This window comes from Erpetoichthys calabaricus, chromosome 11, assembly GCF_900747795.2.
Source record: "Erpetoichthys calabaricus chromosome 11, fErpCal1.3, whole genome shotgun sequence".
Lineage (NCBI taxonomy): Eukaryota > Metazoa > Chordata > Cladistia > Polypteriformes > Polypteridae > Erpetoichthys > Erpetoichthys calabaricus.
Genome location: NC_041404.2, coordinates 67,499,260 through 67,561,858, shown reverse-complemented (window position 1 = coordinate 67,561,858; position 62,599 = coordinate 67,499,260). Strand labels below are relative to the sequence as shown.

At 38.2% G+C, this 62,599-nt stretch overlaps 1 protein-coding gene across 1 annotated transcript; it reads left to right on the top strand.

Moving 5' to 3' along the window:
- The first annotated feature begins 5,600 nt into the window (after window positions 1-5,600).
- Window positions 5,601-56,381, top strand: LOC114660527 (histone-lysine N-methyltransferase SUV39H1-like). Its single transcript, XM_028813275.2, has 6 exons — window positions 5,601-5,720; window positions 8,208-8,353; window positions 25,903-26,562; window positions 52,029-52,175; window positions 52,916-53,045; window positions 54,304-56,381. The coding sequence occupies exons 1-6, from the start codon at window positions 5,645-5,647 to the stop codon at window positions 54,435-54,437; spliced, it is 1,293 nt and encodes a 430-aa protein (XP_028669108.1). The 5' UTR covers window positions 5,601-5,644; the 3' UTR covers window positions 54,438-56,381.
- Window positions 56,382-62,599: the final 6,218 nt, after the last annotated feature.

Here is a 62,599-nt window from a genome sequence, read left to right as displayed (position 1 = left end):
TAAAATGTGATTCAGAACCTGCTGGCCTCCAGTTTAATGCTAGACTATTGTTTGTCAGACTGTTAAAGTGGGTACAGTTTTTTCTGGTGTGGCAGAAATTCAAGGCACATATTTTACTTTAGCAGCATATCATACATATATCTACAATCCATAGCAATTCCAATTCTTTGATTTTTTTTTAACAGTCTTCTGCCTGGACTACCAGCCCCCCAGATAATACTAATGTATATCTCACCATGCAGTGATATCTCTATGGTGATCTCTATGATGTTTCTATAGTGTAACATTCTAAGTTTATGAGAATCATTTTGTGTATCCTGCATCGCCTCAACTGCCTCAGAAAGCAGAGCGGCCTTTTTTAAGAATGAACTCTGTGTTGTGGCTGCAGGTTGGGGAGCTTGTGTAACTGAAGCAATGGATATTTTATACTGTTGCTGTATTGAGTGTGTCTCCGTCATTGGCTCTTGAAATCCACAACAAGCTCTTTATCCATCCATCCATCCATCCTCTTCCGCTTATATGAGGTCGGGTCGCGGGGGCAGCAGCTTGAGCAGAGATGCCCAGACTTCCCTCTCCCCGGCCACTTCTTCTAGCTCTTCCGGGAGAATCCCAAGGTGTTCCCAGGCCAACTGGGAGACATAGTCCCTCCAGTATGTCCTGGGTCTTCCCCGGGGCCTTCTCCCGTTTGGACGTGCCTGGAACACCTCACCAGGGAGGCATCCAGGGGGCATCCTGATCAGATACCCAAGCCACCTCATCTGACTCCTCTCGATGCGGAGGAGCAGCGGCTCTACTCTGAGCCCCTCCCGGATGACTGAGCTTCTCACCCTGTCTTTAAGGGAAAGCCCAGACACCCTGCGGAGGAAACTCATTTCAGCCGCTTGTATTCGTGATCTTTCTTTTGGTCACTACCCATAGCTCATGACCATAGGTTAGGGTAGGAACATAGATCAACTGGTAAATTGAGAGCTTTGCCTTACGGCTCAGCTCCTTTTTCACCACAACAGACCGATGCAGAGCCTGCATCACTGCGGACGCCACACCAATCCGCCTGTCGATTTCACACTCCATTCTTCCCTCACTCGTGAACAAGACCCAGAGATACTTGAACTCCTCCACTTGGGGCAGGATCTCGCCTCCCACTCTGAGAGGGCACTCCACCCTTTTCCGGCTGAGGACCATGGTCTCGGATTTGGAGGTGCTGATTCCCATCCCAGCCGCTTCACACTCAGCTGCGAACCAATCCAGAGAGAGCTGAAGATCACGGCCTGATGAAACAAACAGGACAACATCATCTGCAAAAAGCAGTGACCCAATCCTGAGTCCACCAAACCGGACCCGCTCAACACCCTGGCTGTGCCTAGAAATTCTGTCCATAAAAGTTATGAACAGAATCAGTGACAAAGGGCAGCCCTGGCGGAGTCCAACTGTCACTGGAAACGGGTTCGACTTACTGCCGGCAATGCAGACCAAGCTCTGACAATGGTTGTACAGGGGGTCCGGTACCCCATAATCCTGGAACACCCCCCACAGGATACCCCGAGGGACACGGTCGAACGCCTTTTCTAAGTCCACAAAACACATGTAGACTGGTTGGGCAAACTCCTATGCACCCTCCCTGGGTCTGCTAAGGGTGTAGAGCTGGTCCACTGTTCCGCGACCAGGAAGAAAACCACACTGTTCCTCCTGAATCCGAGGTTCATCTATCCGATGGACCCTCCTCTCCAGAACCCCCGAATAGACTTTTCCAGGGAGGCTGAGGAGTGTGATCCCTCTGTAGTTGGAACACACCCTCCTGTCCCCCTTCTTAAAGAGGGGGACCACCACCCCAGTCTGCCAATCCAGAGGCACTGTCCCCGATGTCCATGCGATGTTGCAGAGACGTGTCAACCAAGACAGTCCTACAACATCCAGAGCCTTGAGGAACTCCGGGCGTATCTCATCCACCCCCGGGGCCCTACCACCAAGGAGTTTTTTGACCACCTCGGTGACCTCAGTCCCAGAGATGGGGGAGCCCACCTCCGAGTCCCCAGGCTCTGCTTCTTCATTGGAAGGCATGTTAGTGGGATTGAGGAGGTCTTCGAAGTACTCTCCCCACCGACCTACAACGTCCCGAGTCAAGGTCAACAGCGCACCATCCCCACCATATACAGTGTGAACACTGCACTGCTTCCCCCTCCTGAGACGCCAGACGGTGGACCAGAATCTCCTTGAAGCCGTCCGAAAGTCATTCTCCATGGCCCCCCAAACTCCTCCCATGCCCGAGTTTTTGTCTCAGCAACCACCAAAGCCACATTCTGCTTGGCCTGCCGGTACCTATTAGCTACCTCCAGAGTCCCACAGGACAAAAAGGTCCGGTAGGACTCCTTCTTCAGCTTGACAGCATTCCTCACCGCCGGTGTCCACCAATGGGTTTGGGGATTCCCGCCACGACAGGCACCGACCACCTTACGGCCACAGCTCAGGCCAGCCGCCTCAACAATAGAGGCACGGAACATGACCCATTCGGACTCAATGTCCCCCACCTCCCTCGGGACATGGTCAAAGCTCTGCCGGAGGTGGGAGTTGAAGCTACTTCTGACAGGGGACTCTGCCAGACGTTCCCAGCAGACCCTCACAACACCTGGGCCTACCAGCCCTGACCGGCATCCTCCCCCACCATCGAAGCCAACTCACCACCAGGTAGTGATCAGTTGACAGCTCCGCCCATCTCTTCACCCGAGTGTCCAAGACATGTGGCCGCAAGTCCGACGACACAATCACAAAGTTGATCATCGAACTGAGACCTAGGGTGTCCTGGTGCCAAGTGCACATATGAACACCACTATGCTTGAACATGGTGTTCGTTATGGACAATCTGTGATGAGCACAGAAGTCCAATAACAAAACACCGCTCGGGTTCAGATCGGGGGGGCCATTCCTCCCAATCACGCCCTTCCTGGTTTCACTGTCATTGCCCATGTGAGCATTGAAGTCTCCCAGCAGTACGAGGGAGTCCATAGAAGGTATGCCCTCTAGCACCCCCTCCAGGGACTCCGAAAAGGGTGGGTACTCCAAACTGCTGTTCAGTGCATACACACAAACAACAGTTAGGACCCGTCCACCCACCCGAAGGCGGAGGGAGGCTACCTTCTCGTCCACCGGGGTAAACCCCAATGTACAGGCTCCAAGTCGGGGGGCAATAAGTATGCCCACACCCGCTCGGCACCTCTCACTAGGGGCAACTCCAGAGTGGTAGAGAGTCCAGCCCCTCTCAAGGAGATTGGTTCCAGAGTCCAAGCTGTGCGTCAAGGTGAGCCTGACTATATCTAGCTGGAACCTCTCAACCTCGCGCACTAGCTCAGGCTCCTTCCCCTTCAGAGAGGTGACATTCCACGTCCCAAAAGCCAGCTTCTGTAGCCGAGGATCGGACCGCCAAGGTCCCCGCCTTCGGCCACCACCATAGCTCACACTGCACCCGACCTCCTTGGCCCCTCCCATAGGTGGTGAGCCCATGGGAAGGGAACAAGCTCTTTAGTTTCACTGAAATTTAGGTCAGGATGTGGGCCCTATAGCACTTTGTCAGATCTGGCACTTCTTTCAGAAATGTAGTCTTGTTGTTTATGAGATCATCCTGTCCTTCTTGGTATCATCAGATTATCTGATGATGCATTTGTTATATTTAGTTTTGCAAACAGTCTGGGGCCAAGGCAGCAATCATGACCTGTGGTGGACAAGGATTTGTTGCTAAATTTTATTATCTGTGGTTTTACTGTTAGGGAATTCATGTAAGCCCTGACCCACTGCATTTCAGGATTAACTCAGATGGAATATTTATTGTGTATCTGTTAGAATGAAGTGGACCTTTTAAAAGGTTTTTTATTTTTATTAACGTTAAATGATATAAATGTTTTAATCAGACGAAATGTTTGCACAACATTAAATTGTGTGATTTCTCTTTTAAATAATATACTAAGCATGGAATGATTACTTACTTTCTTTTACTCTAATAATCCTTTTTTTTTCAAGCCTACTTTTTCCACTTGGGTCAAAAGGAACTGCAGTCTATTTAAGGAGCATTGGCTGTAAAGCAAGAATCAAAAATATACATGGGCAAGGATACATAGTCAATTAAACCATACCAGTTCAGTGATCCATTTAATCTAACCTGCATGTCTTTAGGAAGTGGAAAGCAAACCCAGATGTTCATAGAGACAATGTACAGTCCAGATAAGGTTGCAGACTCGGTAGGCCAGCAGATTAACCAAACCTCTACATTTGAGGCAGAAGTACCACAAATCATGCATTCATTTTCTGAATCTGCTTATTCCAGTTTAAGGGCACTCTCTAGTATCAGGAGCAAAGCAAGTACCCAAGATCAGGACAGGAACCCCTCGTCCACCTATTTTAAAACGTACAGATTTTTTTATTTGGATGTGGCAATTACGCGGAAATGCACGAGTGTCTAAAACTGGAGAAACATGGTACAAACTGTACCTGGTTAAGTTTAATTTTTCATTGAAATGAATTGTTAAAATGACACTGCAAAAGGCAGAAACAATTTGTTTCAATACTGTAGAATGTTAAATGTATGATCGCAGTTTATCAAATAGCGAGTTAAACCCAATATTGATATTTTCTTTTTTTTTTTTTATTTCGCACCGATACGCAGCTAGAGAATCCGGGTTACAGCTAAATTCATTTTTCGATTTTCCAGACACAGATTCGACTGTACCGTTTTTTGGAAAGGCCACTGTTGTCCTTCCATTTACTAAAAATGCATTTTTGAAAACAAAGCCTATTATTTTATTCCTTTTCTCATTTATTAAACATACATTTTCTGAACCAAGATCACATAAAGTCGTAACCAGACAGTTTCGGACGCAAAGTTCCTTAGCATTATTTCAAAGCAAGGCCCTTAACCTGCAATTGCTGAGCGCTTTGAGTAGTGAGAAAAGCGCTATATAAATGCAAAGAATTATTATTATTATTAAAGAAACATGCACGTGATAATATCATCCAACGGCTTCGTCTCATTACCACAGATCTGCCGTCTAATAATCTCTGCACAAAGAATGGGTAAACTGTAGAGATTCCACTGTTGAACACAATCGATTCTAACGCAAAACATCTTAGACAGACTCTTGCTTGTCACATGCGAGGGCTAAATAATGTACCAAAAAAAACCATTACTTTTCGTCAATTGCAAGGAGCTGCTTCAACACCTCTAAAGCTGATTGGCTAAAACTACGACAGATTTTACTATCTAATACGAACATATCCAATCGAAATGCATGTTCTTCTTAAATCTCCGACGGTTAACCCACACGGAGGCGTGCTATAGCTAAATATAACGTTTAACCAATGAAAATGGGTTATAAATTCACTGCTTATTTCCGATTGGCTCCCCTTGATTATCAATCAAAGGCTGGGCGAGCGCGTCCTTTTTGTCATTCAACAAGCTAGCACCCTTGAATTACTTCGTCGATAGGGTAAAAGTGATGTCAATCAAGTCGTTTTGTCGTCATCTTCTCCAATCATGAGATCAGGGGCAAGCAATCCCCCACCTCAGGAAGGATTGGGCTCGCAATCGTTTACGTTTTCATAAGTGAATGGCTATTCCAGGCATCAATCGTAAAGACCATTCGCCAATGTTCTCCGAGAGATGATTGTTCGCCCGCCTCCCAATCCGAACTGGAACATTTTGGCGGCGTTGAAGAAGATGGCGGAAAATTTAAACGGTATGAGACGTTGTGTTTTCTATATTACCACGTTGTAAGGAACGATTTCATGCGTACTATTTAAACGTTTATACAGACGTAAAGTTCGCATTGCAAGTTGGTAAACGCTGCGAAGTGCTTTGATAGGTATATTTTGTGGCATAGAATGATCCTTAAAGAATCCCGCAAATGCTTGCAGAACACGAATTGTTCTCTCCAGAAATTTGTACAAAAGTTTTTTTTACAAGATTTTCTAGCTGTTCGCTATAGTTCATAGATCTAATAAGTTTAAGTGAAGAATGTTTACCGGAACTTTGTGCAAAACAGCCTATGGACATCCGAAATGGCTTTGTTCAATGTAAACCGAGACACGCACTTTAAAAGGATAGTCAATCGCATCTGGAGAGCCCTGGTCAGTCGTTTTTACTGGGACGAGTTCATTGTACCACTGTCTTTTTATATAAATATATATTTTTTGCTTTCCGTCAGTGCAGAATCGCAGTGTACACGTGCTGTGGCGTGCTTATTAAATTATCTTCCCAAAAGCCTTGCAGATGGTTTAAATACAATTTTTGTAATGAATAACTTTAACAGCAGTATAGTTCTTTAACAGGACAGATGTTTTTTGAAGATTCCTAGGACACTAACTGATCGCCTAAACATTAACACAACTTTAGTCGGAAGATTTTTACGAATCGGTGACATCGTTTTGGAATAGAATAAAGTACTCGTTAAATGTCTGATTGGTGTTATCATCCCACATTTCGATGTTCTAGATAAATGCAGTAGCTCCGCTTGTTAGGGGAGGACGGAGAACTGAAACAAGTGACCTTGCATTTTCATGATGGCTTTGCTGAATCGGTTTCCGCGTCTTGTAGTTTTCTGCTCATTACAGCGAAGTGCACGTTACTCACTCGAAGAGACAACTTTGTTAAGGTAGAAATTTATGATGATAATTGTGCTTTCATAATTTAGTAATCAGACCTTTGCGAATTTACTCTTCAATATTTAGAACTGAAGCCAGAAACCACTTATTTACGCATAAAAGTTGTAGGAATCTGGAACAAACTACCGAGCCATGTAGTTGAAGGAGAAACCTTTACAACCTTTAAGACGTATCTGGGTGAGATAGTGGGGCAGCTTAGCTATTAGCTGAACAAACGCGCTTGATGGACTGAATAGAGTCCTCTCGTTTGTCACAGTTCTTATGTACATGATCAGCATCTTTTATCTTATTTTAATTTTCGCTTCCATTTATCAACATGAACAGGTACTAACAGGCGTCGCTTCTTATAAGAAGGTGAAATCTTTTTTTTAGTATTCTTTCATCTTTAAAATGAGTATATTGTAGCATGTGAAATATTACCTAGCAAAGTAAGTGACAATTCCCAGGTAACTTGCAATAAAATGTTAGTTATAATAATAAAAAAGATTAATTGATTGGTTTAAAATAGTGGTTACAGACAGTTGGTCCAGGAAGCCAAACAGGGTGTAAATTTTTAACCAATGCAGCTTTTCCTCGGAGTGATTATAGTACTTTACTCGTAGATGGGCATCTTTCCATGGGAAAGTAGAAAGTTTATACTCTTTATGGTCTCCAACTGATTCATTACTTTTTTTGTTATAAAGGCATTGATATTCAAATATGGTTTACGAGTAAGTGGTTTATTTAAACTTGTAAGAACGTGAAAACATTCAGATTTGTTAGCAGTGTTTGTTAGCAGGTTTTTTAAATAAAATAAGAACATAACTCGTGTATTACACTATCAGTCACACTGTGCTGAACTGGGAATATATACTATGTAAGAATTTATTTATTTTTGGAAAGCCAAAGTCTTTTTCTCCTGTGATATTTTTTGGAATGCTAAACTTTGAAAACATTCATAATGTATGTTTAAGAAAACTTTTTTTTTTTTTTTTTGTCATGGAAAATTGTTACTGGTAGATGACTTTATTGCTTTTGTCATTTATGTTTTTGATTGATGAAATCAGTGTCTAGTTTAAATATTTTGTTGTTAGACTTTGCCTTTTCCGGTTTTAAAATGATGACCAAGAATAGTTTATATGGTATTGAGAAGGTATGTATGTAGTAATTTTATTACTTTCTTCATTGGCAGTTGCTCTGTTAAAGCATGAATGTTTTCAAATGGTCCTTAGGCTTTTTATTTTTATTGTGTATTGTCACCATGATATTACTGTATATTACTTATTATATTATGATATTACTTATTGTTTGTCTGTGTGGAATTTCCTCCCATATTCCCAAAGATATGCATGTTAGGTTAATTAGCAATTACAAACTGGCTGGGTGTGAAAGTTGGTGTATGTGGCAGTTGGTTCCGAGATGTATGGGGCCTTGTCCAGGGCTGTTTTCTGCCTTGCTCCCAGTGCTGCTTGGATAGGCACTGGCTTCCTGAGATGTTGAATTGGCCTGAGAATGTTCTGTTACTCTAACTGTGAGCATTCAGCCCATGCAGTCTAGCATCTGATATGATTTGCTTCCTGCAGGGTGCCGTGTGCTGTGCAAATCCACCTTGAATCACCTGCAGTATTTGTGTCGACAAGAACGGGTTGAGTGTCCACAACTGGGTGTTACCAGAAAGAACCTTAATGATTTTGAGGTGGAGTATCTCTGCGACTATAAAAAGAAGGGGGTAAGTTGCATTTTACATACATGTCACTTTTGATTTTGATTTTTTTTTTATTTCCTTGTTTGTTTCTTTATTACATCCAAACTAGCAATACAACCGAATTTTATACTGATTTTCTAGTAAAAATGCATTTGAAATTTTGGCTTAGGATTTGAACTTTTTCATTCTGTGAATCTTTCCCTATAAATGTAGCTTTTTTTCTTAATCAGAATTATGTTTAAAATAGTAAAAATCTAAGTGTTTACATTTTCATATTTCTACAATAAAGCAATTAATGTTTTCTTATCAAAGCACTTGTTTAAAAAGGCAAGTCAAATGTTAGGTTACATCTTAAGAACACTTTAATGTTAATCAAAGGATGTTATGGTTAAAGCATATAATGCAATAGTGAGACTGCATCTGGAGTATTGTTTGCAGTTCTGGTCATCTTGTTTTGAGAAGGACATTGTAACAATTGAAGCTGTGTAGAGGAGAGCAATCAAGTGCCTTCTCGGACTTAAGGACATATCATACTCTGACAGTCTTGGAGAATTAAACCTGTTTAGGTCTCCATACAGTCTCATCTCCTTAAGACTAATCAAGGTTTTCAAAATCCTCAAATTCTTTCAACTTAACAGTGAGTCACGTACCTGAGGACACCAATGAAAGTTAAGTGGAGGAGCATTTAGGAGTGAAGCCAAGATGCACTTCAAGTATACAGTTGTGGCAATCTGGAACAAACTAACAAGTCATATAGTTGAAGCAGAAAATTTGACAATCTTTAAGAAGTACTTAGATGAGATATTGTGACAGCTTAGCTATTAGCTAAGCTGACAAGTTTGATGGACTGAATGGTGTTCCTCTCGTTTGTTACAGTTCCTATGTTCACAATATGTAAGGCCAGCTTCAAAACTGTTCAAGGTAATAAATTTGGCTGCTGTCATTTTCATGCCTTTTTAAACAACTGACAAATTTTTCACCAAGGCTTTCTAGTCATCATGACCTAAGTAGACTTGTTATCTCATCTTTTTATTGCAAGTGTCATTGCTGTGTGGCCCCTAGTAACTCTCTTAAACATTTGATTTATTATTGATATATTGAGTTGATATCTTGTATTGATTTTCGTGCAAACTGTGCCACTGCTACTAGTTGCAACTGCTTTTAAAAGTATATGTTTAGATGTCTGTATGGCCAAAGTGCAGTCACTCTTTTGGTTCTGTAGTGGTTTTAGTATCTGCCACTTTTTTTTTCCTCTTTCTCCTTCTCATTTCTATCTTGTTTTCTTTTAGATACTTTAATAAGTAATTTGTGTACTTCCAAAAGCACAAAAATTATTCTGCTGAGGTTTTTCTTGTGTGGTTTCTATAACTGTCATGTTAGGCCAGCATTTCTTTAACAACACTTCGAAAAACTACCTATAGGTAAATTTCAAGGATGTAATGGATTGATTTTTAGGTTTTTAAAGACTAGATAACCTTCATAATGACACAAGATTGATAATCTTATTATTGAAACTACTGCAATAACTACAAATGTCACTGTGTAAACTGTTTTTGTTTCTGGGGTACCTATCTTATTAACACACTTCCTTGTCAAGTTTAAAGTTTGTAATCCACAGTTGAAATAAATGTTTAAATGAACATCAGTAAAGCTCAAGTCCAGATTGAGATGTATTGACAGTAGGTACAGTAATCCCCCCTCCATCGTGGGGGTTGCGTTCCAGACCCCCCCGCGAAAGGTGAAAATCCGCGAAGTAGAAACCATATGTTTATATGGTTATTTTTGTATTGTCATGCTTGGGTCACAGATTTGCACAGAAACACAGGAGGTTGTAGAGAGACAGGAACGTTATTCAAGCACTGCAAATAAACATTTGTCTCTTTTTCAAAAGTTTAAACTGTGCTCCATGACAAGACCGAGATGACAGTTCCGTCTCACAATTAAAAGAATGCAAACATATCTTCCTCTTCAAAGGAGTGCACGTCAGGAGCAGAGACTGTCAGAAAGAAAGAGAAAAGCAAACAAATCAATAGGGTTGTTTGGCTTTTAAGTATGCGAAGCACCGCGGCACAAAGCTGTTGAAGGCGGCAGCTCACACCCCCTCCGTCAGGAGCAGAGAGAGAGAGAGACAGAGAAAAACAAACAATCAAAAATCAATACGTGCCCTTCGAGCTTTTAAGTATGCGAAGCACCGTGCAGCATGTCACTTCACGAAGCAGCTGCACAGAAGGTAGCAACGTGAAGATAATCTTTCAGCATTTTTAGACAAGCGTCCGTATCGTGTGCAAACAGCCCCACTGCTCAATCCCCCTACGTCAGGATCAGAGAAAGTCAGCGCGAGAGAGAAAAGTAAGTTGGGTAGCTTCCCAGCCATCTGCCAATAGCGTCACTTGTATGAAATCAACTGGGCAAACCAACTGAGGAAGCATGTACCAGAAATTAAAAGACCCATTGTCCGCAGAAATCCGCGAACCAGCAAAAAATCTGCGATATATATTTAAATATGCTTACATTTAAAATCCGCGATAGAGTGAAGCCGCGAAGCGCGATATAGCGAGGGATTACTGTATTAGTTATGAATTATTCAGTATAATGTTTTTGTATGTTCTTTCAGAGTGAAATATTAAAATATTTTGTCTGAATTGTCAAACATAGTTGTATTCTTTAATTGAATAAAAATGTTAATTGCAAAATTTGTTCTTTCATTTTTTTCCCTTTTGTCTAATGTATTGGTAAGTTTAAAAGGCAAAATTAGGCATTTGTCTTATGAAAATGGTATGATTTGTATATTTTAATATGACATTTTAGAGCATCGAATTTTATCTGTTTTTGATTTTTGGTTGATTTTAGCTGCACAGTCATTATTCAAAATTTCTTGAATGTTTTCTGCTTTAATACAGTCATAATTCAAAGGAAAATAACATTACTACTTCTGACTTGATCAGCAGGCATGTATTATGCAAGTACTGGTTGTCTCATGCCACACTTATCCTCTTGCATTTTGTAAATGTAAGAAAACAAGGTGTAACATGGCACACATAAGCAAATGTTTCCTTTAGCTCCTGTCACATCTATTCAAGAAGCGAGGTAAGTTTTTATGAAGCTTCACACTTCTATGTCTACTTGTATATAGCCATGATCACTTTAGAATTACAAAACCAGTGCCTAAACTAATGTGAATATACAAGAAAAAGGTAAATAAACTGAAAGTTGTATACATTTTCATTTTCAATTTGTCTCCTTAATGCCATGATTATTGGTTACTCTTGACACCATTTAAAAAATGTTTCACAATCTGGCCTATTTGTTAATAAACCAATAAAAGATCACCAATAGCTGACATTGATATAAGTATTAGTACTTCACATTGTTGTGTTTGGTTAAAAGCTAACAAAAAATTGAAGTTTTAAATGTTTGAATTTCAGTTTCTATTAGAAAATTTTACAAATGCTCAGTTTTGTTTAATTTTTTTTGTAAACTATTTCCAGCATTGGAAAGTCATATTCACCATATAAGAGTCATAATTACAATAGCACCAATACAGGTTTATATAACATGGTACTGATTGTTTGTTTGATTCCTCCCATACCATAATTGCCTTTTTATAAAGTACATTTATCTAAATGCTTTAAATCACGGGTGTTGAACTCCGGGCCTGGAGGGCCGCAGTGGCTACAGGTTTTCATTCTAACCTTTTTCCTAATCAGTGAGCAGTTTTCACAGCTAATTAACTCCTTTTCCCTTCATTTTCATAGCCCTGTTTTTAAGGATTCAGTCCTCTGAATTGACTCTTTCCTTCATTAAATGACATCCCAACAGAAATGAGATGTGAAATTAGCCGACAGCTGACCAACTAAACCGGGGCTTCAAACTCCAACCGATTTCATTTCAACCAGTTCATTAATGAGAAGCCAATTATTGCTGTTACCCCTGTTAAACCCGTTATTTAATTCCATGGCCTGTTGCTGCTCTCATTCTTCCACAGCAGGCATTTCCAAACCTGTTGATTTTCTTTCTTTTCTAAGAATATCGTCAACATGTTTTGGTGACCTCGGAGATCAACCTTACTGAGACCCTCACCTTTCTGTATGTTCAAATAATGTGGTTAGCTGGACATTTGGCAGCTTGTTTTGTCTCATTATTGTCTGGCTGCTAATTAAGGAAAAAGAAACAACTAAGGGGCCTGAGTCAAGTTAATTAAAACTAAGGGAAAAGAAGTTAATTAGCAGCAAAAGCTGGTCACTAATGAAGACGATGGTTGGAATGAAAACCTGCGGCCCTCCAGGACTGAAGTTTGACACCCCTGCTTTAAATTCTTACCTTAACAAAGACAATTAACTGTACTGTTTGTTAAATGTGAGGGGACAGGTGCAAACTGGATCTTTAAATATCTCGGTTGTGTCTGTCTTAAACTAAATTCAAATAGTTTAAATTCAAGTGTATGGAAGTCTTTCTTTGCATTGGTGGGAAATTCATGTTAACAAATAATTATAAATTCTTCAAATAGTACCAGCATTGTCAATATATTTCAATGAGTACAGAGTGATTTGCATTATGGATAGTTAGATAGTTGGCTGAATGTTTATTCTATGTTAATTAGCGTTCTCTTATTTTAATTCTTGTCTTTTTTCTCCATAGTGTAAAGCACTTTGAACTACATTATTTGTATGAAAATGTGCTATATAAATAAATGTTGTTGTATGGGCAGAGAGAACCCATTTAAGACTCTGCATCATGTATTGCTTATATTGATCTCATTTTAGGATTTTCACCTGTAGTCTTGACTGTGAGCATGTAGTTTGTAAATGAGTATGTTAGTGCTATGATTTTAAAATGTCCAGTTCCAATCCAATACTTTAGTTCAGTTCATGCTTCAAGAGTTTATGCTTTCTATCTATGCCATACTGGGCTAGTTTGAAAAACCTGTCTCTGATACTGTTAATAACTGTGCATATTTCAAGGTTTTACATACTATGTATGTGTGTGTGTGTATGTATAATAAATTCCCACCATGGCACTGTGTGCGTCAGGGGAAAAATGGCACAGCATGCTGCATCAGACATTGCCTAATTTGCGCAGAATTATACACAGCAACATACAGAAGAGCACAGTATAATAATGTGTGTATAAAAGCAAATGTGATGCATCAGAGTAAACGGTACTATGGATTGGTTCACTACCCATTGACTCCATGCAGTTTTCTCCCTAGATTTTTTTTTGTTTTGTTTTGTCAGGTGGGATGAAGGATTAGCTGAGTTGTCAAAACACAAAGGTATGGTAATTATACAGTATTGTAAAATCATAATGTAATGAAAACCTTGTATTACTCAGTGGTTACAAAGCTTATAAAGATAAATATTTCATATTTTTTTTCATAATCGCAGATGTCTGCAGCTTTTTCATAATTAAACTCACTTGGACCCGATTCTTTCCAGGGAGGTGGGCCTATCATTGCCTACATCATTCCAGAGAAGTCGGCATCAGATTATTTATAATATTCTGATTCGTGTGCTTCCTCATAGAGGCTTTTATTCTTTCTACTATAGAAAATCCCCTAACAGTTATGAATAATCCAACAGCAGCTAGTTTCACAAAATGTGGAAAAGGCTTCAATGAAAATGGACATAAAGGACAGTTGCATGTGGTGCATGAACTGTTTGTGATGGACACGGAGTATGTAAAACCCTATAACATTCTATTGAAAATAATGCTGTAAATATCAAAATACAAATTAATACCGGTGATGCCATGTCTGTAGTTTCAGAGAAATTGTACTATTCTAAGTTTAGTAGTTTTCCATTGTGTCCAAAAGATGTTGTGTTAATAGAATATATGTAAAAAAATCAAATAGTTTTGGGTAAGTTACTTGAACAAGCTGGCCCTTATTTTCCACATTTACATTTGCTCCTACTTGCTGTAATAGGGGCTGGGGGTGCTACAATAGCGTGAAACTGGCTTCCTTGTTTCAAACTAAAAAGTTTTAGTATATTTCAGGAAACTAATCAAAATGAGGCATTGCAACAAAAATATGGTTGTGTGTTTGATGGAGAAATGGGGTAAAAGGTATCCAGGCCAAACTGTATCTTTTAATGCTATTCCAGTGTGCCCTTTGCAATTAGAGATGCAGTGGATGAACAGTTTGACCTCTTAGTACATCAAGGAGTATTGACACCAGTATCTTATGCAGAACGGGCAGCCCCAATTGTAAGCATTCCGATAGGAAATATGGTTTTTGTGGAGACTACAAGGTCACCATTAACCAGTGGCTAGATGTAGATGCCTACCCTACCATATTCTCACCGGTTAAGATTTTTTTGCAAGACTTGTTAATGGTATACAGTTTAGTAAAATTGATTTAGCACAAACCTGTCAGCAAGTTGAACTTGGAAAATAAGGCATATTTAAATATTAATGTACTATATTATTTCTAATTTTTTAATTAAAAAATACAGCAAAAGCATCAAGTTTCACTGGAAGGTTTTTGGAGGCATTCCATTGAGTGACCTGGGTTTAGCAGATGATCAATAAGACTCTGGTATTACTAGCATTGTTATTTATAATTCTAGAGCAATAACACTGCCTCTCAAGATGGACTGTGTTGTTGTTTTCTGTTATTTTTAACCTTCAATATTTCCATCAGTTTAGTTTTTCTCCATTTACGCTCAGCTCTCCAGCATGTTTTCTTTAGATCAGACACTCTTTGGGTCTTCCATGGTACAGTGATCCCTCCTCGATCGCGAGGGTTGCGTTCCAGAACCCCCTGCGAAAGGTGAAAATCTGAAATAAAAACCATATGTTTATATGGTTATTTTTATATTGACCTGCTTGGGTCACAGATTTGCACAGAAACACAGGAGGTTGTAGAGACAGGAACATATCTTCCTCTTCAAAGGAGTGCGGGTCAAGAACAGAGAGGGAGAAAAAAGCAAACAATCAAAAATGAATAGGTGCTGTTTGGGCTTTTAAGCATGTGACGCACCATGCGGGAAGCATATCGCGTGACAAAGCAGCCACATGTAAGCCCAGCAAGGAAGGCAACAATGTGAAGGTAGTCTTTCAGCATTTTTTAGAGGAGCATCCGTATCCTCTAGGGGTGCGAACAGCCCCCCTGCTCACAATATATTTGAGGAGTTTTATTTAATATGTAATACGTGCTCTGATTGGGTATCTTCTCAGCCATCCACCAATAGCGTCCCTTGTATGGAATCAACTGGGCAAACCAACTGAGGAAGCAAGACCCATTGTCCGCAGAAATCCGTGAACCAGCGAAAAATCCGCAATATATATTTAGATATGCTTACATATAAAATCCGCGATAGAGTGAAGCCGCGAAAGTCAAAGCGCGATATAGCAAGGGATTACTATACAACAGTGCTAGAAGATTTTTTTTTTTTTTTTTTTTTAAAGTATCTTTTCAGGTGAGACTGTCGGCAGCGGCTCTCACCTTAATATTAAAATTTTCCACCTTACTATTTACATTATTCTCACTATTGTAAGCACTACAAACAGACTGGTTGCTTAGAATGTTTGAAAATTTTGAAGCTGTTGATGAATCAAAGAAGCGTTTAACAATGTGCTTCTCGTGAATATTTACTATCATTATTTCTATATTAAATAGTAAGAGAAAATGGTCTGATAGACCAATATCAACGATCTACTTAACATCAACTTTTAGTCCTTTAGTAATTACTAAGTCTAACATATGACCTGCTTTATGTGTAGGCTGAATAATGTGCTGGCTCAGATTAAAAGAGTCCAGGAGGTTCATGAATTTTTACTTTCGGGTCACACTGATTATCAATATGAAAGTTAAAATCACCGGCTATTAGGAATGTTTTATAGTTCGTAATTACAAGTCTGAGAATTCCTCAAAGACTCATTGTATTTAGGAGGTCCATACACGGATAATACTAGAAACTGAGAAACTCCATGAATAACAACGGCAAGATACTCAAAGGACTTGAATGACAATTGAATGAAAAGTTGTTCCATAGTCATATATGAATAGGTCACTCATTATTTCATTCACTATTAAGCAGGGAGAAGGTCTGGAGTTGATTTCAAGTGTGAAATTTGAATTTCTCCGTGTGAACTCAATGTGATGTCCAAAGAGCTATCTATGCAAGTAAAAACAGGCCGAGAGATAGCAGAAACACCAGGAGTGGTCAAATAACCATCTGGTACATTCTTAAAGAGATGGAATACACTGGTAAGCTTGGCAACCCTAGAAGGCCTGGACAACCATTGAAGACACTGTGCTAGATGGTTGCAGAATTTTTTCCTTGGTGAAGAAAAACTAATTCACAACATTTAGCCAAATCAAGAACTCTCTCTGGGAGGTAGGCCTATCATTGCCAAAGTCTACAAGCAAGTGAAGACTTCACAGAAGAAAAACGATATACCATAAGTTGCAAACCTTTGGTAATCCTCAATCATAGGAGGCACAGATTAGACATTGCCCGAAAATATTTTTAAAAAAAAGTCCGGTTTTGGAAGTTTTCTTTGGACAAATGCAATTAAGATCAATATGTGGCATACTACATTATCTGTGAAACCTGGTGGAGGCAACATTATGCCAATGGATGATCTGACTACTGATAAAAGTTACAGGGTGATTTCTAAAGTGTACAGGTCTGTACTGTCTGCTCAAAGTCTGCCAAATGCTACAAAAGTGATAAGATGATGCTTTACAGTACAGATGGACAATGAGCCAAAACATACTGTGATAGCAAACCAAATGCTTTTCAAGGCAAAGATGTGGAATATTTCCAATGACCATGTTAGTCAACTGACCTCAACCAACTAGACATGCATTTCACTTGCTGAAGACACAACTGAAGGAAGAAAGTCCAACAAACACATTTCTCAAACGGAGAAATTCAATGCATCTGAAGACAGCAGCAGTAAAGACCTAGCAAAGCATCAGTAGGGTGGAACCCCAGCATGAATTCCATGACTTCAAGAAGTCATTGGCTGCAAGAGATTTTCACCCAAGTATTAAAAATGATCGTTATATTTATGATTTAGTTTGTCCAAATACTTTTTGAGCCCCTGAAAATAGGTGTTGACCATGTGTAAAAATGGCTGTTTTTTCTAAAGAGCTAATATTTTTGTTAAACACTTTAAATTAAAACTGCAAGTCTACATTTCAATCACATCTTGATTGCTTCATTTCAAATCCATAGTGGTGGTGCACAGAGACAAAATTATGAAAATTGTATGTTTTCAAATACTTACGGAACTAAATGTAAATTACCCTATGAGGTAGCCAGCACACCTGCCATTTTCCAGCACATAATAGACAGTTTTACAAGGTTTGAACAGAACTATTCGAATGACATTTTAGTTACTGGGTGTGATAAGAAGGAGCATTTGAAGAATCTGGAAGTTGTGCTGAATAGGCTAAAGCAATATGGCTTTAAGGCTAATTCAGAAAAGTTGTCATTCTTTCAAAGTCAAGTTAAGTGTTTAGGGCACGTAATTGATAGTGAATGAATGAGGCCTATGAAAGAAGAAAACTGAGGCAATTGAAAGGGCCCCCACAATGTATCCAAGCCTGTGGGTCATGCCTAGCTCTAGTGAATTATGGAAAATGTATTTCCAACCTATGACAGAGTTACTGCAGAAGGGACAAAAATGGGTGTGGTCAGACCAGGTGCATTCAGCTTTTGAGAAAACCAGGCGGCAACTTTGTTAGGTAACATTGCTAGTTCATTTTGATTGGAGCTTGCCCATGTCCTTGGCCTATGATGCTTCACGCTGTGATGTGGCAGCTGTGGTTGCACACAAGTACAGAAGTGGCACAGAGAGGCCCATTGCATATGTTTCTTGGACATTCAGTAAGTAAAACTATCCACAGATTGAAAAGGAGACACTTGGCAGAAAATTTGAGTTGGTCATTGATCACAAACACCTAGTCAAAATTAGTGCTGGGAGGTATACCGGTTCATACTGAAAACGGTTTATTTTTGTTATGATATGGATTTTTCTTATACCACAATATCGGTTTAAATAGCCTAAACAATGTTCGGAATGTGGCGCAGCAGGAAACTGTTTAAGGAGGAACCTTTTTCACTGCTAAACACGCATGCAACGGAGTACATGCGTTAGTGGAGGTATTGAGCGGTGAAAATGGACAGGGAACATGCCGAAACTGAAGCTGTAGCAGACAATAAAGTTGAACATGATGACACAGAAGAACTTTTGCCGAAAAAAGGAGCCGTGTTTGTTGTCTGGAGATACTTTAATCCACATCCGACCTTTTAAAACCAAACAACTATTTACTGCAAATGCTTTTGAGCTGAAGTTGTCGCTGGAGGCGGTAACACGAGCAATTTGCTGCACCACCTTAGCTGCAAACATGCTTTGGAGTACCATGAATGTATGGAACTAAGATTGGCACCCTCCATGTCCTCGGGTAAAACTGAAAAAGCCAGAGGACACTCGAGTCAGACGTCGGTTCTAGACACGTTTGCTAGATGGTACTGCCTACGACAAAAAAAAGCAAGCAGTGGATCGAGATAACCAACGCCATTACAATCCATATAGCTAACGTGTCAGTGGACAGAGATTGTTAACATTAACAGAAAGTGCAGTTGGTTTACAAAAAATATTTACTATTTATTCCTTTTCAAAGACATGTTCAGTGCAATACAACTTTTGACAAGCATTTCTGGATATTTTACTAAGTCTAAATGTCTCTTTGGATGGTTGAAAATATGTTGTCAAAATTACAGTGTAAGTTGTTTGCAGAATTTGTTCAGTAAAAAGGTTCTATATTTTAACTGCAACTGTCATGCAATGTGATTCCTTCTCTTCATTAGTGCAACCCCCTTGAAAACTATCACTTTATGGGGCCATGCAAACCTGTTTTCATACTTGTGTGCACATTAAAATGTTTTCTGTACAATTCTCATGACAGTGGAATAGGTTATTCTTAGCCAGTCTACTACAGTAATTGCTGTGGAAAATGTGGTTAACATCCACTCACGCATGGGGGATAAAATTCTGTTGAATACCGTGATATCGGTATAATTTTGAAAAATACCATGATATAGAGTTTTGGTCATACCGCCCAGCCCTTGTCAAAATATTAGGTCCTAAAACAGCAACTCCCACTTTTAACTGCAGCGAAACTACAAAGATGGGCATTAATCTTGGCATCTTAACAATATGTGATTTGATGTAAAAAAAAAATCTGGCGAGCACGGGAATGGTGATGCATTATCAAGATTGTCATTAAAAGGAACCGGTCAAAATTGAGGCTTAGAATACAAAATATCTTTCTTAGATGTACATGCCATTTCAGCAGCAGATGTTGGGGTGGGGATGGGTGGTATGGGGCTGAGAGTGGTAATTCCAGCATCGTTACATAGTACCTTACCTTACTCAACAGGTTACATGGGGAACACTTGGGAATAGTAAAAATGAAAGCAATCACCTGGGGCCTCATGTATAAACGGTGCGTACGCACAGAAATGTTGTGTACGAACGTTTCCACGCTCAAATCGCGATGTATTAAACCTAAACTTGGCGTAAAGCCACGCACTTTTCCACCGTACCTCATGCCCTGGCGGACGCAATTTCTCTGCTCGGTTTTGCAGACTGGCGACACCCAGCGTCAAAGCAGTGCTACTGTTCCTGTGTGGTCACCCTTTCTTTCTTAGACCCACATTCCTGACGCGGCTTTATAAATACACTGAAACTAACTACATATTGTTTATTAGTGTAATGCATCTGATTGTAATTAACCTGCAGCAATATAATGGTCCAGAGAATCGCCATAGTATTCCAAATACCATAACTGCTTTAGCATTGTTACTCTCAATGCATCTTCTTTTTCTTTCAGCTGCTCCCGTTAAGGGTTGCCACAGCAGATCATCTTTTTCCATATTACTCTCACTGCACCACTTGGAGTATTTATATCACTGTATCTGAGTGGGGAATCACAGCAGCAGCTGATTGGAAAGAGAATTATCGGTATACAGCATGAAGCAGACGCTGACTCAGCCACGGCAAAACGTTTCCAAGACTTCCCTGTACGGACTTCGCGGTTTAGAAAAAGTTTCATCCCAAGAACTATAAACGCACTAAATCAGTCCATCAAGTGCTCCTTGTAGAACTGTTTGGACTTATAAGTATAATCACCTCACTGTAAACTTGGGATACAGTTATAATATTGCACAACCTGCACCACTTTATAAAACGCGTATTTACATATGATGACGATATCATTTTTAAGATGAAATGCAGCAAAATATGTTGATTATATTATACTATACAGATAAAACTTCATTTAAATAATCTGTATTGTTAATAATTAAACGTGAGGACAAGGTACCGCAGCGCTAGGTAGTTCATGGATTGTTCCTGCATTCTTGCTCATGCTGACGCGATACTGGAAGGATAGACAGAATAATTAAACATGTACTATGAAGATATTTCAATGTTCCTTAAAAGGTTTGAAGAATTGGCGTTCTAAGCTTACAGATGGCTTCACGTCTATTACAGAGCTGATTGTGTAGCGATTGGGTATTTGGAGAAAGAAAAGTAAGGACAGGAATTGGAGGTTAGTACGTTTGAAAGAGACAGTACTGCTGCAATAAAGTATTTCATCGAAGGTCGCGCATGGCGCAGCAAGCCTCTTGCGTGAGACATGAACAAGCACTGCGCCACCGTGTTCCCGTGGTTAATAACATGCTTTAACTCCTATCATCATGAAAAAGATATCACGTATACATCTCAGTATTTTAATTATTCAGAGAGCTGTAATATCACGAATGTAATGGATTCTGTGTCCTGTCGGAGAAAAAGAAAGCCCGTTTAAGAAGCAGGTAGTGATTCACACACACAGCACATTGAAGATCAAATACAGAACGGAGCATTTAATGTGCTACTTTAGTTACAATGGGATTTGAGAAACTAGTAAATTAAAACGATTTTAAGATGAAGTTTATGATGTTCTACTTTAATGGCAAAGTAAACTACGTGATTAAAGTGGAAATTTCGAGATTAAAGTTAACATTTCATGCTTTTTTTCCCCACTGTGTGCCTGTTTTTTTTGTCTATACCCTAATAAGCTTTCATATGACACTCAGATGATGGGCTATGACTTGCCTTTTCACGGCGACTTTGATATGTGATTTCTTTTTTATTTCGGGCACTGTGCGACTTTGTGAACTTGAGCTTTCGAGTTTCTCCGACACTCTGTCACTTGATCAGCTTCATTTTGTTGATTATACCACTGTTTAAACCAACAACTAGTACATTTTTCCTTTGCCTCCATTTGGTATTCGCTGAAATTCTTATATTTTCCCCCATGCTTTTCCAATTGTCTTTTCACAAAAGGCTGAGCTTAAGGGCTATTTATATTGATTTGCATATTCAAAGAGGTATAATTCTGGGAGGAGTTGGGGTGGGACAGAAGGCGTGTGCATGTGCGTTACTTTTCATGCTGATCGGAATTTATGTAGCGGAAAAACGTGGAAGTTTGCGTACGTACAGATTCCTGCATCTGGATTTTTCTGTGCGTATGCACATTCCTGCTTTTGTGCTTACGCCATGTTATAGTGCGAGTTCTACGCACGGCGTTATGCATGAGGCCCCTGGTCATTTTTGGTGGCCAGGATTAGATAGGCAGAAAGAGGAGAGGGTGACTATGTACAGATCCTGCCAAGAGAACAAGAATCTGCCAGAAAAAGCACCTATACATTCATGGAGTTGGGCTGAAAAATCCTGGCAGAGGCTTTGCTTCAATTTTTGTGGGGGAAAAAAAAAAAAAAAAGACAGTTCTTGTTGTTAATGGATTCATATTCTAGGTGGGTTATGATTGACAAGATGAATGCCACTATTACCACTAGGCTGGTTGAGGTTTTGAAAAAACTATTTGCTGCCTATGCTCAGCCTGAAGAGAGAGTATCGGATAATGGTCCACAAATCACGTCTGCTGAATTCCTTAGACTAAATGCAGTAAGATACAAGACTTCAGCACCCTATTGTCTGCAAAGCAGTGGAGTTGCAGAACATATGGTGCAAACATTCAAATTAGAATTTGAAAAACAAACAGGGTGCCATAGATACTTGGAGCAAAAGGTAGCTAATTTTTTGATTATTGTACAACACCTCATACTACAGCAAGAAAGGCACCTGTTGAGCTGTTTTTGAATAGATGGATATGGACCCCATGGTCTGTAATGAAGCAACCATTTTACAAAATTATGAGAGAGAAATGAGGATACTGAAAACTAACGGTAACTAGAGATTTTATATCCCAACAGAGAGAGTGTGTGTGTTAGAATATACCGGGGTAGAGAAGGCTCAAGTTGGGTGCCAGGTAAAATTAGAAAATTTAATTGGGCAATGTCCTGTATCTTGTATGGGTAAAAGGCGAGGTGATGGCACGTAAACCACTTATTAGGAGCAGGATTGGACTCTTAATTGGACGTTAAAACTGAAACTGGTGTAGCTGAATGAGAAACATCAATATCCAATACTGCCAATGTTCCCGAAGTGGAACCTACTAGGGCTGACCAGGATACCAATGAGATGAATGGAGGTAATCCCGGGCAAAATCTTGCACCTCCTGTAGAAATTTTTGAAGAGAGTCTCTGGTCTAGTCCGCAACAGACAAGAAAGTCTCCTCAGAGACTAATGTTATTACTTTCATTTTGATTATTGGGCAGTATGTGTGTGGAGGGGGGTTGTGGTGGGTAGGGTAGGTCGTCTTTGTTGTTTTGCCAGTATGTAAAAGGGACTTTTATTTTGGCAATTAAGGGATTGTTCATTTCAGTTGTTTACCACACTTTGGTATAGAGTATATCCTTAAGGTAATACATATATCCAGTGTTGATTAGATTGCACCAGAGTGGTGGTCTTAGATTGAATCAGTGTGGCTCTGTTGTGGCTTATGTCCGAAATAAAGCAGTTTTTCTTCTGGGCTTTTCTCATGACTGTTGTTAATTTGTTTTTTTGTGTGTGAGTACTACCCTGCATCAAATTTTGCTTATCTTAGACACAACAATTTAACAATTCTTGCTTTGTGCTGTAATTGTCTTAAACTGCAGGACTTCCATTTGTAATAATTCATTTTGGCGGCAGCAATTTCATCATTACATTCCGACAGTCTAGTAGTCTAATATTTTACCTCAGAGGTATGTTCAGTTGTCCTTAATTTTTTTATATTTGAAATGTTCACATATATAACACCACAATTAGTCTGAACTTGATACATATATGCTTTATAATATGTTGTAATAATCCTGTTCCCTAAATAGGAAACCTTTATACCATTTATCCTTTTCACTTGTAATTACAGAGTCATCAATGTCTAAATAAATACTGCAACTAAGTGTGTCTGTTAAAATGTCTTGTGATACTGTTCCCCTTATACCTTTAAGTACTCACACCATGGCATTTTGAACTAGCTCACTGTCCACCTTGCTTCACCTATAAACTAACTCCCTAGCCTATTATGTAGCCTAATTCAAAAATGCTAGAAAGTTTGTGATGTTAAGGGCAAAAATTAAAGAAACCTTTCAGAACTCCTACATGCTGCATTAAAAAAATAAATAAAACATTAATCCATTTTCTAACCAATTTATTCCTTGTTACAAGGGAGCTGAGTGAAGAAATCTTAAATTACCTTCAGCCAGCATGTATTTTTTCCATTTTGGGGGTTACCTGCATGCAGGTAAATATGAATTTTTGCATTGGATGCAGGCATTTCAGCTTTTCTGTACATGTACGCGTCTATGTATATATGTGTGACATATCTCCTTTTGGCATGGTTCTTGGGTAGAGTCATTTCTGATATTTGAAGATTACAACACAAAACACATTAACAAAAGCAACAATACACTGTTGTAGTAATTGTCTTGCATTTTCTTAGGCCCTACTTGCATTTTTAAAATTTGGGACTGAATCCACAAAAACAAAACTCCTGCAATCACCCATTATCCACTTTGATTTTTTTAATCTATATATTTATAATTTTTTTTTTTTTTTTTTTTAAGAATCTGTTTTTAAATCTGCAGCCCTCATACCCCTTTCCCAATAGCTTCCACTCTGTATTCTCAACTCCTACAAGTAGATTTGCTTGGCTGCCTATTATGAACAAATAAAAGAAAAATAATTAGATATGCAAATTCCTTATTGTTTATACCATTAAGCAATATCATTTCACCGTGACAGAGACACTTTGTTATTGGGTGTTGAAGAAAGAGGAAAAAAATATGGCAGAATGCCCAGCAAAACTAAAATGCAGAGCTATTCCCTGGTGGCTTGTGAAGAAAAGCCCTAAGGAGAACTCAGCTGTGTAAACAAGAGCAGCTTAGCTTTACCTGTTCGTACTGCATCTTTTTAATTCATCCAGTTACACTGTTTCCATTGGGGAGACTGTCATTTGTCAGACAAGGTGTCTAATCTGTATTTGAATTTTTTTCTATTTACTTAGACTTGCTAAAATGAATTTTGAGATACAGTACATTGTTTACTTTGAGGGTGGGGAGGGTATATCTTTTTTTTTTTTTTTTTTTTCTTTAACAAAATAAATATTGTCTTCAGCACTATACTGATTTTATTTAGTGACATTTTCCTCAAAGAGGTGGATTTTCTTATGTGCATAATACTACCATCTTCTGGTGTGAACTGCTTATTACCTTTATAACTGGTGCTGTGCTTTGTGTTTAACATGTGCCCACTTAGGTTTGTGTGGTGATTGGCTTACTTGACAAGTATATTGCACAGTAATACACTGTCAGCTTTGTAATATTTCTTGCACTGTACTTTTTGCATAGTGGATCTTTACTTGTACAGTATATTGCACATTTGTGGTGTAAACGTAAAATTGACATAACACTTGTAAAATCTTGCTTTTCTGAATGAAATGTAATGAAAATACAACATTCAGTGAAACTAAGATGAATTTAATGCTCTGTTCTAGTAAATATATTTGTATTTGCTGAATTAAACACACACACACTCCCCCAAGTGGCCAGTTGTGCAATATTCTAAGAGAGAGAGAGAGAGAAATGTCTTGTGTTTGAAGTAGGGAATCATCTAATTTTGTTTAAACACATAACCATTTTACTTAATGTTTCAATTTTAAAATTTTGTTTGTTGATTTATAATATTCACTCTTTAATTACTTGTTGGTGTAATTGTTTTTTCCCCATATAACATTTTATTCCTGTACAAATAATTAAAGCTGAGTTTATTCACTTGAACAGGTCATGTAAGAAACAAGAAAAAACTGTAAATTTCACAGATCTTGCATAGTAGATCTGGCTTGGAGTCTTACACAGCTTTAAATACAGTAAGTGTGCGACCATACCTTTATTTGTTAACACATTGAAACAAAAATCCTGAAGCAAGAAAAAACATCTCTACATAATATTATTCGCCCCCTTTGTTTTTATATTATGAAATAACATTAAATTTGTAATTGTGGATTAAATGTGATACATTTGTTTTCTGACTGCTAAATTACAGCTTTTTACTGTATGTAACAGTAATGTTTTATATCCCTGTTTTATTAATGATCCCCCATAATTATCTTCATTTTATATTTGATACAGGAACAGGAATATTATCTTGTGAAGTGGAAAGAGTTTCCCGATTCTGAGAACACATGGGAACCTCGCAAAAACCTTCGATGTGTGAAGATCTTGAAGCAGTTCCACAAAGACTTGGATCAGGAACTGAAGAGACTTAAACTTAGACGCAACGTGAAGAAACTGGACCACAGCTTGTCTCATTTCTTAGTACAGAAGGCCAAGCAGAGAAAACTGCTGCAGCAGTGGGAAGCTCATTTGAATGCAACACGGGAGCATAAAGGAAGAATCTTTGTTAGTAATGAAGTGGATCTTGATGGTCCACCTAAAGACTTTACCTACATTAACAATTACAAAGTGGGTGATGGCATTATTCTGACTGAGGTGGCCATTGGATGTGAGTGCAAAGATTGTCTTCATGACCCTCTCAATGGTTGTTGTCCTGGAGCATCCCTCAATAAGTTTGCCTACAATGATAAAGGCCAGGTGAAGATTAAAGCTGGCTTGCCCATCTATGAATGCAATTCTCGTTGCAACTGCGGACCTGAATGCTCTAACAGAGTTGTGCAGAAAGGCATACAGTATGACATGTGCATTTTCAAGACAGAGGATGGCCGTGGCTGGGGAGTACGCACCATGGAAAAGATTAAAAAAAACAGCTTTGTTATGGAGTATGTTGGAGAGGTAAGGAGTGTCTATTGTCTGTATGTAGTAGAGGTGTGATTTCTAAATAATTTTGATAACGAGAGTATCTGTAAGGTTTAGAATTTGGCAGATATTGGAGAGAACTGCCACATTATCTTCTCCTTTCAAAATAATGTCATAGAGAAAGTTATTATTTTTTTTTCCTCTCTCCTGTCTGTCATGTATAGATACTAGAATGCTAAGTTAATCAAAACGTTTATGCCTTATATTCACATTTTCCACTGCCGTGGTATAACTGTTGTTCTTTAATGAAATTATTAGGCTTTTATTTCAATTTTTATCTTTAAACAGAGTGGCTGTATTTTCCCAATTTGTAATGAATTTCATTTTTAAGTGGGGAATGAATGTTACCCTAATTTCTCATGACTACACAGAAAGTCATTTCAGTATTCAAATACTAGCACCCCAAACAGTTACTTGTGTATTTGATTCTCCATACACACCATGTAGAGTTAAGGGGCAGATTTCCAGGAACAATTTGGCTAGCTGTTCAATTTTTTTCTGTCTTCCTTAAACCATAGAATTATTGTGAAGCAAAGATCAAACAGTAATCAATAAGTTAAAGTGGCATGTGCCAATAATGTGTAGAGATATTCTAGTTAGAGAAAGTTTTCTTTGTGAAAATAGGGTTTTGAAAAGGTTTGAGTTGCATGTTTGCTGTTCTTTACCAGTTTGACAAAGTGTAATGTTGAGGACTCTCATCTTCCTGCAACTTTTCATAACTTGTTCATTTATTTAAATTTTTCTTCTACCACACTATTAGTAGAAGAGTAGCTGAACTGTTGTCTTGCAGATTTTGCTTTCTGGATTCAAATTGCCTGTGTATAGTTTGCACATCCCTGCCATCTTAGCATGGTGTTACTCCAACATTTCAATCTGGGTCTGCACATGTGAGGGTGTCCTGTCCCCCACGTGGGCAAGCAGGCTTGTTGCACAGCTCATGTCCTATGTTATTTAATGTGAGTTTTGTGGGGTAGGGCTGTGTGATGTCTTAAAAGCTCACATTGTTATTTCAAAACATCACCATTGGAGAGATGCTTGTGGTTGACGAATAATTAGCTGCTCTATCCATGTACCATGGAAAGTATCTACACTGGTTAGTGGGGTGGTGTTGGAGGATTATGGCACACAGGCATTTTATTCCAGGACACAGCAGTTGTGTTGCCTGACAGATTATTGTAACTCAAGACATTTAGAGGTATTCAGTAATGTTATTACGATAATTCAAAGGTGATTTTGTTCCAAGTTCATTTAAAATTGCTATAAATCACAATTGCCCATGAATCTAGAGGCTGCTTTTATTCACTCAAACATAGCATCCTCAGTGACTTGGCATGCGTTATAGGGGAAAAAAAATTGCTTTGTTGCGTTTTATAATGCCTTGGTTGTATCACGTTTTCCTTTTCTCATCGTGTGCAAACAATATGCTCTAAAAAGTGCATAACACTGAATGATGTTTGGTATTGTGAGCTTGCAATGTATGACATGCATGCAGGAAGACAATGGCATTGGCTTTTTAAAAAAATGTGAGGCAGTAATGTATGTATACTACTTTGATATATAATGTAAATGGTTTATTTCAGATTTCGTAATTGTAATGTTAACACAATATAAATTTTCTATTGTGCAGTGTTTCAAGTGAAACCAAATTACTGGCAGTGCACTTTAGTCGGCGTCTTGTTCTTCCACTTAATTATTACTTTTATACAATTGGGCAGGGGGCCCCCCTTGGAGGTCAGTGTGCATGTATTAATATAAGATATCGAAGGGAAGAAGGGGTCCCTTGAAACTTCAAGCACCACTGGTACTGGCCCACTTCAAGCACTGCTCACAAGACCAAACAAGCACCACGACACTGCCTTTTTTTTGTCCACTGCCAGTCCCCAGCTGCCCTGAGACCCCGCAGATGTTGAATGAACAATATTGTAACATTTCTGATAAGCTGCATTAGCTTGAGGATGAGTCGCCTACAGTATGAGTTGACATTCCATCAGGCAAATGAGCTGCTTTAGTCAGGGGACCTTTTAAAAGTGGCCAACCTGCCATATTCAGAAGAAAAAATTCCAACATGTGCAGCCACAGTGAGCGATTTTTAAGGATAGTGAGCTACTTAAGAATGGTGTAAAAGAGTGAGAAAACATGGACACTGAGTTTACAAGCATGCAGTGGTATGATGCTGCAAATATGCCTTTGCTCTTCCAAAAAATAAGTGACAGCTGCAGTTTGCTGCTTTGAGGAAATTTTTACAATGATATTTATTGACCTCGATATACCCAGCCAATCAGTGAAGGAAGATTTCATTGACTCTTGGCCTAGCCCTATTGTGGGGCTCTGGAGCACTAGAGGCGCCCCCTCATTTTGCTTTATACTTTATTTTTCATGGATTTGTTTTAAAATTTTACTTGCTCTCCATTAGTCTTGTGTGTGTGGTTTTTTTTCTCTCATTAGCAACACAGCAAAAAGCTGGAATTTATTTTACCGGGGGGGGGGGGCGTGCGTTGATAGACTTCTGACTTATTAGCTCTCAAAATCGCTAGCCATGTCTAGAAATAAAAATGGAGGTTACTCTCGGGTAAAGCTGACAGAATTAAGCTTACTTTTTTTTCTCCTCCTCTAGTCTCCACCTTTTGGGATTTTAAAAATGTGTTAGAACAAAGGTATTCAAACATTTGTGGTGGCGGATTGAATTGTCAATAATAACTCATGCAATAGGCCATATGAAGTCTAGGTGTGATGATGAACCCATTCTATAACATGGAGATCATTTTTATTATTGGGATGTAGAGGGGCATAGTGCTAGTGCTGCTCTCTGTGTCACACAGTGAAGGGGAATGGGGTCTGTGTCCTGGGTGTTCCCTGCATTGAGTTTGCATGTTCTTCCTGGGTACTCTGGTCTTCTCCTACAGTCCAAATATATGCAGGTTAGGTGAACTGGCATTACTAAAGTGGCCCATGTGTATTCACCCTGCGATGGACTGGCACGCTTTCTAGGGGTTGTTCCATACTTGCCTCCGATGCTGACTTGGATCCTTTTGTTACTTCAATCCTGCCCTGGGTAAGCTGTTTAGGAAAATGGCTATAAAATGCCTATAATATCTGTTTGTTTAGTTCTTCTCACTTGATTACATTCCATGTGCAAGCTCAATGTTCTCTCATTGAAGTATATGCAGGGGTGTGGAAATCAAATTTTTTTCTACTTGTCCACAGACAAGTAAACTTAGAAAATCCACTTGTCTGCCAGTTAAATTCACTTGTCCATAAACAAATAACAAAAGTGAAAAATAGTTTATTTTTTCTGATCTCTTTTATTGATACCAAAACTGCCTTCCATTTTAAAACTGAAAAAAGTTCTTTCAGGGAGTAGTATTTTGCCACCTTGCTCTAGAACATTTTATAAAAGATTCCATTATCATTTTAACTCACTAATAAACAATGCCTTCATTATATATACGCTAGTTCTGTTTCACATACTACAGTTACAGTGAAGATTTTTATAGATATTTCATAACCTTTGGAAACCGTTAGAATGTTTTCTTTATTTTTAATAAACTGACAGCGCGAAACCAACTTGTTTTATATGAAATATTCGCTAATCAAAAACGATCTATTGATAGCTCATCAAAATTGATGTCACGCAATAAATTTCTTAACTCCTCAATATATCACAACCTACACGAAATTGCAAATTTCAGGAAAGATTAACTGCCTAACAAGCTTTATGTGGTGAAAACAATTGTATTGTAAGTAAAATGACTGCATTTTTCTGTAGAAACAATGAATTTTATCAATCTTCTTCTTCTATAATACGCTACCGTGGTTGTTTGTTTGTCTGTCCAGGATTTTAAATCACCTGTAGCTCGCAAACCATTTCACCTTTTGACTTGAAATTTGGTACACACACAGTATACTACGTGACATCTACTATCCGCTTTTGGGGTGATGATTTGTATTACTCTTTATTTTTATTGTTGAATCAACTCTCGGCAGTGCGCAGCAGGGCGGCGCATGCGTATGGGAGCCGTTCTCATTTCCCCTAACCCCATTCGCTAAACATTCTTGAGGCAGATTGAAGACTTAAGTGCCAGTTTAAGTGAAAAATTAAAGAAAACGTACTAAGTAATTGCAACTCAAAAACTAACTTAATCGGTTTTAACGCAAAAAGATGCCGACGAAAGAAGAGAAGCAGCGGGTCGCTAGGGTGGAGAAAAGAAGAGCTGCTCAGGAAGCAACAAGCACATCAACCTCTGAGCAAATGTATGCTAAACGTACAGAGAAAGAGGATGAAAACTATGAATGCTCAAGTCAAGTGTATTTATTCACTGCATGTTATCGTGCAGTACTCCGTTACTGGTAATATATAAAAGTTATTGATTATAATGAAAAATCATCAGATTACATCGTAATGTTGGCATGAAAAAAATGACCGCATCTCCAAGCTTGTAAGTATTAGGGTAAAATACTTATGCAAGACCGTAAGAGTGCTTCCCCTTTGAAAAATCAGCCGTCACTTTGTAAACAATATTGAAGACCAATTTGAGACATGACGAACATGCCTAAGTAGACTGTTTCCGCACAAAGTACGTACCCAAATGTTTAAAATGTGAAAGTAGTGGTAAAATGTGCCCTGCACAGCACACATTTTTTCTCCAGAAAATTGCACTTGTCCGCGGACAACCGAAACAGAAAAACACACTTGTCCAAGGGTCAATTTACCCGAGTCGGGCGTTGGATTTCCGCACCCCTGATATGTGTGTATTATCATTCCAGCATCAATTGGCTGTATCTGTGCGAAATAAAGGAAAAAACCTTTCATCTAGTGAAAGAGAATTACCCATTTTGTGCCTTTTTCGGTGGTTGTTGTCTATTTGTCTATAGAAATTAGACAACAATGTACATCTAGGCATCAGCATTCAGTGATAATAACTGAACATGGTGTTGGCTTTCTGAGGTGAATCCAGACTCCAAGGGCTGATCGAAAGGTTGCCGTGGAGGAAGAAAACTTAACAGTGATGTGTATAGCTTGTCCCATTTTAAAATGATTGAGTCTCATAACAGTGATTTGCTTTTGTGCCCTCTTAAAATAACATGGATACACAATTTTCAATATGTGTGTAATGTTGAGACATGGTTTAATATTCTAACATTTTTTAGCTTGAAAAATAGACATATTTGGTAAGTTTTTACTATTTCTTTATAATGGGACCAGATATCCATAAACTCTATTATTATTTTTTTTAATTTATAAATATGCTTCACTTTAGAACATAATTTCATGTGAGAAACTAGTATATGCTATGATTGTGAAGAAATAACTTATACTTAAAAAATACCAGACATATCCTTTAATCACCAATAAGAGAGCAGTTTTAAAGTGTAGTGATTTCTCTGATATTGTTCTAGTCTTGAACATGAACTTGCTTGCATCTGCCCAGATTGTTAATATCACCTGAGATGCTGGTTGTCACAGCAGTTAATTTCATTGCAAAGATTTGTTATCTCTTATTAGGATTCCGCACTTACTCTGTTTCCCACAAAAATCTCATCTAGCGATAAGAGAACCCCTTGTCCCCCATGGAAAATGTCACTGTTTTTGGTCACATGACTGTTTCCATTATGTTTTGGTGTTTCATGGCTGACTACATTTTTTTTTTTTTATGGGTTAATTCATACAAATATGTAAATCAATTCCTTAATTGATTTTGATGATGATTTTTGAGCTAATCTGTGCAATTAAAGAAACACTGAAAACTGAACTAACCAGCTATTGTTTTAATATTAATAAACAACAATTAAATAAAAATGACACACCAAAAGCAATTTCAGTTTAAAAAAAAAAAAAGTTTCTCTGAATAAAGATGAAGTAACAATTTAAATATGCCTCATAGGGACGAACATATATAACATACAACCTCCGAACTCATTCCTACTCTGAAGTGCACCAACAGCTGTTATTTTGTATATAATGGCACCCTTATACACTTTTTAACTATTTGAACATCCTGTGTGAAATGACATACCACGACACTGTTTCAGTTGTGTTGTAACTGAACACAAAGCTATGAAGTTTATTTAAGTGCTGGCAAAATGTCAAAGTAAACTTTAAAAAAAAAAAAAAAAAAAAGTTTTGGACACAAATCCTCAGTAATATAGTCTGTGGAAAATCAACTAAAGAAATTTTGGAAAAAGATCAATTACTTCAATGAAAGTTGAAACAATTGCAAAACATGTCTTGTGGATCAACACAACGAAATTCAAATTCACAACTAAGGATGACAACAATTTCAACACCTGCCAGACACTTGTATGGCGCAGTCCATAATGCATTAGGCAAACTGTTCTGATAATATTTAATTTGGTGGCAGCAGTGACCCATGGTTACTTGGTTATTGTGGTTGCTAAAATGGCATATATAATTGGTTATAACATATTAATAAACACTTTATTATGATTTCTATGAATGTATGCCTTTCTGTAGCAGAAGGTCTTTAAAGTAAAATTGCATTTTTACAACATCCATAAATATGTCAGTTTATAAAAATTCCAAGATCTATATGTACATTGTTGCATATACATGTGCCAAAATCGTTAATTACTTGAAGAGAACATTCCAGGTTTGTGTTGAGGGGGAAAAAGGAAAGCAAATAAATATTTACTACATATAATCTAAATAGTTAAGTTACTGGGATAAGTCAGAGTACATAACACACACTATTTATTTATTTATTTTATCTATAATAATAAAAGGCAAAGCCCTCACTGACTGACTCACTCACTCACTCACTCACTGACTGACTCACTCATCACTAATTCTCCAACTTCCCGTGTAGGTGGAAGGCTGAAATTTGGCAGGCTCATTCCTTACAGCTTACTTACAAAAGTTAGGCAGGTTTCATTTCGAAATTCAAAGCGTAATGGTCATAACTGGAACATATTTTTTGTCCATACACTGTAATGGAGGAGGCGGAGTCACGTATCGCGTCATCACGCCTCCTACGTAATCACGTGAACTAAAAACAAGGAAGACATTTACAGCACGAGTCACACGCGGGAACGAAGGTAAATGACGTTAATTTTTGACTGTCTTTTAATACTGTGTAAACATACATATTAACACGTGCAATTAAACGTGTGCATTTACGGGGTGATTTCTCAGGCTTAAAAGCTCACCTTTTATCAAACGCGGGAAGAAAGGTAACCGACGTTGTTCACTGTCTTTTAATACTGTGTAAACATACATATTAACACGTGCAATTAAACGTGTGCATTTACGGGGTAATTTCTCAGGCTTAAAAGCTCACCTTTTATCAAACGCGGGAAGAAAGGTAACCGACGTTGTTCACTGTCTTTTAATACTGTGTAACCATACATATTAACACATGTCCAATTAAACGTGTGCATTTACGGGGTGATTTCTCAGGCTTAAAAGCTCGCCTTTTACTAAAAAGGTAAATGCAAAACTATTTTCAATCAGTTTATTGAAACGCTCCCGTTAAGGATTGCAATAACATATTCGCGAGATAAAAGAACGAAGTAGGGGGAAATGGAGGAACAGCCGCAAACAGCGAAGAGCAAAAAATTAAACAATTGAGAACGGAGCGAGTTAAGCATACAAGCATGTTCATAAGGGAAACAAAGCACGGTGTAAAACGTAACTTTCAATCAAGTTTATAGAAACGCTCCCGCTGCGGATTGCAATAACATATTCGCGAGATAAAAGTTTAATGAGAAGACACGAGGTATAAACGAACCACACGCCGTGGCGCAACGTTAGGGGCAACAGTTTCAACCATTCTATGATCTGCTTCTCGCAACTGAAAGACGGCACATGGCGGATGTTAGCCGACTTCCTGACCGCAACGTTAGGGGCTTCAACTATGGCGCTGACGCCACATCTCAGTGCCAACACTTTGCAGACTGTACTTAAAAGACACGCCCTCCTCACTGGACAGTTAAAAACACCAATCAAACTAACGATGACATCAAGTATTACCCAATCCAAAGTAGGAAAGGAGGCATCTTCATAAAATGCGTGTGGGATGATTTGCATGAGACGCTGCTTTAAAAAAAAAAATTATACAAAAAATACGGGATAAATCCCGTCCAGTATTGATTCAAAACGGGACGCGCAATTTCATTCTCAAATGCGGCACGATTCCGTATTTTAAAGGACGGGTGGCAACCCTACAGTGCCAGGTAACCACCCATACAATCAGATTGTGATTCAGACTAGGAATGCAATGAATGTAATTACCCCGATCTACATACAAGGCGAAAGTCTTGCAACATTCAAAGATGATGGTTTGGGATAAGTACGCCATACAACATAAAAGAGCTTATGAAGCCTTGAACCGAAAAAAGCAAGATCTCAGAGATCGTAAAAAAAAAAATAGGAGGTAATGTCGTTTTACTCGCTGTAGATTTTAGTCAAACATTACCAGTTATTCCACGAGAGAGACCAGCAGATGAACTCAACGCGTGTTTAAAATCCATGCTTCTCCCACGCTCGGTTATATGTCGCGTGTTCTCGGGTAGGTGCACCAAAACATTTATACATTTAAGCATGTAATGGGCAAACAAAAAATGAGGTATACCCGAAGGCACTGCAGTAGTACTTCATGTAACTTTACTTCTTAAATGTTAATGTTTTACTGTTTAATAATTTATACGCTTCTTATATGTTGTTCAAATTCTTTTATCAAAATAACACTGACAGCGCAATGCACGATAACATGGAGTGAATACACCATACGCATCCGCCCACGGCTGCCCTGCTGTGCGCAGATAGGAGTTGATTCTACAATAAAATAAAATAAAGATAAAAAGAGTAAAACAATCATCACCCATAAAGCGTGTGTGTGTGTATATATGTGTATATATATATATATATATATATATATATATATATATATATATATGTTGATATGTGGATGTGTATATGTATATGTGTATATATATATATATATATATATATATATATATATGTGTAGATATGTATATATATGTGTATATGTATATGTATATATATGTTTATATGTGTGTGTGTGTGTATTTTATATATATATAAAACACAGCAACACTCATAACAATGACAACACAATTACATTGACAATCATGTTACGTTATTTTTAAAATGTTTCCTTTTTTTTTCATTACCTCTTTAACACACTACTTCTCCGCTGCGAAGCGCGGGTATTTTGCTAGTATATATATATCTATACTAATAAAAGGCAAAGCCCTCACTGACTGACTGACTCACTCATCACTAATTCTCCAACTTCCCGTGTAGGTAGAAGGCTGAAATTTGGCAGGCTCATTCCTTACAGCTTACTTACAAAAGTTAGGCAGGTTTCATTTCGAAATTCTACGCGTAATGGTCATAACTGGAACCTGTTTTTTGTCCATATACTGTAATGGAGGAGGCGGAGTCACGTATCGCGTCATCACGTATTACGCCTCCTACGTAATCACGTGAAGTGAAAACAAGGAAGAGATTTACAGCACGAGTCAAACGCGGGAACGAAGGTAAATGACATTAATTGTTGAGTGTCTTTTAATACTTTGTAAGCATACATATTAACAGATGTGCAATTAAACGTGTGCATTTACGGGGTGATTTCTCAGGCTTAAAGCTCGAAGTGATCACTCGAGTGAAGGCAGCTTCACAAAAAAAACAGATCCTTAACAAACTGTTATTGGTATATTTTCCCTCAATTTTAAAAGGTTTTCTTTTCTTCTTAATAAAAATTTAAAAGCAGAACTTCGCCAGTGCGAACCGCGGGGATTTGAGCGACTGACGCATACAGACATATTCATGAGTGCAGGTACTTCGGAAAGAAAGCACCGTGTAAACCTAAAGTTTAAATTAAGTTCATAGACCTACAAAAGGTTGCCATTGATTTCAGGCAAGATTGCTTTTCTCTTGTACAACTATACGTTGCATTCTCAAGAGTGTGCTTGCACGGCTTGGTCATATTACAACCGGAGTGCTGAACTGACAACGTGATATACAAACAGAACAATCGTAAAAACGGGATTAAATAAAAAGGCTGCTTCCGTTGGCAAAGCAACGAAAAAGGAAGACCTTATATGACGTTCGTTTATAAAACAGCGGAGAGGCTGTGTGAAGTCAGCTTCACAAAAAAACAGATCCTTAACAAATTGTTATTGGTAGATTTTCACTCAATTTAAAAAGGTTTTCTTCTTAATAAAAATTTAAAAGCACTACTTCGCCACTGCAAAGCATGGGGATATATATATATATATATATATATATATATATATATATGTATATATGTTGATATATATGTGTGTGTGTATATATATGTATTTATGTAGATATGTATATATAAGTATATATGTTTATGTATATATATGTTTACATAACCTCTAACACACTACTTCTCTGCTGCGAAGCACGGGTATTTTGCTAGTATGTGTGTATATATGTGTATGTATATATATATATATATATGTGTATGTGTATATATATATATATATATATATATATATATATATATATATATATATATATATATATATATATATATATATATATATATATATATCTCACACACGTAAAATTAAATTTTTTATAAACTATTCATATTACTCATAAATACATATCAATTTTGCCATCCTTTAAATCCCTGAGACCTTGATTCCCTGTCCTGAAGTTGCTAATTAGCTGGCATCACCTCGGTGCCTAATTTATAGGATTGCTCAGGAATTCTGATCCTTTCATTCAGTGGCTGCACTTTGTGTTGGCACATCTCAAACAGGTTTTGGAAAAGAACTGAATGGACTTCCCAAATATTTGTATCTGCTCTTGTAATATTTTTTCAGTTTTGACAAAAACATGTACTGCAGCTTATCTTTAACTGTTATTCAGTTTCCATGATGAATTTACAATATACTACTTTGTAGGTAGGTTATCATTACCATCAGAGCCAGTCGTTCAAAGTACAACCAACTCCTTGGCTATGTAGACTATAGCCTGCTATTCTGAACATGAGCGATAGACATCTCCACTCAGGGGGTATAAGTAGATGTTGATCTATTTTACCGTTTAGACTTTGAAGCATTAGACAGTATTTCTCTACCAGTAAATAAAGACCCTATTAATATTTATCAATCTGTCAAATTATACAAAAGTAAGTGTTTGAATATATTTGAATGAAATGTCGAACAAAATGACACCTTTTTATTGGCTAAGGCCTGAGTTGCCTTGAAAGCTTGCATATTGTAATTTTTTTAGTTAGCCAATAAAAGATGTCATTTTACTTGACTTTTCATTTCATCCATGATGGCTAACACTGTACAACACCCAACTACTACAAATATATTTGAATGCAAGTTAACAATTCTAACTACTATTACGTGTATGTTTGTACTTAATGTGCCTTTGTATGCTTCATAATTACTCATTTGATTTTTCGTTTGCAGTGCCTTTGTAAAGCTTGCAGTTCTAATGCCTCTTGCACTGTGCAGTCTTCACTTGAAAAACGCACCCATTACAAAAATGGGACTTTCTGTGCATGGAAAGTTGACACAATCAAAGAGAAAAGTGGAACCAGGAAATCTCCCATGCCTGTATGCATATGTGAAGTCTGTACTTAATTATGTTAAACGCATTTGTTACTTTAGTCGTCAGCACACTGCCTCCCTCTGCTCCAGGTATAAAACACTTGAAGTCAGCGCCCATCAATATTTTATATAAGTTAAGGCATGGTGAGCCTATTTATGTTTCACAGATGGAATTACTGAATATATTAAATTTTATACTGTATTGTAATGAACTTTTACTTTCATTAACAACTTAAACATTTTACTACTAAGTAAAAAATAATGTAAGCAAAATTTTAAAGCAAGTCACAAGAAGCTTAGGTAGATGAAGTATGCAGAGCAGCCCAATTTGATAAGCTTATGCAAAGTGGAGTACCGGTCGAGCGTCCAATATTCAAAGAAAAACATGAGAGATTCTTTTCCTCCTTTATAGATTCAGTGAAAATACTGTATAACACATAACTTTGATACTTATTTTTCATTATGCTTTTGTTTTAGTAGTGTCGGCAGCCTCCAAATGATTCACATTGTTTAAGGTAGCCAAGTATGTTTTAGTGACACTGAAAATTCTCTTTAACATTATGATTTTAAAGCTGTAAAAGGAAAATCCAGAATATAGCAATTATTTTCCATTATGTTTAATGAGAAAGTAAGCCTGCTTTTGTTTGCCACAATGAATGCTTAACAGTTTTATTATAAGACAACAGCAGATTAGGGTGTTTTATATGGAAGAGTAAAACAGAACTTGATCAGCAGCCAAACAATGCTTTTAGGATGCTGAAGAAGAGCTTAAAAACTGTAGTTAGTAGAGACATCAACCAAAAAGCAGAGTAGTGCAGTAGAAAAATGTCAGTTTTAATGACAGTACAAACTAACAATTAAAAATTGTAAAAACACTGATTGTGGAAGTGATGTGCAAAACAAATGAAAAATACTAAAGTATTGCAGCTTAGGCTATCTGGAGTAAGACAAAACCAAAATTAACCTGAAGATGTTATGGAAGGTCTACAGCACTGAACTTGTAATAGTCTGGAATTTGGGCTACCCTTTAAGTGTTGGAGCCTCAAATACTTCTCTGTTTAGGGAAAATATTTGGCATATCCGCCAGCATCAGTAACCTGGGGCCTCATGCATAACCCCGTGTGTGGAATTCACACTAAAACTTGGCATATGGTCAAAAGTAGAAATTTGCGTAAGCACAAAAAAATTCAGATGCATCCAGATGCGGTCAACTTGAAAAGTAACACTCATGCTCGTGCCTGCCGCCCCATCCCGACTCCTCCCAGAATTAAGCCCTTTTGAATATACAAATCAATATAAATAGCCCCTTGTGTTTTACGTTCTGTGAAAAGACAATGGCAAAAGCACAGGGGGAAAAAGAAGAATATCCGCGAATACCAAGTAGAGGTATGGAAAAATGTAATATTTGTTGGTTTAAGCAGTGATATAAACAACATAAGGAAGTTGGCAAGTGACAGAGTGGCGGAGAAACTCGAAAGTTCAAGTTCAGGAAGTCGCACAGTGCCCAAAATAAATAAGTGGTCAGATATCAATGTCGCCGTGAAAAGGCAAGTCGTATCCCACCATCTGAATATCATATGGAAGTGTATTAGGGTACAGAGAAAAGAAAGAAAACTGGAACAGTGGGGGGAGGGGGAGGTAGAAATTTCCACTTTAATCACATAGTTTATTTTGTCATTAAAGCAAAGCGTCTCAAACTTCATCATAAAATCGTTTAGTTTAATAGTGTCTCAAATCCCATCGTAACTAAAGTAGCACGTTAAATGCTTCGTATTCTATGATTTCTTCTATCTTCTCTTATGTGTGTGAATGACTACATGCTTCTTGACAGATGGGCTTTCTCTTACGCCAGCAAGACACAGAATACATTACACTCCTCATGTTACAGCTCTCTGAACAATTTAAATACTAAGATGTATACTTGATATAATTTTCATGATGATAGAAATTAAAGCATATATAAAACATTGAGGCACGTTGGCACAGTGGTAGCAACGAGCTGGCGCCCCTTCCAGAGATTTTTCCTGCCTTCCGCAAGATGCTTTCTGCACCGTGTGCAACCCCCAGTAAAATAATTTATTGCAGCAGTACCATCTCTTTCAAATGTACTAACCCCCGATCCCTGTCTTTCCTTTTCTTTTTCCAAATAACTAATCGCCACACAATCAGCTCTTTAATAAATGTCAAGCCATCTGTAAGTTTAGAACACTGATTTTTCAAAGCTTTTAAAGAACATTGAAATATCTTCATAGTACATGTTTAATTATTCTATCCATCCAGGGTTGTGCCAGTCCCAGCAGGCATACAGTGAGGGGCAGGAACAATCCACGTCGCCACCAAGTCCTTGCCTATTTAATCATTAAATTCTGTGAATTTCCCCTTGGGATTAATGAAGTATCTATCTATCTATCTATCTCTATATATCTCTATCTCTCTCTCTCTATCTACAGTATCTATCTCTCTCTGTCTATATTTCTATCTATCTATATCTCTATCTTCATTTAAACTGTATAATGTAATATATTTTACTGCATTTCATCTTATGATATCAAGAGCTCTAAGAAGATAGCACCTGGAAATCTAAATCGACTTAGAAGCCAGTTGTCATCTTCTGTAAATATGCTCTTTTCTGTTGAATTCAATTGAATTCCACTGTTATTGTATGGTACAATGAGATTCAATATGCAAATCCTCCAAAAACTTATTTTCCTTCATCCATCCATCCATTTTCCAACCCGCTGAATCCGAACACAGGGTCACGGGGGTCTGCTGGAGCCAATCCCAGCCAACACAGGGCACAAGGCAGGAACCAATCCCGGGCAGGGTGCCAACCCACCGCAGACTTATTTTCCTATGAAATGGTAAAATAACATCAATAACAATCACAATAATAGGATAAAGAAACAGTGAAAAACATACAATATGAAAGCATAAGTGGCTCAGGTTGTGCAATATTACAACTGAAAGTTTACAGTGAGACAGTTGTACTTATAAGTACAAACAGTTCTACCAGGAGCACTTGATGGTATGATTGAGTGCATTTAGAGCTCTTGGGATGAAACAGTTTCTGAACTGCAAGGTTCATACAGGAAAGATTCTGAAGCGTTTGCCAAATGGGAGAAGTTCAAATACACTGTGCCCATGGCTGAGACAGCATGTGCTAGAAGCTGTATCCTGATATTTCTCCCTGCTCTTGATACAATCTGCTGTAGAGCTTTCTGATAAGCTGCTGTACAGCTGTGATTCAGATACAGTGGGTTAAAATGCTCCAAGTGGTGCACTTTGATTAACAACACTAATGTGGCTATGGTATTTGGAATAGTTTGGCCATTTGGTGCACCATTATATTGTTACATGTTGATTACAATCGGATGCCTTGAACTAAAAAATGATATGCAGTTAATTTCAGTGTGTTTGATAAAGCCGCATCAGGGATGTGAATCAAAATATGTATATAAAAAAATACTTTTTAAAAACCATGCTTATATTAAGTTAAAAAGTGTACTGTGAATTTCCCATTGGGATTAATAAAGTATCTATCTCTATCTCTATCTAAAAAATAAGTCTCTCATACATCACTCGTAAAATAAAAGGTGGCCACTTTTGCTAAGATTTTAAGAAGTGCTTTTTTTAATGTTAATTGATGAAAAGCGCCCACTCTTATTTTACAAATACACTTTTTAACTTAATATAAGCGTGGTTTTTAAAAAGTTTTTTATATACAGTATAATTTTCAACTTTTTAGTCTTGGGCTTGTTTTACTATAATTTTGTAATCAATATTTTAACACTTTTTTTTTTTTTTTTGCGTTACTAGTGCCATCTGTTTGTGAAATCTTTAACTATTCTTCATATGAAAATTTAATTTCTTAACATGGATTAATTGATCAATTAGTGAAACTAATTATTGATTCATGTATTGTCATTGGAAGTAAGTGTGCAAAATTTCAAGTCATTTGGACAATAGGAAGTGGGTTAAATAGCAAGCAGGAAGAGGCAGCTAGCAAGCAGCAAAAAGACAGCAAATGATCCAAAGGCATATCCTTGGCGTACGTTCAGCCGCAACACCCTTCACAACACGAGCAGTATTATACGTCTGGGAAGAAAGAGATGTAAACACGCGCGGGGCAGGAAATAAAGAAACAAGTATGGTTTTTACAAAAGGTTTTAAAGTAAAAGTGAAAATAATGCATATGTAACAATTCACAAGAAAATAACAATCTCTCTTTAAATTGTAGATTGCCTGCCTAAGGTAAAGTTGTCCCTGATGAATGGGGACGTGGGAATGAGGGGTTCTTTCATCGGATTAACGCTATTTCAGATGTTGAATGGCAAAATGGGGGAGGCAGCTTGATGAATGAGGTCTCCAGGACTTAAAACAAATCCAAATCATATTATGTGATATCATCTAATGTGAAATTCTACTCCGTACTTCTAGAATTTTTATTTTTATATTGTATTGAGGATTTATTCTGTTCAATGTATTGTACTGTACGGCTCAGAATTAAAAGACAATGAGTAAAATGACAAACTAGAACTTCATAAAGACGTTTACAAACGTTGACGCTAAACACATGCAGAGCAGGTTAGAGACTATGAAACCAGTGAAATTAGAAAGGCTCAAAAAAAAACGGCGCTATACACATGTGGAGAAAGTTAAAGGATATGAAAGTAGGAAAATTAGAAAATATAAAAAAAGAAAGTAAAGATCGCAGTAGCGCAAACAAACAAACAAACTGCCTCATTTAACTATGCACCAGTCTAACTTTGGTTTTGCACAATAATTACTACACTATTGCACCTTAACACTTAATTCTACGCTATTCACATATTTTTACTTAATTATGTTCCACTATACGGTTATCTTTCAATCTATAACTTTTTGTTAATTTAACTGATATTCTTCTAACTTTGCACAGTTTTTGATATGCAGATCAGGATGCATTTCACTGTGTGTTGTCCTGTATAACTATGCATGTGGACAAATAAAGAATCTTGAGAATTTCAAAAACGGAGTTTACCGCACATGCATTTATTGGTTACTTTGTTAGTGTATATATATTTGTCTGTCTGCTTATTTAAAAAGCTACATTTACCCCAGGAGTCAAAAATGTTCTGTCTAGCCCTTGTACAAAAACCTAGACAAAAGCTGGGGTATCACCTTGGTAACACCATGTACCTTTGGAACTGTGAGAGGAAAATAGCACGACTTTACAGACAGGAGTCCAATGCAGAACTCTACTTACTTTTTTACTTTGTAAAAAAAAAAAAAAAAAAAGTTATTAACTGCTGATGATGTAGATCGTTTTGTCTGTGCTGAAATTCCAAACAGAGAAACCTATCCTGACCTCATTAAAAAGATTCAGCATATTGGGACTCGCAAGATGACAAATATTGTTTTTACAGAAGTTCTGAAATAAAAGTGAAACTAATGTAATAGCAACAATTCAAAGAAAAAAAATCTCAAGTGTGCATCCGGAAAATCAAATATGGGGGTTGGAGAGCGAAGCGAGCAGGGGGCAAAGCCCCCTAGTTTATTATAAAATGTAAAGCATTTATTTGAATAATTTAGTATTTTTTTGTGCGTGTTTTGAGCCCAGGAGATGGGCTTTTTATTTAGTGATCAGAGATCACAGACTCTCTCTATCAGATTCTGTATCGGTGACAAAAATCTCAGATTAGTTGGGTTCTAATGCTTAGTACTTTAGGGGCACATGTAAAAATGGGCCTGATGAATGGAACATTAATTTTTTATTTTTATTACATATTGTATAATAACAGCAATATTTCTGTCTTGTGGAGTTAACACTTCAATATTAATTAGAGACATTGAATGCTGTTTATTTGTGAGTGGGAATTCTAAGTAACCTTAGGAAATTTGTTTCATGCTTTAGAATAGTGCCACGCTTCAGCTTAATTTTTTACCCCATTATTGGTGGTCGCAGTTGTTTGTTGTTAATTATACAGCGGTGACCCTTTTTTAATTTATATGAATTCCATTTTCCTAATACTTTTATATTTTAACTGCTACAAGTGTTCTCAATATATGCATCTTTGGCTATCTGAATTCATGCATTGTTTAGAAATAAGCACTGTGTCATATAACATTTTATTTAGTTGATTTGTTACTTTATGGTTTTGTATCATTAAGAAATCAAATTGAATTAAATCTGAACTGAGCATGAAGCACTTTCAGAAGAATACAAAATTCTCCATATTCATTGAATGCCTCTACTTTCAGGTTTACATTGTATAGCAGGAACAAGAAATGAAATAACATTTGACATGCCATTTAACAACATGTTGTAATTTGAGAAGAGACTGGCTTAAAATGCTGTAATCGGTACAAAGAAAATCAAGTTTCTGTACTAATTTTAAACTTCCATATGATATCACAGTGTAGAAACCAGAAATGTGCACTCCTACAGAATTAATCTGAGAGACCTGTTTAGCCAATGACTCTTCTTCCTGTGTTTTGAGATTTGATTAGTTATTTCTCTAAAACCAATGAACATTAGTAAGCCAAGCCTCTCCCTCTGTAGCGAGAAATATGTAGTTAGATTTAGCTGCATATTAAAATTGGTATATGAAAGAAGTTGTACTTTGAACTAATTCAGTTATTTTCTTTATTAAATATGCTTTATATATATATATATATATATATATATATATATATATATATATATATATATATATATATATATATAATATAAACAAGCTGCCTCCTAGCCACGTACACCTTCAGTGCCAATGTTTTGCCTAATTTTAAGACACTCTCAAATATGAAGAGTTCTAAATTTTATCAGTTGCTTCTTGTCTTGCAAATAAATGATTGTCCCATAATGGTTATTTATTTTGGTTTTCTTTTTGTGAAATCACTACATAATGGAGGGGAGGGGGGGATTTCTAAAGGCTGCAAGCCTTTATACATGAAAAAATTTAACTGGATGAGAGTTGTTGCAACACCAAAATTTCAAAGTTCGATACTAAGAAAAGTATTGAAATTCAATAACTAACACAGTATATAATGTAACTCAATAAAAATAAATTGCAGTTCTGTATGTATTAAAAATCTTTATATTGATGAAAACAAATAATAAGAATTCTAGTCATTAAAGCACAGGATTAATTAGTTATATTAGTAGCTGATAGCCTTTCCTTTAACCTTAATGCACATTACAGCCCATACATCAAACTACATTTCAGATCCACCCACAGTCATAGTATAGGAAGATTTTAATTTTAAACTGCTTTGTTTTACTAACAGTATGAGGAAACTGGAATAAAACAGGGCCATGATCAAAAAGTGTTGTGCTGAGCAGCACTTTTCATGATATAGCTCAAAGGAATATTCACTATGCTGCTGTATTGATGCAGATTCCATCCAAGCGACCACCACAGCCAATGGAGATCCAATCGACTTTCACTGTAGTCGCCTTTCTGCAAGTCAATTTTTACTGTAAAACACAGTATATGAGCACACAGAGGAGTACTCGTGCCACTGTTTATGCCATTGGATTGAAACGTTATAGCATCTTAGAATATATAGTAAATGTGCTGAAATTTTTTCAGATTGCGCATAATAAAATAATGCGCTACAGAAATACACTTCACATTAAGGAATTAAAAATCAAGGGAATGACAGAGCCCAAGTGTTAAAGAGTGTTGCTCTGCAATGAACAATGCAGAATAAAACTGGTCCACAGGCAAAAATAATTGCAGGCCCGTCTTAATGTGTTAAACATTTAGCGAAGTACAAAAATGTTTTATCCTGTATAAGTAAAATAACAGTAACATCCCTATTTCAAACACAGCAGTTTACACGATTGTAGAAAAACTGGCTGCAACTCTTGCCCTGCCCTTTGGTGGACTACAAGGCCCAGTTGTCAAAGCCAGAGGGAACCATAAGAGCATTATTAGTGTAGGCTGTAAAATCAAAACCCTGACAAATAAGTACTGAAAGGCAGTCTGACATACCCAACTAGTCTGTGACAAATTCGATTTTTGTCTTAAATTATAAGGGGGGTTTGGGAATCTGTGTTAATGACAATCAGTAAGCACCCGCCTGAGGGTACAGTGCATATAATGCAACAGCGAAGAATAAGGAATTGTGGGTGTTTTGGACCTTGCAAACAGATGAGAGGCTAATTTGTCTGATATCTCATGTTTTGCATACCATGACAGAATGGAAAAAAGGGGGAAAAAAAATAGGAGGGGCCGAGATTGCAGCTGAATTTGTCATACATTCAAACATTTTGCACAGCAGCATGTTATTGGGTGTCAGAATGTAGCAAGCTCAGGATCATTTGAAGATATGAAAGTTCCTTGAAATGTCTGCTTGGTGTTGTATAATATGTTGTCTCCTGCAATTCCTAATTTTTAAATCTGACTTCCCAAAGGCATCAGCATCCAGCAACTGCAATCATTCAGTTTCACAACCCCTCCGACTAGAAGTTTTGTCCTTGTGCTGCTGGGTTTACCTTATCATGCATTTGTATCACTAACCAAATAAAGGATAATGGTAAAGAGCTTTAAATTCCAAAAATAAAAGACTATTTCAGTCATTTTTCAGCAGCTCTTGATGAGAGTGGCAGCCTTTTCAGCAGCTCCGTGTACGACTTTATTTTTCTACTTTTATTTTTCTCTTTTTTGTTGATCACTCCTATCTCTTTATTTTATGTTCCCTGGACACACTTACTTTTACAACGTGGGCATGGATATTTACATGCCGAGACTTGTCTATTCAAGTACTTAACTTCGAGCGCTGAGAACAAATGCCAATGCCGGTGTGGTTCCCTATTTACCCGACGAGGTAAGGTGGTATCGTGGCAGCAGAACTGGCACTAAGCTAAAAATGAAGCGGCTTGCGAGAAAGTGGCGTTTTAAGCCTTTGGTGCCTTCTGTGATTCTGGGAAATGTGAACTCAATCTCAAATAAGATCGACGAACTGGCTGCTTGGTGAAAAATGTCAGAATCTACAGAGAATGCAGTTTGTTGTGCTTTTGCGCAACGTGGCTAACTACCACCATCCCAGATGCTAACGTGGAGCTACCCGGGTTTAGCACAGTTAGAGCGGACAGAGATGCAAGTACCTGCAGGAAGCACAAAGGAGGAGGACTCGCTCTCTGTTAATACACGGTGGTGTAACTCTGGACATGTTAACATCAAAATCTCCACTTGCTGCAGGGACATTGAACTGTTGGCCGTAAGTTTGCGTCCCTGTTACTTGCCCAGAGAGTTTGGACACGTCATTGTTGTTATCGTTTACATCCCTCCTCGAGTGGACATGGAGACAGCGAGTGACATCATCCATTCTGCTGTTGCTAAGTTACAAACGCAGCACCCTGAGGCACTTGTGCTAATCGCTGGAGACTTTAACCATGTGACGCTGGACAAAACATTACCTGCCTTCTCCCAGTATGTGGACTGTAACACCCGGGGAAATAAGACTATTGATTTACTGTATGCAAACGTTAAAGGCGCATACAGCGCCACCCCGCTTCCTGCGCTTGGGAAAGCAGATCATAACCTGGTTCTGCTTCAGCCGCACTACAAACCAAGTGCGAGGGTCCTACCTACAACCACACGCTCATTCAGGAAGTGGTCCCTGGAGGCAGAGATGGCTCTGAGAGAATGCTTTGGAACTACAGACTGGGATATCCTGCAGGGATCACATAGTGAGAACATTGAGGAGGTTGTTGACTGCACTACTGACTACATCAACTTCTGTATGGACATTGTAGTTCCAGTAAGAACTGTACGCTGCTATGCTAACAACAAGCCATGGATTACAAGTGACATCAAGGGCCTTTTGAACCAGAAGAAAAGGGCTTTTAAAGGCGGTGATCAGCATGAGCTCAAGCATGTGCAGAAGGAACTCCCGAGTCCAACTCAGGGCGGCGAAGGAGCAGTACAGGAGAAAGCTGGAGCAGAAGTGGCAGAATAACAGCATGAAGGAAGTGTGGGATGAGATGAAGATCATCACTGGCTGCTGCTCGAAGTGGGGTACCACCATCGAGAGAGACGTGAAGAGAGCAAACCAAATGAACAACTTCTTTAACAGGTTTGACCACCCTAACTCACTCTCACTCTCACCTCGGAGTACTGCACCCTCCACAAATCCTTCTGCTGATACCAGCATAGAAGAGACATCCCCACCCATAATTACAACAAGGTGAGCAGAGAGCTGAGGAGACTTCGTGCCAGCAAAGCATCGGGTCCAGATGGAGTATCGCCACGACTGCTGAAGGTCTGTGCATCGGAGCTGGGGGGTCCTCTACAGTGCATCTTCAACCTGAGCCTGGAACAAGTGAGAGTCCTGAGGCTTTGGAAAACATCTTGCATCACCCCAGTCCCAAAGGTATCACGTCCTAGTGAGCTGAATGACATCCGGCCTGTTGCTCTAACATCACATATGATGAAGACCATGGAGAGGCTGCTGCTTCACCACCTGAGGCCACAGGTTCAACACACCCTCTACCCTCTGCAGTTTGCATATCAGGAGAAGGTGGGAGTGGAGGATGCCATCATCTGTATGCTACACCGATCCCTCTCCCACTAGGACAGAGGCAGTGGTGCTGTAAGAATTATGTTTCTAGACTTCTCTAGCACCTTCAACACAATCCAACCTCTGCTCCTTAGGGACAAGCTGACAGAGATGGGAGTAGATTCATACCTGGTGGCATGGATCGTGGACTATCTTAAAGACAGACCTCAGTATATGCGTCTTGGGAACTACACGTCTGACATTGTGGTCAGCAACACAGGAGCGCCACAGGGGACTGTACATTCTCCGGTCCTGTTCAGCCTATATACATCGGACTTCAAATACAACTCGGAGTCCTGCCACGTGCAAAAGTTCGCTGATGACACTGCTATTGTGGGCTGCATCAGGAGTGGGCAGGAGGAAGAGTACAGGAACTTAATCAGTGTCTTTGTTAAATGGTGCGACTCAAACCACCTACACCTGAACACCAGCAAAACCAAGGAGCTGGTGGTGGATTTTAGGAGGCCCAGACCCCTCATGGACCCCGTGATCATCAGAGGTGACTGTGTGCAGATGGTGCAGACCTATAAATACCTGGGAGTGCAGCTGGATGATGAGTTAGACTGGACTGCCAATACTGATGCTCTGTGTAAGAAAGAACAGAGCTGGTTATACTTCCTTAGAAGGCTGGCATTCTTCAACATCTGCAGTAAGATGCTGCAGATGTTCTATCAGACGGTTGTGGCGAGTGCCCTCTTCTACGCGGTGGTGTGCTGGGGAGGCAGCATTAAGAAGAAAGACGCCTCACGCCTGGACAAACTGGTGAGGAAGGCAGGCTCTATTGTTGGCATGGAGCTGGACAGTTTGACATCTGTGGCAGAGCGACAGGCGCTAAGCAGGCTCCTATCAATTATGGAAAATCCACTGCATCCACTAAACAGTGTCATCTCCAGACAGAAGAGCAGCTTCAGCGACAGACTGCTGTCACTGTCCTGCTCCACTGACAGAGAAGATCGTTCCTCCCCCGAACTATGCGACTCTTCAATTCCACCCGGGGGGGTAATTGTTAACATTATACAAAGTTATTGTCTGTTTTTACCTGCATTATTATCAATGTTTAATATTGTTTTTTGTAACCGTATGCTGCTGCTGGAGTATGTGAATTTCCCCTTGGGATTAATAAAGTACCTATCTATCTATCTATCTATCTATTAGAAATACAGTAATCCCTCCTCCATCGTGGGGGTTGCGTTCCAGAGCCACCCGCGAAATAAGAAAATCCGCGAAGTTGAAACCATATGTTTATATGGTTATTTTTATATTGTCATGCTTGGGTCACAGATTTGCGCAGAAACACAGGAGGTTGTAGAGAGACAGGAACGTTATTCAAACACTGCAAACAAACATTTGTCTCTTTTTCAAAAGTTTAAACTGTGCTCCATGACAAGACAGAGATGACAGTTCCGTCTCACAATTAAAAGAATGCAAACATATCTTCCTCTTCAAAGGAGTGCGTATCAGGAGCAGTGACTGTCACAGAGAGAGAGAGAGAAAAGCAAACAAATCAATAGGGCTGTTTGGCTTTTAAGTATGCGAAGCACCGCGGCACAAAGCTGTTGAAGGCGGCAGCTCACACCCCCTCCGTCAGGAGCAGACAAAGAGAGAGAGAGAGAGAGACAGAGTTTGTTTTTCAATCAAAAATCAATACGTGCCCTTCGAGCTTTTAAGTATGCGAAGCACCGTGCAGCATGTCGTTTCAGGAAGCAGCTGCACAAAAGATAGCAACGTGAAGATAATCTTTCAGCATTTTTAGACGAGCGTCCGTATCGTCTAGGTGTGCGAACAGCCCCCCTGCTCAATCCCCCTACGTCAGGATCAGAGAAAGTCAGCGCAAGAGAAAAGTAAGCTGGGTAGCTTCTCAGCCATCTGCCAATAGCGTCCCTTGTATGAAATCAACTGGGCAAACCAACTGAGGAAGCATGTACCAGAAATGAAAAGACCCATTGTCCGCAGAAACCCGCGAAGCAGCGAAAAATCCGCGATATATATTTAAATATGCTTACATGTAAAATCCGCGATGGAGTGAAGCCGCGAAAGGCGAAGCGCGATATAGCGAGGGATTACTGTACCTGTCTTTTGCAGTATTTAAATTAACCCCATATGTCCAAAGGGTTTTTTTGTTTTTTTTTTGACATTATTGCACCTAAATTACATACCCAACAATGAGTGACATTATTCTGCTTATGTAATAAAGAAACTTCAAATAACTGAAGAATATTGAGTTAACAAATTGTTAAAAGAAAGTCTTTACTTGTGTAAAAAAATAGGAGTTTCTCTGCAAAATACTGTAAATAATCAAGAGATTTTGTAAGGCACAACCCTGGAATCAGTTTTGTTTTGTGCCCAAAACTGTAAGCTATAACTGTACCAAGTTTAGTTTGCATATCCCGTTGTACTGTTTGGTTCAAGTTATCCCACTATTTGGAAACATTTAGTTTTTTGCACCTAAGCAATCTCTCAAAACTAGTTTAGTAGTTGCAGTTATGTTTTTATTTTTTATGGAAAAAAAAATCTGTTTACCACTAGACAGAGAAACATTCACATTTTGTTCAATAGTTTGCGGTTTTTGTTCTGAAATTCACACAACTTCTCTTGCCTTCTGATACATTTGACACACACAGGTTAAATGTGTTTTTATTAAATTTATTTTTGTTTTTCCTTTTTTTCCCCTTGCATTTCACATCTGCAATAAACTAAGTATATACATACGTTTTCCTACCAGCTTATTCCAGTGCTGGGGGCAATGCCTTTCCTGGCAGCCTTGGTTACAGGGTAGTAAACAACCATGGTGGTATGGCATGGTACAAATACATTTGATTGAAGAGTGGTTCCCTGTGAAAGTTAGCCAGTGCATTAGATCAAGCGGTGTTGGTTCCTCATACAAAAATTTGAGCAGGTATAGCATAACAGTACTTGAAACTGGAAGAACACTACTCAGAAAATTAACATAGGAAGAATGTGCAGCCGGGAGTTTCTGGATTTGGAAACTGAACCCATGACATTTAAACTGTAAAGATACATACTGCAATGCTTCAAAGTATACTAAGCAGTACTTACAAAATTCAGCAAATGCATCATTCTCAATAAAGTCAAAACTGTGATATATTTTAATAATGAGAGGAGATAACATATAAACATTATATGAGACTTTTTACACCTTGGGTGTGTAAAAATGGCATTACTGCTTTTGATTGACTTGTGGGTTTATTTGAAATATTGTGGTGTTCCGATGGCAGGACATCCTGTACATAAATAGTTTAATGTATTAAGTTTTGTAACAGAATTTTACATTTTAATTTTTTTGGTCTTTTGCCCAGATTATAACATCTGAAGAGGCAGAAAGAAGAGGGCATATATATGACAAGCAAGGTGCTACATATCTGTTTGACCTGGACTATATAGAAGATGTATACACAGTGGATGCAGCACATTATGGCAACATCTCTCATTTTGTGAATCATAGTGTGAGTATCAAATTAGCACTGAATACCAATGAATAAAAAATAAGTTGCAGGCAGCAAAGCCTGGATTACAAAGATGTAGTGCTTTTTGTTTTTCTTCTATTCTCGTTATCAATGACCATCTTATTAAATAAGAAGTTTAGTCAGAAACAATTATTTAGTGATACTGAACTAGAATGTATTTTTAAGACAATACAGTACAACTTCTTTTACTAAACAGCCAGTAGTGATCAATCAATATGTCAAAAGAATAAAATATTCAAAATGCAGTGCTATTATACATTTTTGGCACTATCATGCACCTCTCATTTTCTGTGCCTGAGCAGTGTGAGTGCACTTTTGTTTGTGCTGTGTGAGAGAGATTTTAGGATGTTTTCTTCACTTTACTGTATCCTGCATATTCAATTTTCTCCTTTTTTTTTTTTTTTTTTATTTCAATTTTAGGTATTTTAGTATTTGAACTACTGTATGTAGAGATTTTCATAAGTTGCTAAACATTGACTAGGTATGTTTTTACAGTTAAAATGAAAGTAACCTGCATTTACAACAGGAACTAATGTATTGCCTCTTCAAATCTAGCAGCATATCTCCCCAGTTTATGAGAAAAATGCAATGCAAGAGATGTGTACAGTTATCTTAAAATGCTGCCCTAAATAGTACCACAAAATGCTTGGCTGGCTTCTTTTAAGTTTGTTTTGTATGCTGTATTGATTTCTTTACATTCCCTTTTTTTTCTCCTGTAGTGCAACCCCAACCTACAAGTTTACAATGTTTTCATCAATAATCTGGATGAACGGCTTCCACGTATTGCATTTTTTGCCACACGAACAATCAAGGCTGGTGAAGAACTAACATTTGACTACAAAATGCAAAGTAAGAGTACAAAATTTACCATCTGTTGCTTCCTATACATCTTATTTTTTACTTCCTTATACATGCAATACAGTTTTCTATTTCTAGATGTTGGCATAAACTTGTCCTGTGCAGTATTAATAGGTTTAAACACTTTTTAAATCTGCCCCATATCACTTCCTCTTTCTTCACACATACGTCTACCCCAACTTACCTTATCTAGACCTTACCAACTGCTCAAAATTACCCCTAATAAGGTAATTGTAACAGCTTTACTCTTTGAATGTGTTTTTCCAAAACATGGAATGTATTATAATTGTCACTAGATCCTAATGATTTGGTTACATCTACTGTATCTCCTAGAACTTAATCCTACTTATTACAAGATACTAAATCAAGATACGCCACCCACCCCTTCCCTGTTGATTAGTTATTGTAGTTTATTAAAAAAAATCATTGATTACATTTAAGAAATGCTCCTGTGCACACTATTTGTATGGCTCGCCCAGTTAATATTTGGGTAATTGAAGTCCCTCAAGTTTGTGAAATCTTCCCCCTACTTGTTGGTTTTTTTTTTTTTTATTATTGAAATTGAAAGTATGTACCGGTATATTTTGGTTCTTGGCATCTTATGTTATTTTTACACTTGACAGATGAGGAATCCTTTCTTGTGTTTTGTAGTGAACCTTTTTGTTGTTCGTGCACAGTCCAGAGTAATGATTAAATTCATTTATATGTTACTTATTTAGAACAATTTCTTGTAAAATTAAGCATAACGGGTAGTCTTCTGTTTTAATAATAATAATAATACATTTTATTTGAAGCGCCTTTCAAAAAACTCAAGGTCACTGTACAATCAGGTTAAAAAATAAACATTCAATAACTAGAAAATTTAAAATCCAAATAAAACATCAGATAAAACAGCAATAAGTTACAATGAATAAGCAATTTTGAACAGATAAGTTTTAAGATTAGCCTGAAATTGGTGAAGGGTAGTCATATTCCTAAGATAAGCAGGTAATGAGTTCCATAAGGAAGGTGCCGATCACCTTCTTTATTAAATCCTAATTGTGTCTCTTTTTAGTTGCATTCTCTTAAATGCTTGTTTCACATGGAAAATGTGCAAGAAGCATTTAGTGAAAAGCAGCAGGACTTGGATTGTTTTTAAGTAGTTTGTATTTTACTTCTAAATTATTCAGTATCATCAGTGGTACGTTGGCGTTTTTAAACTTGACTTTGAATGTGTGGTAACCAATCTTGCCTTTATTTTCATTCACAGTTGACCCAGTGGATGCAGAAAGTACAAGAATGGATTCAAATTTTAGCCTGGCAGGAATGACAGGCTCTCCAAAGAAGCGACTTCGAGTGGAGTGCAAATGTGGTGTTGAATCTTGTAGGAAGTATTTGTTTTAAAACTTTTGCAAGTGTGTACATATATATACATATATATATATATATATATTAAAATTTTTATTTTAATGAACGGGTTGGGGCGGATGAAGCTATGGTAGCTACAATGAATTGAACAGCTCATTAGATGTTTCGGCTTTGCATCCAGGCCTTTTATTACATTTGTTAAATTATGCTAAAAAAAAAAAAAAAGGCAGGCTATGGTCCAGCTCCCAGCACAGTCTCATTGTTGTCCAATATGTGTCATGTCCTAATGAGTCCAACTGCATTTTACAGACAAGTCTTTTTGTTTCTTGCTTTGTGCTATGACCAAAATGCATTGGAGGCAGGCATTTGTTCTTTCTGGTAGCTTATGACAACATACCAAAAATATTAAGTAATGAAGGACTGATAGAGGACGAGTGAAAAAAATCTGTCCAAGATTATACAGTTTACATTTTATTTCCATTTAATCCTACTTACTGTCCGCTATCTGTATTTGTGTCTACATTATATGCGTTTTCAGTTTTGCTATTCAGAATCTTGTTGTTCTGGCTAAAGGCTACAAGGGAAAAATGTGGAAACACACATAGTGTTCAGGTTATTTTCATTTGTAAATTGTTATTTTTTTTTTAATTGGTAGATTAGTTCGCATTCCCATTTAACATTGTTTATAGTGCAAAGCTTATTTCAACACTCTCAAAGAAATATGAAAGATTGGGTTGATATGGTGTAAAATGTGTTCATTTTTTATTGGCTAAATACTGATCCACTACAACAAAAAAGTTATAGGTGGTTTATTGTTTAATTCAGAAGCAAGCTATTTATGTCTAGTTTTTTTAAAATTATGGTCTTAAACTTAGAGTTCATATTTTGTATGTTTTAATCATAAGTTTACATTTTATATTCTACAAAATATACAGGCGTTTTGGTGCTGGATAGTCTTGCTGTTCAGTAGCTAAAACCCATCCATTTTATTCTCCACCTGTTCTGAGATGCTTATCCACAGAAAATGACATGAATGATTTTATTAGAAAAAGAAAAATGTACCAGATACATTTTATGCATTTCAGTCTTTTTCCAAAGGGAGGATTCTGATTATACCTGTTTATTATACTTTAAATTGGGCATATTAAAATTACAATGTGCAACTGAAAAAGAGCACTTGCGGTAGGCTTTCTATTACTCCAGACTGAAATCCTACATTTTGAAACCCCTGTTTTTGTGTACAGATTAACAATCTTTAGAAAAGACTTGTGATTTAGGTTTCTTGTGATTTGGTACAGCTGCCATTATTCCCATAGATAATACTAACAAAGTGTATGTTGTTTGAATGATACATTGTAGGATTTGCCAGAAATGAGCTGCAGAACAATTTTGAATTGTGAATTGTTATTTCTGCTTTTATGTAACTATACTTAACAAATTTTAATATACAATTAGATTTTTTTTTCTACTTAGCTGTGCTGAAACTGTGCACAAACAAAAAAAAAAAGTTTCTTTAAAATGAAGATGGGCATGTTTGTTTCTATGCATAAAGTTGTTGGGGTTTTCTTTTAATTCATGAAAGACACTGCTGCTAAACTCATTTTAACAATTGCCTTAACCATCCATTACCAGGATGTAAAAGATTTCAAACTGTACATATGAGAGTTTGTTACTTTTTGTATTGTCTGAAGAAAAGTCCTGGGATTTTTCATGTTTGTCAGCGTTTTAGGGGAGTGGGGATACTTCCTGTTCATAATTTATCACATATATTCTAAATCTAACTGTCCCTTCATTGGTAATGAGATGTTAGAAGGCCTATAATATTTCAACACTGAGCTCATGCAGTGTTTAGCTGTTATTTCAAACCAGGGTATGTTACTTGTTGTTTTGTTTTGTTTTTTTTTAGGGGGGGGGGGGTGTTTATGGGTGGTTGATTGCAATTGTGTTGATAATTCCATTGTGTGCCATTGTTTCAATTTGATATTTCATACCATTTTAAACAGAAGTGTTTCCTTCTCTAATTTATGTTGTAAATAAAATTTTATTGTACACAAGTATAATAGATATCTTAATTTCTAAGTCATTGTCAGTTTTATGTTAACGAGGAAAAATTTTAAATTTTACATATGCAAATTTGTAAAAATGCCACCTTATGCAATTTATAATTGCTTCTTATGTACTTGAGATTTTCAAATATGAGAACAAAGTTAGGGGGCAAAAGCCCAGTTTGTCACCTGTTTATTCCTATATATACAGTACCTGCATATTTTTAATGTTTTATAATGTTACTTATTTGTCCATCTCTGTGATTTAATTACTGCCATATTTAGCTGCCCGATAACATCCCTTTTGCATATTCTGGCAACGAGAACATGTATGTGCATCATTGTATTTTGCCCTTGCTGTTCTCTTTTGGTGCCCAAACCATTTGAAGAATTAGAGGTGATTATATCATGAATGATTTTGTATTTCTTATTGGCTGGACATGTAGATAATAATTACCTATGCTCAGTACATGTGACAGTCCTACTACAAGTAAGGCAATTTGTATTATGAAGCCAAAATTATACACTGCTGGCCATTAACATTGCAACACTGGGAAAAACATGTTGTATTGCTCTGAAACTTACAGAAGTAATAGGGCATAGCAGTGTGTGAAAATGATTACAAGAGCAGCACATTTGAGAATGATGTGTGTGTTATGCCCACTGGACTTTACCACAATGGGTATTAAAGCCCCCCACAAATGGAACCTCATTAAATGACTACTGGCAGTTGGCGTACTCCTCATGAATAAATATGCTCCAGCAAAGAGGACAACAGCCATGCCTATAGCTCTTGAGCTTTGAGCAAGTGGGAAAAGTGACAATGTGGCATTCGGGTTATCCTTCCAGGACATTGGTGCTTGTGTTGGATGGAATGTGAGCATATTGGTGACAGTATGGTGTCAGTGGTTTGAGGTCAGATACAGCATAGTGAGGACTTTAGAGCACTGTACAACACAATTGAGCAGGACGACAGACATGTACACATGGTAGTGTTGAACCAAAGAGTCGCATCACAGATCCTAGCCCAACAGTTGGTGTTTGTCAGACTTCAGTGGGTGTCTACATGCACTGCTTAACACAGAATGCAGCAGCAGTGCCATCTTGCTTTGCCGCCCATTGCTTCAGATGCTCTTGACTCTTGACTACAGGCGTTTGTGACTGCAGTGGTTTGAAGAACTTCTGCCCTTGGCAGGGTGATTTGCATCACATTGTGCTGGTTTAGTTTACTGCACTAAAATGGATGGATTAATTTGTGGAAGCACCATGGTAAAAGGCTCCTGGGTCCATGCATTTTGCAGCACCATATGGGTCCAGCACTAGGTGTTGTTGTGTTGGGTGACTGTGTTCCAAACCCATTTCTGCCTCAAACATGTTGCTGGTACCTTGATCAGCCAGCAGTGTATCACAGGGGTGTTGGAGGCTTGGATGGTACCCTGTGTGCAGGGGTTCCGTGGTTCCATACTCTGCTCGACCACATGTGGCAGAACTTCCTACAGTTCCTGGATGACCACTATGTGCCTTTTCTTCCATAGCCTGCACGTTCACCAAATTTACCCCCCATTGAGCTTGCCTGGGTCATGATTGGATGATGGCTGGCGTACCAGAGGACACCACCAGCAGTTACAATGGATGAACTTTGGGCATGTATAGAGACTGTAGGACATGCCATTCCAGAAACACAGATCCAGTGTTTCTTCCAGTTAATGCCATACCATATACAAGCCTGATCAGGTTGAGACTGGGGCAATTTGGAGGTTAAGTCAACACCTTGAACTCTTTGTTGTATTCCTCAAACCATTCTTGAACATTTTTTTGCAGTGTTGGCAGGGTGCATTATTCTGCCTGAAAGAGGCCATTGCCATCGGAAAATACTGTTGCCAAGAAAGTGTGTGTGTGGTCTTTGGCAATCTTTAGGTAGGTGGTACATGACAAAATAACATTCATATTAATTCCAGGACCCAGGGCATCAGCCTGCCTCCACTGGCTTGCCTTCTTCCCATATTGCATCCTGCTGCCCTCTCTAAGCCAGGTAAACAACACACATGCACCCAGCTGTCCATATGATCTAACAGAAAATGTGATTCATCATACCAGGCATCCCTCTTCTATTGTTCCATTGTCAAGTTCTGATGTTCGTGTCCATTATAGGTGCTTTCAGGGTTGGACAAGGTTCTGTATGGGTGTTCTCAATAGTCTGCAGCTAATGTGTTTTGGCACATTTCTCTCATGGCCAGCATTAAGTTTTTTCAGCAATTTTTACTACAGTAGCTGTTTTGTGGGATCAGACCAGATGAGCTTCCAATCTCTCCCCACTTGGGTCAATGAGCCCTGGATGCCTATGACACTGTCATTGTTTCACTGGTTGTCCTTTCTTAGACCATTTATGGTAAGTACTAACCACTGCATACTGGAAACATCCCACAAAACTTGCAATTTTGGACATGCTTGCCCACTTTTCCTGATTAAAACACATCAATGACAAGAACTGGCTGTTCATTTGCTGCCTAACATATCCCTCCCCTTAACAAGTGAAATTGTAATGAGATAATCAGTGTTATGCACTTCACCTGACAGTGATTTGAATGTTGTGGCTGATTGGTGTAAATATCACTTTGATAGCTCATGTCTGTTTGTTGTTACAATTTTAAAGGCCAGCAGTGTATTAGGAGATTACAGACGTTGCCATATCTTACTGGTCACTTACCCTGTAAGACTTGTGAAAACATTCTTTCAGTTTCTTGCTGCCTGTGTTTGTGAGACGTGGCTGCAGTGTCAAACTTTCTGTGGCTGTACGCATTAAGTCTGAAGAAGATTTTACAGTCTCGCCAAATTTCCTGTCCAGTATGGCTACTAAGATAGCACTTCATTACTAGTCAAAACACTTTTCTCTCAAAAGTTTTTTCATAAACCTTTCACAGAAAACAGATAAGACTGTGCAACATTTTACAATTTGAATTGAGTGCTGTATGTTTGACTTTTGAGGAAGATTCCAAAAACCAATTCAGTTGTAAGCATATCTCTCCCCTTAGGACTGTTGCTGGCTTCTTGAGGAAGTCCACTTTTGTATCAGAAGTTACTTCCTTGTGTGAGGGGGAGGGAGGGGAGGAAATAAACATCTTGTGAGTCTGGTAGTGATGAAGTAAAAATATTTGTTAAACAAAAGAGAGAAGATTGTGAAGGAAAAACTAGTAAAACATCAGTACTATACAGTTGGAAATACAGAGCACTTAGGGAAAACAGCAAAGGTAATTTCTTAAAAACATTCTCAACAAAAGAAGTCAAGAAAATAATAACCAATGTTGAATCAGAGAGAACCCCTGAATAACACACCAGGGTCCCAAATAATGAGAGGTATCTTACTGAGTAGAAATGCATGCATAAGAGGTGGTCATTGCACAAGGAGTAATACAGTACACAGTAGGAGCCATGTCTAGCTCATGGGGTGGATGCTCCACTTTCGCAGTTAACCTTTCCTCTACAACTACATTTGCTTCCATTCCACCTTGCCTGCACTGCCCACCCAGCTCCAGTCTTGTCTGTCTACAGGCCAGGGGGACATTTAATCTTGATCTCACAGACCCTTCTGGGGTCACTTCTAGTCCCCACAAAGCCATTTCCAAGCATGAGAGAACTCCGAGTCTCCAGGCCCACTTATAACAGGCTTAGGCAGCTCTGCAGGAGCCTAAATACCACAGGCAGTTGGGGGACCAAATGTGACCCACCTCTCCGTTGCGGGATTGTTGAAGTTACTTAGCTTTGTCTCCCAGTTGTCCTTCTGCTAATAAGTTGTCCCTGGAATCATTATTTCTGGGTATCCTCCTATTACTTATAATGTTAGCATCCCTGCCAGAATTAATACAATTTGCACCCAGTCTATAGTCCTACCTGAACAACTTATAATTCTAGCCATGATGGCTTAAACAATAGATACTGACAACTGCATAACAGAAGGACTGAAGGTGGTGTAAATTTGAAAGTGTTTATTGACTCAAGTGCAGCCAGTAATATCATTGGAAAGACTAAAATGTCAGCACATTAAATGTTACACATATCTCTGTGAATTAAAGTAGTAAATGACACTGAATATGCAGAGGTTATTGGCATTGAAGAAAATGAAGAACCAGCCCCAATATCCGGACATCTTCCAAGGTATGGAGAAGCTGAAAGTGAAGCAGATAAGCCTACATATTAAGGCAGGAGCTCAGTTACTTAGGAGAATGCTGTTCATTCTGTGACCTGTAAGTTATGTAGGGTCCTGGCCACTTCTGCTTCACAATCTCAGACAGTCTGAAACTTCCCTCCACCAACTGAAGAAGCAGGATTGTGACTTTGAAACTGCAGCAAAGAGGATGTCATATTAAACAGCAATGTCTCCCACTGCCGTGCTGGACCCTTACCTCCGATTCTGAAAAAATTCAAAGAAAAGATCAAAGAATTGTCACAAGTGAACATTACTGAATCATCGAATGTTCAATTCCACAGGTAAACCCAGTGGTCATAATGTCAGATCCTAATTCAGAAATGAGACTTTGCGGGGGCGGCACGGTGGCACAGTGGGTAGCGCTGCTGCCTCGCAGTTGGGAGATCAGGGGACCTGGGTCCTCCCTGCGTGGAGTTTGCATGTTCTCCCTGTGTCTGCGTAGGTTTCCTCCGGGCACTCCGGTTTCCTCCCACAGTCCAAAGACATGCTGGTTAGGTGGATTGGCGATTCTAAATTGGCCCTAGTGTGTGCTTGGTGTTTGTGTGTGTCCTGTGGTGGGTTGGCACCCTGCCCGGGATTGGTTCCTGCCTTGTGCCCTGTGTTGGCTGGGATTGGCTCCAGCAGACCACTGTGATCCTGTGTTCGGATTCAGCGGGTTGGGTAATGGATGGATGGACTTTGCGGTCATCAGAAAATGCTACCAGATCCTGGCAGATGATCATGTCATGTGAGATTTATTCCATTTCAGATATTCAACTAGCACATTAAGCTAACATCTAACACACCAGTCCTGGAATGCTGGCCTTTTCACTGTTCCAAAGACACATTTTCTAACTCACAGCTAGCTGTGACAGTGCTTTGCGACTCCAGTGCTCTGTAGCTTTCCTCTTAGGTCTCTTCATGAAAGTCCATGCTTCTCTTTTGCTTTTTAACCCTCAACTGAATCCTATAAATTGAATTTTCTCTCCCACCTTTTCTGATTCTGTCTTTACTGTGGTAATGTCAGTTTATGCTGCCAATCAACTTCCACTGACTATAAGTTCTTTCCTACTTACTTGGTCCATTGAATGTTTGTTTCTTTGTCATGTATTAGGTATCTTCTGCCTTATCTTGTTAAATTCAATTGTACTGGACTGTCCATCCAGTCATCCATTTTTTAATCTGTTCATCCAGTTCAATGACACATGCTTATCCTGGTAGCAATGGCCACATGTTGGAAACCTACCCTGGATGAGCTACGAGTCCATCACAAGCAAATTCTGGGATCTAATATTTATTTAAAACATTTGTTAAAAAGATAATGATGCTTCCCAAAGTGAGGTAAACGAAATAAAATCCAGTGCAGCTAAGTCATGCAGTTGTAGGCATCCCTTAGATATTATCTTTTAAGTGCCTGCTTATAATTAAGTTGATCATTATCTTGTTTGATAATAACAGCTTGGCAATCATCCTGAACTGTTACCAGCCCTTCTCAGTTCTATATCTTGATGTTGTTATGGCAGTCACAATGATCTAAACAGGACTGGCTGGTCCACAGCATAGCTTGTTGGCAAAACGGATGTGAGCATCCACATGAATGATGTTAACCAGACAAGGAGATATGTGTGTGTTGGAGAAACTGTGATGAGAGCAGTAGAAGAGGTAGACCATAAGGGAAGTGAAAACAAAGATTGCCAGGTGTCGTTATCTAAAAGATGTCACCAAACAAAGTTGAGAAATGTAATGCAATGAAATCATGAACCAGAAGACATAAAATCAGTGGTGCTTCATCCACCCCAAGTGCTAGGGAGTCACCTCACATACTTTTACCAGCAAAAAATAAAAATGATAAACTTGCTTGAAACGGAATACTTTTTTTTATTAACTAAACATTTTGATTGCTTTAACGTATGTTTAAAGAGGTGTTTGCCAGACATGAGCTTGTTTTAAAAAAAAAACAACCCTAAAGT

Coding starts and splice junctions, on each gene's coding strand:
- LOC114660527 (XM_028813275.2), top strand. CDS start 5,645: ATGATTGTTCGCCCGCCTCCCAATCCGAACTGGAACATTTTGGCGGCG. Junction 5,721..8,207: donor GATGGCGGAAAATTTAAACG/GTATGAGACGTT, acceptor TGCTTCCTGCAG/GGTGCCGTGTGCTGTGCAAA. Junction 26,563..52,028: donor TTATGGAGTATGTTGGAGAG/GTAAGGAGTGTC, acceptor TCTTTTGCCCAG/ATTATAACATCTGAAGAGGC.